The 72,089-nt window shown below is 38.4% G+C and overlaps 1 long non-coding RNA gene across 1 annotated transcript; it reads right to left on the minus strand.

The window, feature by feature from the left end:
- Window positions 1-1,204: 1,204 nt before the first annotated feature.
- On the minus strand, window positions 1,205-58,635 carry LOC129408537 (uncharacterized). Its single transcript, XR_008632007.1, has 4 exons — window positions 58,190-58,635; window positions 21,606-21,664; window positions 3,933-3,983; window positions 1,205-2,027 (listed from the first exon to the last, which is right to left on the minus strand). It is a non-coding gene; the product is annotated as an uncharacterized LOC129408537 (long non-coding RNA).
- Window positions 58,636-72,089: the final 13,454 nt, after the last annotated feature.

Raw genomic sequence — 72,089 nt, forward strand, 5'->3', positions numbered from 1 at the left:
TGTGAGAGAAAAGCGCGAGGAGAGCCGGAGGGGAGGCAGCAAGCAGGGAAGTGCATTGTGGACATGCTAATGCTGTTGACCGTGAGGACTCCCATAAAGATGTCATGAAACTTCCAAAACATTTGCACTAAGACTGCTCTCCCCCCCTTTTCACACCACGCTGACCCCCAAATCGGAGTCCTATGATACTTTGAAAACTTGTCAAAACGCTGAATAAATAGCCTAAACGCATCGCAATAGAGCTCAAGCCTAGTCCGCCTTTTGTTTTATCGGACAACAATACGCGAGCACTTGCAGAATAATTACCCCTTAGCAACTGCAGTATGCCCCAAACCAGCATTCACTTCCCAGCCCCCGCCAGGCCCTCGGAGCTGCCAAGGGCCAAAATGTACGAAAATTGACAGTGAACGACAACTGAATAGGGAAGTCAAGTCTACACTCATTCAGATTAATCAAGCACAATAGATACAGACATAGTGTATGTTGGAATGCATTTGTAGAGGCGGGAGCTACAGGGACTTTTTCTTACTGCAACAAAAAATCTTTAGAGTTGACATTGAAATATGCACACACAAATTACAATGGGAGCATTTGCAATATCCATGATGTTCATATACATCTTTTAGTGAGCCCAATCCCAGAATACACAACAAATCTGTATACACACAAAAAACGTTATCTAGAAAAAAATATTTAGATTGAAATATATATTCTGCAGGTTTCCACTTTTCCAGTGACATGCAGGGTGAGTAGCTATTTTAGGAAGAGTGGACATTTCAGCGCTGATTTTACTGATGTACTAATGTTCTCTTAATTTCTTGGTTTTGCAGATCAGTATCGTGTATAAAAAATAGTGTAGACATATATTGCTCATCAAAAAATAAAAAAAACATTTGTTGGCATAATAGTTTTCCCTCATAAAACTGCTGCATATTACTGTCTAAATATCACGTGGATTTCAGGACTAGCCCTATCAGTTTATCACATTCTGACTCATTGCAATTGAATAAATCATTATACTATATTTACATTGAAACAGTTTGTTTTCAGCAGTCTCTGTAGTGGACTAGCATACACATTACTTGTACAGTCTAGTATAAACAGGATAGGCTGGTAGAAGTACAGATTTGCTCACACCTAATTATCAGATAGGAATGTTAATTTGAAGCTTTATTTACAACAAACAAGCATACAGAGACTTGGACACTCTCTTTATTTATGTTAATGCATTTTCACAGACACAACAGAATTCATGCAGTACTCACAATATTAATCCATTTGCTGACAGACATTCAACAGTTGCTGATGCAAAGCCAAATTCTCATAATGAAATACATTTACTGTTCCCTGATTTGGGTTTATTAAAACTTGGTGACAATGATCTCTCTCGTAATGAAAACAAGTTCGAACAATGACATGAGTTTTACTGTAACTAAGATCCCATTTTCAAAAATACAAAACAATGCTTTAAAACTAGGCTACTTTGAGCAAAGAGCTATTTAATAAACTTAGATTTTTGTTAGGAAGTTAGGATGTTAAGATAAGGAAATCATTTAAGTCTAAAACAATATAAATATTTTAGGGAAAACTGAAAAAGTATTTTCACTTTGTAACTGCATCCTATTTAAGTTCATGGATACAGCTTTTTAGTTAGTAGCATTTCTTGTCCAAGATTTCGGCACATAATAACACAATATTTTCATTATTCAGTGTTATCCAAAATATGAATATTTATGTTACAGTTTGAAAAGAAAAACAGAAACAGAGTCAGTTTTATTTATAAACCATGTGTAGCCAGTGTTATACTTGTAAACATGCACAGGGACCATATGTTTCTTTGTCCAGTAAAATGAATCTTGTGTTGTCCAGAAAAGTTATAGAATGTTATAGAAATGTATCTTTAAGTCCATAGTGCTTGAGCTCTATCCTCCCGGTCAGATCGTGAGATGTCAGAGCTGCATCTGTAAGCCATCATGCCAGGCACCAACATCTGGATCTTCAGAGTCCAAACTTGATTTCAAATGCTCCTAAAACATAACACAAATAAATTAGTGAGTTAATGACACAATTTTGAAGTGAATGCATCTCATATGTATTTGAGTTAGGATGTCTTTAGAAAACAACAAAACACTGACAGTTTAAACATGAACGTGAGCTGGCACCAGGGAGCGCCGCCCATGGCCCTGTTCACAGCTGAAGGATCATGTAACAACTGGTGTAAACTTCAGCTGTTGGAAGCCTCTACAGTCCTGGAAAGAAACGAGTAGGCCAGCTACAATGCACTGGCACAGCGACTATCAAATGAGTCCAAGTTCCTCCGGATAAAATGCAGTCCTAGTTGATGTATATTGAATACTGTAAAGGCCATCACAAAGTCTGAGTTGAGATATGTTTGATTTTTATTTATTTATTTATTTTTTATTAAGATGTAGGAATTGGGCAGGTAAAACAATATTTATATAAGGCAGCACAAGCCAGCGTTTGCTCAGTGAATCCAGCCATTCACTATCAATTTGCAATAAACAAATGATCTGATGTCTGATGACACTGTACAGAATATGTGACAGATGGACATGCTGTTTGACTCCAGACTTAGATAAAGCCCTGTGCTGATCAGTGGAAAACATCTACAGTTTACCCAGGACACTGCTGGCAGAGGTAATGCAGGTAGGTGACCTGCCCGCTCACTGTATGTACGCCTCACACCCATCGTCATGGCGGTGAGTCAGGGCTATACCCTGCTCTTCACCCGGGGGAATAAAGAGACGTGTCATACAGGATAGTAATCCATCAGAGTTTCTCATCTGCGTTCTGCTTGTCTGCCTTTCTGGTTTACCTGTGGTGAGTCACGTTCCCTCAGTGAACAGGAAGTGCCAGGTCTTCAGCTGCACTGTTATTCTTTGACTAATCCTTCTTGTTTCATTAGCACATACAGTCTCTAAATCATCTTTCCCTTGGTTTACTTAGTTTTAGAGACCTTTCTCCTGATTTCCCATGATTCCTTGCTACACTGGAGCCAGGCCAGTCAGCAGCTTGAGTACACAGATTCAGGTTGAGGCTTGTGTGCGCCCTGGGCCTCTATCTCTGCCATGATCAGCACATCTACCTGTCTACTGGCACGCTGCCATCCACACACAGTTATTTACGCAGAGAGGCAGGTAAGGGCTAAGGCTTCAGCATCAACTGAAGAGGAATCCTCATGTTAAGGTCAAGCGTGTTTGACCTCATCTGGAACACCCACGACTGCCCAGGAGCGGGCCACGTACAGTAGGGCTCATTGACAGCATTGGCCGCCCTGCGCACTGCCATCAACGGGCCTCTTTGAAGGGCTCTCTCTGTGGTGGGCCATCAAAGCAGATCTTCATTCAGTTCCACTCAAAAGGTCCGTTTGAAGTCGTATCTCTGTGCCACTGCATTCTTTACCAAGCTGTCACGACTTGAGTTTCACTATTAAAAGAGAACGTAAGAACACGGGCAAAGGGCCAGTGCCGCCACCCCTATCACGTCTCACGGAGCTTAACCAACTATTCAGAAATCCACATTTGGCTTTGTTTTTTAGTCTAATAACTTTATCCTGATTTTAGGTGTGCCTGGGGTGACCAACGTTCTGCACATACTTTATCAATAGTTGACCTTTTATGTAATGTTTAGAAGTAGGTGCGTCAGTTCAAGCAGGCTGCTGAAATAGCTGTTAATATGAACTGCTGTTCTACCATTATTACGCTGATTTCAACCCAATAAAGCGCTCACTAAAAGCATTTTTGAGTGACGGCCAGACACATTTGGTGCTACTTGTGTGATCTAAATCATGCTGCATCTGATAACAATACAATTTGGGAGACACAAACGGAAACAGCTAATCTTATCTTAAAAAGAGCCACATAGCACAGCATGAGCCTATTATGAAGGGACATTAAAATGGGAATTCTTACCTATTAAGTGATTTTGGTTCAATCAGCATCTTTGCGGCGAAGGCAGGCCATCTGAAAAAGACAACACAAATATTGTAAATAACTCTTCAATAGCCACAGAGGTTGTCAAATGCTAAAGTCTGGATTTTGTCTGGAAGGGATTTTGTTAGAACAGCATGAGACATGCAGTCCTAAATTGCATCCTAGATGACGCCTCATTTAGTGACCTTTAAGGTGTACTGCATATCTGGTGGCGTGTATGCCAGGTGCTTGTTACCAGGCAAAGCTATAGATGAGATCTGTGAATAGGTGATCTCGCTCACAGTAAGTGGAATTAAACTAAATAGATAAGTTTAATACCATAAGGTAGAATTATCAAGACAAAGCAATAACATCTTTATGGAAACATGAGAATGGTGGACCCCAACCCGAAAAGCACCTTTAAGATAAATGAAATGAAGGTTCAGTGGGAGTTACATACCAGCACTGAGTATGTTGTCACTTTAAAAAAATCAAATAATATACTTGTAATGAAAAAGCCTTGTTGTAATTTGTTGCAGTGAATGTCCTTTATGACTCTTAAAATGTTGAGAAAAGTGCACTACTTGGTCTGTCTTTTAATGAGCAGATTATTAAAGGTTTTCAAATATCCTCACAGAACATTTAAAACAGCCAGGCTGGAGAAACAACACAGGCCAGTGCACTCTGCTTTATGTATATATAAGGTTTCAGTGGAGCTTTGGGGCACCTGGTAAACTGGGATAATGCTGACTTTTCCATTGTACCATTTCAAATGACTTGGACGCTGCACTTTCTACATGAGGTCAAGTAGTTCAGGTAGATATATTGGTAATAAACGCATGTGTTTCTTGATACAGACATCAGCTCAAGCTCTTTTAACCAATCACAGTCTAGGTGTGTTCAGAGATTTACACTTGTAACCGTGGCGACAAATGCACTTTTTCCAAATGAACTAAAGAGTGTTTTTTGGGGAGGTAGCATGCTCCAAGAGTTGAGGAGTAAAGCAGCAATAACAGGACAGCAGGGAGAGAAACTCAATCCAGGCAAATTGCTTCCCAGAGATTCTTGGAGGACATGGTAAAATGATTCTTTCTTTCCTCTCCCTTTTAAAATACCTTTCCCTGGCACAGTGCTCCATAGGTAGCCGTGCACCGGAGCAGTCTTGTGTTACGGTGTTTTTTTCTCTTTCAGGGGAGCATGCAAAGCTAAGTGGGTTGTCATGAAGTTATAGACCAGTGAGTGCCAAGAAGAATACATCTACCTATTCTGTTCCACGTCCAGCAAACTTCAGAATTACGAGTCTGCCTTTCCTTGGATCACTTTTAATAGATACTGGCTCAGGCAAACTGAAAACATCACACAATTACTGCAGTTTTGAAGATTCTCTGACCAACTAATAATCATCAATAGTATAATTACTTTCACATTTTCTATACACATTTTAACTTATTGGGAAGAACATTATCAAAAATGGACACCTACAGATAGATACTGAAATTAGTATTAATTCTAGATACTCATTTTAACAAGTATGCGTACAGAAAATACAACATAAATAGGACATTTGAGATTTCAGCTTTCCTGACTAGTATTGAAAATGGTATTGATAATGCCTGAAGAACATAGACCAACTATCATGTTATTTATTAAATTTAACAGGGCATGGTCGCCGTCAATCTGTCTGATTGGTGAACAAGCTGTTTAATTTTTCTATATTCTCATAATTAAGTGTGAAAAACTAAGTTCAGCTAAATTACAAGACATATACAAGCATGATGAAGTAGAAATGGTCCTCCTCCCATAGTTTGCAAACCCTTGAGCCAGATTGTGGCTGCGTGTGGCTAAGCTAAGCCATCAGATGAGGTAATGTTTTGAGAGTTGGCTAGCTTGGTCCTAGCTCAGTCCGGCCTTGATTAGCTCTGGGGTAGGGGTCTGTAATATTGGATACCCCTTTGTGTGGCGAGATTAGTGCCTTATGAAAAACTGCCCCTGCTGACACACCCATTGGGATCAGAGCTTCCTGACTGCTCGGTTGGTTCAAATACTCCTCTTGTGTGAAAAACTATAGCCCTCTCCACCTTCTGCTTGAGATGACTCCTACTGATGACCCTAATATTAAAAACAACTTGAGTTTCTGAATGACATGATACATAAATCCACCAACTCTTTCTCTCCCACTTATTTTACTCAAATCACATGAGGTAAAGTTAACAAGATAAAATAGGTGGGAAAATTAAGGCACAATACACTCAACTAATGAATGATTTGAATTAATCCTGAATATGCGCAATACAAACTGCAAGCAAGGGATTTTATTTGACTCACTAAAAGGAAAACTTCTCTGGTGCATTTTACAACATTTCAAATCCTTGTCAAATAAATAAATATCAAAAACGGTAGTAGTTGCATCTAATTTTTAAGATCATTAATAAATTATACTGCCTAAGTCTAGTCACACAAAAGTACATGGATGGTGGATGAAGTGTCTTGCTTTAAGACACAAACGCAGTTTGCAACAGAGTCACTGCTGCCCTACTGTGGCACCTGATATTCCCAGCAATCCCCCATCCAAGTACAAACCAGGGCTGGCCCTGCTTGGCTTCCAAGATCTGACGTGATTGGGATTTGACAAGCTGGTATGGCCACTTGACTTGCAAAACTACAAAACCTTCTATCTTATTTTAAAGATAACTCTGCAGGTATTACAACTTTTTGTGTTCAATGTCTAAATTGATATTAAAATTTTGCACATTACCCACAAAACTATTTCAACATCATGATGAATATAAATAGATAACTGATAGATAATGGATTATCTTTTCTAAGAAAACCTGTTTTAAACTTTAAGCCTGTCACCAAAATGACTATATCAATTCAATACATGAAAGCTAGAACATTATATTCTGGGGCTCAATATTTATCATCTTTGATTTTTTGTCATAATATGATAAGATTTGAGCTGCAGAGAGTTGAATAATAACTTTTATGGCTAAATAATGGTTCATTCTGTTAATTTGTTGCAGCTCTGGCCTTAGTACAGTATCTATTTAAAAACGGTTTATTAGGATAATCCTGCTTTATTTTTATTGTGCCAGAGACATTAAGTAGTTTAAATATTAAAGTTATATTTCTCTGTAGCGATACATATATCATGTTTTAAATGCCTACTAAACTTTGCAATGTGCTTTGAGATAGAAGTTAGAGGGGCATGCGAGCACCCATGCACAGAGGGACACTGGCACTAGCTTACGCCAGTGCTCCTTAAACCAGTCATGTGAAAAGACCTGCTCATTTCTGCAAATCTGATTACATCTGCGAGCCCGGACCTGAAAGACCACACATACAAACACACACACACACACACACACACATTGAACAACAGTGGTGGATGAAGTACTCAGTTTTGTTACTTAAGTAAAAGTACAGATACAGGGGCAAGTTACTCAATTAAAAGTAAATGTATCACATGAAAAAATCTAAGTAAAACTTAGATTAAGTAAAACTTTTAAAAATGTACTTAAAGAATAGAAACAAAAGTATTTTGCAGAGATTTTTTAGAACAATTAAAGGATGAAAAAAGTGATTTTAATAAAGAATTTAGCATATTTTAAGTGATTCAATTGATTTCTTAATTTTTCTAGCCATTTTTTGTGTATTTGGTTTGCTCAAGGTTGGGAAAGAAATATTAAATGTGCTAAAAAATCTCAGCTGGTCTCACACCAAAAAAGAAAAGTGCTTTTTACTTTTCAGTCCAGATCTAAAATGTAGTGGCGTAGAAAGTACAGATACACATTCTTAAATGCAATGAAGTAAAAGTAAAACGTATCCACTGTAAAATGCACTTAAGTAAAACACAGATGCCCACAATTTGTACTTAAGTATTGCACTTTTGTACTTTGTTAGTTTTCGCCACTGTTGAACAGATTGGAGGTCCACACAACACACATTTTAATCCCACTTTACCCCACAATCCCTACTGCTAAACAAAATAGAAATGTGAATACAATTTATGCTCATTTCAAGCATCCAGGGATTACTTTAAACTAAAATGAGATGATTTTTGGTTCTCTAAATGTAGTTGTGGTAGCGCTTTCTTTGAGCAGCATTTGGCAGTGCAAATGAGGAATGAGCACAAGTGGAAACATGTTTATAGCAAGATTAGCAGGAACGAAATGATACATGATTCGCAAATGATTCAAATCTTATTCAAGTTACCAAGCGCTATTAAAGAGGGGTAAAAAACAGTCTTTGCTGCTGAAATGGCTGTCATACAGCTACATGTGATAGGGTGTTTGTAATGATGAACAGTGACCGCAAGTCTCCACCAGTTTGCCACAACACACAGCTAATTCAATGCGCTCCTGGCATACTCTAGCTAACAACTAAATCTAATTCACTTTTGCAGCCTTTCCAATATATTCCCTCTTTCATGTTCAACAAATCAGATCGGAATCTCATAAGCCCGATCAGATCACACGCGATCCAAAATCCTAAGTATGTCCAGAAAACACATTCTGAATGGAGATATATTACCGCAGAAAATATTGCGATGAACAATAATATAGGAGACAACTTTATGCCACTTACACAAGAACACTAAAGCAGGATATTCACAGAAAACCCTTCCCTAAGTGAAAAATGTTGCAAATAAAATTAAATAGCACAGTGAAACAATTAAATTAAATTTTTCTGGTGCATCCAAGTTATTGCAGTCATTACGGTTGTTTTTATTGCACACACACACAAGAATCTTGAGAAATAGGCATTCTTACAGTGAACAGGGTCGCCAATCCAAAAATATGACCTATTACCTGAACTAGATGTATCACCTGCTTGTCTCAGATCAGTTAAATGTACCGTACCGAACATTCTAGACAAATGAATAAAGACAATGAAGCGATGAAGGCAAGCAACCCACCTGAAGAAAAGCTACATAATGCACCTTTAAAATAATCACCCATAACAAGTTCATAGACAGATATGAATTATTAAGCCCTCTACAGCTCAGGTGTAAATAAAATAACTAAATAAAGATATGGTACATTTTGTAAAAATAATAATTACAGTGACAGACAAATAAACCATATGAGCTATAGTAGTTTCTCCTTGTGAAGGTCAGCTGGAGAGGGTGGGTGGCAGGAAGCAGTGACAGTGAGATGACAGAGGTCTAACATGTGAGAAGGTTGAGATGGTACAGGACAGCAGATAAGGGGACAGAGAAGGACACACTCTGTATCCTGTCCTGTGAATTCAGGAAGACCTCAGTCATCCCTCAGATCAGCTGCCACACCTGGACCAGATCAGGTTCAGTGTGCTACACCAGATAGGGACCTAAGAAGAGACTGTTGTGACAATGTGGGATTTGGGGAGAAAAGTACTTATTAGGGATGTCATAATAACCAAAATATTGTGATATTGTATCGTCAGAAGTCTCACAATAATATCGTGGACTGTCACAATATATCAAATTACAAGTTCCTTTGCTTAAATGTATGGTTTTATAGTAGCAATAGCAACAGCTTATGAATATCAGAAACTACATATCCCATGATTCATTTCAGTGCAGACAACATGAAGAAACATGTTTTTTACTTGAATTCTTGGGACTACAACATAAATAATTCACACCAAAATCTCGTCATGGTATTTTAAAAGCAAAAAAGTGTTCTATCTACAATTACATTAGCCTCTTCAAAATATCGCAATAAATATTGTACCATGAGATGCATATTATGTTAATACTGTACTGTGAGATTTGGATACAGTTACATCCCTAGTACTTAAAGGTACAGTGTGCCACTATGCAACTATGTTTTTCTTGTGGAGGGTATGCTACTTGCTTACTATTTGTTACCATGAAGATGTTATTGCTTTTCCTGGAATGTTCCACATTATTGCATTAAACCTAACTCTAGACACAAGCAGGTGACTTAGCCAGGCCAAGGTTCACTGTGGAGAGGTGATGCAGCTCAGAGTAAGAATACTTATTTATTCAATGTACACGTCTCAGCAATAAAGCCATCTGTAATTGAATAAATGCAAGATTTAAGTTTAATGCCATACAGTGGAACCTGTTGAGCATAGCAATATAATAACAGAAAAGCTGTTCCTTCTGAGTATACCCTGCCGTAAGTTAAAAGGCCCACATTACACTATCTGATCTATGTTATAATGTTTCCTCGTCAAAAACAAAACACTCTGTTCCACCTTGTGATGTCATGTGGTAATACAGGAAGTGCTTCACTGTGTTTTTAAACTCCACACACCTTCACTAGAATCATATGGATAATTTCAACCCTGGAATTGTCAATCTGCACTGAACAAAATATAAAAGGAGCTGCCAACTTGAAAACTACCGCTTCATGACATCACAAGGTGGAACAGGGCATCTTAAGCTTTAGAGATGTAGACACTAATAATAAAGGATTACCCAATATATATCAAAGTAAATGATTCACAAATAAAATAAAAGACATTGTTGACAGATTGTTAAGCAGTTCTAAGGTAATTATGGTCATGCAAGTTCAGAGAGGAGAGCGATTAGAAGCATGGAAAAACTGCTAGGAACTGCTAAAAAAGTACTTATTTTTTTTACATACTGTTTCATGGTATACTAAAAACTATAGAATTAAATTATTTCCATTAAACTAATCCATTTAAGCACTAATTCATGCCAAACATTCTTATTTTTCAGCTTATCTGATTAATTCCACCATAAAGTTACTGTAAATGCTTAGATACGGTCCATTCTCCGGCTGCAGTCCCCAAAACAGACTTGGTGTAAAGGTAAAACGCAGCACGATGCATTATCTCCATCTGGAGTGCATTTCCTGTCCTCTGGGTTGGCACTTGGCCGCTCCTGTTTCACACTGCTGCATCTCTCACTGTGTGGAAACAACTGACTCAAGTAAAAACAGGTTACATGCACCAGAATGGCTTGAAACACAATGCTATAACTTAATTCAGTCTCTGCATCTGGAACAATGTTAGCAGGCAATTTCGGTAAATATAGGAGAATTCCCAGCTCTCCTCATTCTGACCTGTAGATTAGGTTTCTTTTCCTATATATGGGAGAGTGTTTTTGAAAATGCAATTAGACTTATTTAAATATCATCGAACAATTAATTAAAAAGTATAAAAATGTACCATATTTAATGCGCAAGAAAAGACCAAAAAACTCAAAAGCTTGACAAACAGAAGAAAACTGATCAGGGATGCAACGATTAATTGAAATAATACACTAGTTGACCATTAAAATGATCGTAATTGTATTTTGAAAAGACATTTAATCACAAAGACAGTGGCATTGTTAAACCTAAATGCAAAAAATAGAGAATTTTACCAATAATACACTTTAATCGTAAACATTATCTATTTAGAAACCGTCAGTCACCATATTTTGACCTTTATTTGATTATGAATGTGTTCAAATCATTGGTTACTACCCTACAGTAGACCTGACTTAAATATACATTGTTAAGTTTTGCAGTAAACACTTACATAAAAATAATGTATCTAGTAATGTATCTCTTGCAGTGCACCACTTCAAGAAATCCACTGCTTTGTTTCTTGAACTGAAAGCAAAGTAAATTGGAAACATTTCAGAAATATATGCAAAAATGAAAAGGTATTGTAGTAAATATATTGTGTTCTTAGCATCTGTGTCGGTAAGCAGCAGTGGTCATCTGAGCTGTGAAGTGTTAGTTTTAGAGTGAAAGTAAACAGGCTCTCTGATGGTGGGCCTGGGCCTACATGCACTAAGCACATGTTTCCTATTGTGGTTAAAAGGGGAGAGATTAAAGTGCAGAGGACCCACACCACTGCGCCCCATACAGGGATCACTGCTCTAGGGCTCCTGCTGATGCCGTCTGGACAAAACTAAAAATTTATATTCAAGTACGAAACACAGGTTAGGATTAATACTGATAATAACAATGGAATTAATACAAGAAAACGAGCGCAGCTGTAGAAAACATATTAAATGTGGTTGTTTTTGGAGTAACAATAGTAGTAGCAGTGGTACTGGTGTATTTATTGAGTACTTCTTAAAATATTGTTTCTGAAATATTCTACAGTGGGCTATATGTACTTTTGTTAATGTTACAGTGGCAAAACACCAACATTTCCATGGAGAAAAGAGCCTACAAAAAATATTGTTGAGTACTTTAACTTACTGGAGTACTATTTTGCAGTAACAATACTTTTACTTACATTTCAAACTTAAAGTACTTCAACCTTTCCAAGTCACTTCCATAGGTCAAGCTGAGTATACAGTGCTCCATGGAGACTGAATCTGATCCTTTTTGAAGTTTTGGGAGGCCAGAGTAGTAGCATGATGACAGAGCTGAATCAAGGTCTGTCAGAGTCCCGCGTACATACAGGGAAAGTACACATAATGAAAAGGTGTTGAAATCAAGCAGACTTCACATTTCTGGACTTTATGATACACAAAAAACTATAGCAAAGGGGAGACTGGAGTTTTGGCTGAGTTGCTCACAGCTGTTGCTAAGAGCTGCCAAACAACAAAGTTCCCCCCGAAGGCCTCAGGGTCAAAACGGGCCACATGTAGGTTCCACGGGGGACAGTTAGAGCACGAGACTGTGACCGCACTGCCAATTAACGGACACATTCAAAAGCCAAATAGTGCAGGGGACACGGGGGAAGATATGCATAGTGGAGCATAGCTTACACTTAACCAAAAACCACCAATTAACCAACACCCCGTGAAGCTGCGATGGAGGCGTGGGGCTGGATGGCTTCCATGTGCCCCAGCTCAGACCAGGCTACAGCTGAAGAATGCACATAAGCAAGAGTACTACTAATGTTACTGTTACCATATGGTGAGAGTTTGAAAGATTTACTTAGAACTAACAATATGGTCATCTAAACAAGGAAACTAGCCACGAGAGCTAACACAAGTCAGTGTACTTTTTCAGCCATTCCCAAAGTTGGATAAAGGAGGTAACTTAACATTTCAAGGTACACTGCAAAATAGAAAAACAAACAAAAAATATAAAAACACACAATTTTAGCATAGCTCATTATTTGCTGTGGTCATTGTGTAAGGGAAGAAGAACAAGCAAATACAGCCATTAAGACTCATTATGCTCAAAAACCTCAAAACCCATTAAATATTATCATTAGCCATTTGGCTTGCAGAAAAAATGAAATCCAATGCAGATAATGAACCTGCAATAAACAAATGATGCCTTTGCTTGCTTTGCGTGATACAAGTAAACTAAGTCAGATTAATTTATCTGGTAAATCTTTGGTGGATCTAGAGGTGGTCTAATTACTCAAGTTTCATTTTGTGTTTCAGTTGTTGTGACCTCTGTGACGGGCAGATACCAAAACATTGCTGAATGAATACTGACTGAGGTTTTGAAAAGTACTGATTATAATGAAAAAATATTAATCAGTTTTTGAAAGTATATTGTTTATAATTTTCTTTATCTGCACATAACATATGTAACACGGTACTTACCATAGTATTACTTGGTTCTGAATCGAAAAAAAAAAATCACTAATAATAACAAGCTAAAGCAGTTGAATCCTTTACTGACCCCTTATGGCTGGAGGTGGTATTATTGGGTCCAATTTTGCAGTGCAGAAAACATACTTGATCTTGTCTTGTCATGCATAATTAGTTAGTTACTGAACTCCATGGCCATGATTTCAAAATGATTACACACTGCTGGTTGTAACCTTCTTTCCCCCGGAACCCGCACATAAATAACAGATAATGACACATCTGTCAGTGGGAGCTAGAATGCATCAAGTTGTACACGTTTATGATGTAGAAGAGCACAGTGACACCCACAAAAACACAGTGTGGATGAACCAGAATGACATGGTGCAGAGCATGTTTTCAAAATGGAAATAGATTTATGTTGCATTGAGGAAGAACATTTCAAAAAGGTCAGACGGAGGTCACTCGTTTTGCACGTTGACCAATCTGACTTTGCAAAAAGAGAACAAAAAATACTGTTCATGAAAAAACGTTAATAATAATATACAAAAAATTATGAAGTTGTGATCTGGGAAGATAAACTTACATATTTTATTCATTCTAAAGCAAGTAAAGTCATGTCCAATTTTGTCTCGTCGTGTGAAATTTGTGTAAGTTTAAGTTTTCCCAATGACAGTTACAATAGAGAGAAAATCCTCTTAGTGGCACGTTTAACTGACTACACAACTACAGCACCCATGCAAATACATCCAACATTTGCAAACAGTGTTCATCTCCTATGTAAATGTCACAGGGTGGATCTTATGGAACATAAATAGTAATGCTAATCCAGCCAGGGGATTAGAAACAGGCAAATAATAGTCATCATAAACAAAGGACAAACATTCCCATTGGGTTTGGTGGGGAAGCCCTGGGCTCCAACAGGAACCAGGAGCGTCTGGATCCAATCCCGGTTGTTTACTAGTGCACGGAGAAGTGGCCACTTAATAAAGCAAAATCACAAACACTTCAGGACACACACATGGAACTGCCCCTCCAGAGATTTCCATTGTTATACTGTTAATAATATGAATCAAAAGAACAAAAAAATATATAAAATTGATTGCCTCCTGTTTCTTTTTATATACTGCTAATGCATTTTCCCATTTTTGGGGTTTCTTGTATGTTTCTCATTTCCTCTTATGAGAAAACAAATACTTGGTTACATCATAATCTTCAGACCAAATATGCAAGCTTGCTGATACTTGGTAACTGGCATCTCAGCTAGCTCTGAGGTGGACTTTACAGTGGCTCCAGTTATTTACACATCTCAATGACCGTCACCATGGAGACCAGGTATGCAACTAAGATAACACACTGGATCATAAATTCTGTTGTCGCTTGAGGAGCAACCACAATTTAATCCATGCCCTATGAAACTCCGATCAAAGGTAAAACAGTCAATGAAGTTGTAATTCTATTTGTGCAAGTTCAGGAAGTGGAGTTTTACTTGACCTCAGATAGAATGGTTGATTAAGTCGTATTGTACGCCCTGTGCTGTGCTATTTTGTTCAGGTCCACTGGGCAAATTCACAGTGGAAAATGGCTTTTTGCTTCTTGGTCTGTCTGGCCCACTAAGTCTTCTTACTAACACGCTGGGCATCTGTGACTCACGGTTTTAACCCCGTCCCAACCCGCATCGCCGCTAACAAAAACGCCATCGGGGGCAAGCTTTATCGCAACAAAATAACTATTCACATACTCTCTGTGTGGCTTGGAGACTGTTCTGGTTACTTAGTAGACACCCCCACCTGTCTTTTTCTCCTTACCAATCCTACATGACTGCATCCCGAGCGCCTGCACCAGAGGAGGCAGCCAAAAGAACGGTGAAACTCAAATAGACCACCTGCTCCACAAACTAAATTGCAACTGGTGGTGACGGAAGAGAACAAGGACAATGAAAAAAGTGGGGGGAAAATTGCAAACGGAAAAGTCAGACGCCCTCCCTGTGATCTTGGCAGACAAAAGAACAAATTGCGTTTCTGCATTTTGCCACCCGAGGGTCAAATTCCACCTAGTCGTATTTGTGCGCAAGTATACTGATATATTCTACTCTAAAAGAGTCACAGAGGTGGCTTGTAGCTTTCATCTCGCCTTCTTTTGTATTCTGTTGTGACTATTGGCCAGAATGGAGTGGTATTATTCCAAACAGTATTATCTTTATTAATGCTACAGGTCTCTAGCACTGTGCACTTGCAGGGAGCTGGGGCCGGACCAAGCTAAGATAAAAGCTGAGTGGAGAGACAGGGCCTTCATCCTAACATTGTTCGTCTCAGCAAGAAGGGCCTACAAAGACGCAGATGGAGCTTTAATCTTGCTGTACCCTCCATGTGAGTGGCCTCTCCTGGGGGCTATCACAAGTCACTTTTTATTCAGTACAAACAAATTGTGCTTTTAAAATGATTTTCACTGCGATTCTAAATACTTGAAAACAAAGGTCGGAATAAATTGCTGAGTCATTGTCGTGCACCCTGGTCCTGGTACATGTGAGAAAGCTTGACATTTGAACTAAACATTTGAATATACTGGCAATAGAATAAATTGTGGCAGTAGCGCTGATTCATCTATCTAAAGTACAAGCAGACTATATGAAAATGGGTCTATATGTTGCAATGGTATGTGAAGATTAGAAATGCTAAGATTATTTGGGTGATTGATAATGATTATTCAGGTAACACTATAAAAAACAACTAATAATTGTGACAATATTTTGAAGCAAAAAATCTCAAAAAAAACTGAACCTAAATGTAAAGTGCTTGTTTGTTTGGTTGTTTATGTCTCATTAACCTAATTTTATCATTCACATTTTTTATTTTATTTTATGAAGCTTGTCACATACTGCAGGAATGGCAAAGAACTACATAAAATTAAGGATTTCACTGTTTGATTATGGTGTCAATATAAATAATAGAAAATTTCAACAAAAAATGTAATCCATATATGTATATATATATATATATATATATATATATATAGATATATATATATATAGGCCGACCGATATATCGGTCGATATCCGATATATCGGTTGGCCGATATTATCGGCTGATATGGGCTCTTGGAGGCATATCGGCTATCGGCCGATATGCTTGCTGATAGGGGCCGATATATCACTTGGGCATGTGATAGTCGTTAAAAATCTTAGACTCTCTACATTATGTTCATTTAATCCAATTTACAGACAGATAAATGTCCAAATATGTGGCTCTGCATCAGTATTTATCTGCGGAGTCATTTGTCTGTGTGTGTCCGTACTGTCCCTGAACACACCACAGAGTCGCTCACTCAGGTGTGTTTGTTTACATGAGCAGACATAGATCCATGTGCTACACTGAGATTATTTTCTTTTTACGGACAATCGGTTTGAGTCTGGATTAAAAGGACATTTATTAGTGCAGACTTGTGATGTGAGGAGGAGCCTGTGTGAGCGGTGAGTGTTGGAAATATGTCGACTTTGAAGCTAGTTTTGGTCATTTGTTATGGGTTAGCTGCTGTAGCTCCCGCACATAAACAAGCTGTTTTCTATTGGTCTATTGTAAAGTGACTATATTGGCCGTATATTTGTTACTGGACCTGCATTGATATGTAAATGAGGTGTGAATAGAGGTGTGAATTATGACATTTGCGCATATAATTAATTACCGCGGCGCGCACGTATTTACGGCTAAAGGCTAATAGCGCTAGTTTCTTTACTAGTGATGGGTCCGTCGCGAAACGAAATGGCTCTTAGAACCGGCTCTTTGAAGCGAACGACGGGAGACTGATCCTTATTGGGAGCCGTGTTTTCTCTTTCTCTCACTTTTTTTCTCTTCACGCAGACTCAGACTCGTGGTAGTTTGACAGCGGCTGAAAACGAAACTTTGAGAAATTTGCGTGTACATAGGATAAAAAAAAAACGTGCATATTTGGCTGTAGTTTAGCATAAAATAAATAAACCAGGACTAATCTTGGGCACGAGATAGAGACCGAGTCCCAACACTCAGTCCTGGTTCAGTTTTGGTTTAGTCCTGTTTTACATGTGGTCTAGATCTGTTTTAGTCCTGGTTTAGTCCTTTTTCAGTCCTGGTTTAGACCTGGTTCAGTCCTGATTCAGTCCTGCTTTAGACCTGCTTGCAACAAAACAATCTGAAGAGCCACTTGGGAGCCAAAAGAACCAGCAGCTTTTAGTGAGCCAAGCCAAAAGAGCCGGTTCTCTAAAAAGAACTGGAATACCCATCACTGGGGTCTAGAATGTGATGCAAAAATACCATTAAGTCAACCTACTGTCTGTAAATATGATGTAAAGAGGCAGAATAACAATAAATGTTGCCTAAATAAAACCAATTTAAAATCCACCAGAGACAAACCTAAGTTTTTTAAACAATTCAACATTTACAGTGAATTTTTACATCACTAAATATATCGGCGATTATATCGGCTATCGGCAGCTTCAACTCCCATTATATTGGTTTCATATCGGCTGCAGCAAAATCCATATCGGTCGGGCTCTTTTATTTATAAATATAATATAAATATATATATATATATATATATATATATATATATATATATATATATACACATATACACCTTGCTTTTTTATGATTCAAACATTTTTTCAGCTAAGAAACTTGAGTGGGGAGACAGAGTCAGCAATTTGTCAGAACCATTGCTCTCATGACAATCATAAAACAAACTAGGCTGAAGTAAATAATATGCTCGATATGTGTACCACTGTTGAGTACTTGAAAATAAGTACTCCTGCTATAAGTCCAGTTCATTAATGTCATTAGCGGTGGTCTGAGTGCACTTGCAGCTGGACGCTGCCTCCCACAGTCAGTCATGCATGCAGAGTTATTTTAAAGGTGGTGTGGAGAGCTGACGTGTGGCGGGACAGAGGGGCAGTGCTTGGGTCCATGCTCCAGCGGTCACCCAGGATCAGCTCCTGCCCAAGCCTGGACACTGATTTATGGGACAGGGGGATTACCTCAAACCAGCCGTGAGGACCACCCACACCGGGCCACCGGCAGGCGCACAAATATGAAGTGACACACACACACACATGCACAGTCAAGTATGTTTAATGGTCACCCTTCACGCATGTGTAGTCTTCATATGCTTTATGTTAATAATGTAACAATAACACACTAGTCTTAATAAACAAGCACTTAATTAAAAACTAGCTTTTGCTATTGCGGAGTTTAGGATGACATCACAATCTGTTGGTCAACTGTATTTAATACAAATAAACAGAAGATGAAATTAGTATTGTTTAAATGCTGATTTTATATAGATTTACATATTTGTCATATACAGGTCAACACACAGTCAACAATGCAAAAAAGTGTTATAAAGTGCTAGACACCTTAACTCAAAGTACTAACTGTCTATTGAATATTTCTTTAAAAAGTACAATGTTATGAGAAAATTTGTCTCCATTTTGAATTAAGCGCTGTAATTATAGCTGACAAAGGTGGAAGAAGTGACTTGCTCAGGGGTATAACAGTATGCAAATGTATACAAATATCTACCTACAGATATACTGAGATATGATATTCTCATTAAAACAAGAAAGACAAGCTTCTGAGAGTTCATGTGTGCAGTCAATGGTCCTGTAACAATGCTACTTTTAATGATTCCCAATCATGCACTTTCATCAGCTCAAAGCTTGCACAATCAAAGACTCTATTTTGGGGATTTTTACCAATTCTATAACATCATAATGTTTAATTTCCATCTGTTTTCAACACATTTTTTAAACATTAATTTCCAGATGAACCTCAAAAAACAATCCTTTACATTAGGTTCACTTCACAGTGCAATAACCAGCTTTTTCTTCCCTCAAATTTTAAGCAAGAATTAGAGAAAACAAAAAGGGGTACAAACACAATATTTCTCACTTGCCATGGCTCTGGAAAGCTCAAGGCTCCAGTTGGATGAACACAAGGAGTCAATGATAAATCAGACACAGTGCATTCCTTGGGCAAACAGTGGCCTCATAAAGAGAGACAGGTAAGTAAACACTCACCTGCCCTAAGCCAATATACAGTACCCATGAAGGCACACAACACTTAAATGAGTCGATATATTGAACTGCAAGTCCGGTTCTGAGCTAAAAAAAAAACAAAAAAAAACTTGTTCCTTATGAAAGAATTAGGGCTGCACATCAACTCACAATCAACATATACATAACAGGATTTTCTCTGTAAATAAATATGAAAAAACTTTTTCATGTAATTCATGTTTTTGTTTGCAAATTTTAGTCATTCCTCAAATGTTAATCCTCTTGGACAGGTTTAAATATGCTCTTGAAACTTCATATCAACTTCAAAATCTGTAAATCTGTAAATTGTTTTTTTTTTTTTTTTTTTTTTGATGATGTTCCAAAATCATGCAGCCCTGGTACATAAGTTGACAAAAAGCTACACCTACACCTAACCAAGGCAACTCCAGAAAGGAAAAAAAAATCCAGCTATTAATTGTAATTAGATATTTGTGTTTGAAAAAAATCTGGGCCTAATATTATTAAATGCAGACTGTCTATTTAGCCAAGACATACACACTTCCAGTGGGAACTTCCAACACTACTAACTTGTTGACCATGCAATTATAATCTCAGTTCTGAATCTAGGGGCTGTCAAGTAGCAGGTTGGCAGTCATCATAAGTAAAAAAACAAACAAACAAACATCAAATTCCTGCCTGTTACCATGGAGATGTATCAACAGCAGGTCAGACGGAGCCAGCAGAGGCCTGGAGGCTGGGGGTCTCCGGCTGACCCGCACTAGTTAACTATTCATCTCTGCATCCGGCCCCTGAATGATTGGGCAAACATGGAGCAGTGCCGTGTCAAAGGGACTCAGAGAGGCAGAGAGAGGGGAGTGGAGAGAGCACTGAAAATTTGTACTTAAGTAAAACTACAGTTACATGAAAAAATGCACTGCTGCCAAAACTGTACTTAAGTAATAGTACAAAGTATGCATGATAAAAACTCAACTTTTCAGCACAAACATTTCAGATTTAAAAACTTGAATAAGCAAACTGTTTAAAGCTGACTTGAAGTTGATTTAAAAGTATGAATGGTCTCTAAGTTTTGACCAATCAGAGCAGGCGATGCAGTGCTTGTACACAGCATACAGGTATAAAGACGATTGGCACTTTTACTGTACTTAGTAACTCTGACTTTCAATGTAACAGATCACATGGATAGAATTATACTGAATTACCAGTACAAGTACATGTTTCGAAATCTACAAAAAATTACAACTACCCTAATATACAGTTCAGTTAATGGAGGGACATTATAGGCTATATCAATCTGTTTTTCTATCTATTCATTAAGAGGACAACCAGCTGCAAGTTGGTTATGACATCTAGGGCAGCATTTTGTTGCCATGACACACAATAAATATAGTCAACTAATAATCTAATAAACTTGTTATGCAATAGTGTAATTAACGGAGCCAAACCACAAACCAAACATTAATGTGAATGAACTGTGCACCTTCACTGAACAGAAGCACTGTCCTTGATGACAGACGGGATTGAGATGTCTTATATTGCTGATTCAAAACCTTTTGAAAAAAAAATGCAGGTGAAGAAACAGAGAAAATTGTCAATTCTCAAATTCACATTCTCAAATTCAAGGAAGTGTTCTCATGTCATTATTACTGTGTTTTTATTTTTCAACATTTTAGTTGATTTTGTTCATTTAAAAAAGGAAAAAGGTAAAAGGAGCAGAAAAACACAAACCTGTAATATCTGCCACCTATCCACAAGAAATACTGCGGATGAATTGAAGATATATAAAAATAACAAAATGCAAAAGCATTTATTTGCCTGAATAAATCTTTAAAAATGTAATAGTAAACTTAAATGTAAATCCTCCTTGACAATATATAATATGTGTTACCAAGTTAAGAATGCAGAGGCAAAAGTACTGTGTTTATTTGAAAGTACACAGCCTTGGTACTCTATATACAACATAACAACTACAACTGTAACCCCTCTGAGGAGTTGTTGTCTCTTGGGTCCAACCAAACATGACCCTTTCCTGTGCCTAATCAAAAAGTTGTGAGAAAAAAGAATTACATCACCTTATAAAGGCTAAACAAGAATAACAAGGGACACATGGTTCAACTCAAATAGGGCAGCACAGCAAACAAAGTCAAACGTTCAAAACACTCACCTTTGTATACTCAGAAGTCAGTCACAGGGCGACACCTCTTTCCTGGAAATTTGCCCTCACTGTGGAAAAGACAACAAGACAACAGTGTGAATTTACCATAAATTAATCAATTAATTATGCAATATACAATATACAGTTGAATTGTCAAAAATAGATACAAGACAATAATCAATACTAAAATAAAAAACCCTCGAATAGTAGGTAATTCAACTTAAAATGAGCTTTCATCTTAAGGTTAAGGTATACTTTATTAATCCCATTGGGAAATGCCTTTGACCTATCCTGTAAACCAGTTCTTCTGGGCTTAAGGCAACCTGTGTAGCGCTCAGAAACCCATCACCAGATCTTATCTTGATCAGGACCATTTTACATATTGTGCCTGATTTGGGTTGACGGGAAATGGAGTGACCGAAGAAAATCTGCCCAGAAATGTGGAGAACATGAAACTCAGTACCAAAAGGCTGGGAGTCAAGTGTCAAGTGTCGGACCTTCTTGGTTCTGATAAAGATCAAAACTATTCAAAAACTCTTCAGCAAATGTCCAAACTTTTAGTTTTTGGATATATGATTTTTTTCACTAGTGATACCTGTTCAAATCACTATCTAGTTTTTAATTTAGTTTCAGTACCTAGTAATTAGTATCTGAGTATGATTTTTTGACAACCCTATACAACCAATTAAAGAGGACAAGACTAAGCTGTAATTGGGGTGAATTCACTGGTCATAATGTTATGCTTTATTTGACTAGATGACAGTTTGACATTTTAACTATTACTATGGTTTTCCCAGCATTGTTCCGGATGAGTTCATTTTGCCTGAACAGTCTTAGAACATGTAATATGAGGTGGGAATGGAAAATGGCTACAACCACAGACCACTTTTAGACACTTAAACGTACAGGAGCTCGGTAATAAAGGGTGGAGCGCAGCAATGTCACATCATAGAGAAAAGTTAGCACAGAATTTCAATACCGTATTTATATTAGGCTCCTGTCAGCATGTAACTTAATGCATCGTCACAGCTTTTCCGCAAAATGGCAAACCAAAGGGCCATTATCCAATTGGAATTATAAAGAGTTTGAAGTTACAAATGACTCCTAACTGGGCAGCGCTGTAAGGTGGGTGTGTTTGGAGACCGGACCGGTCACTGGTCCTGCACCGCTACTAACGTCAGCACACAGTATTTTCATAAACACTATCCAAGCATATCCTTCCTTTTTAGCAAGAATCAGGATCGTCTTGGTGTGAATCCAAATCTTTAAATGAAAACCAGGAGAGGAACATTACAGTGTGACAGCAGAGGGAACAAAAACAATAAGGAAAATCAAAGTTATGTTGATAAAAATAGCAGATGTACAGAGTCACTTCTCGAAAGGTGTGTCATTCGGGGAGTAAGGGACTAACTTTTGGCTGTGTTAAGTTACATTCTAAAAATAGCATGTTTACTAAATTAAAAAAGTGAGTTCAGCTACTGGCACTAGAACTTTCTCCTCCTAACTCCTGACTTCAGTGATGACGAAGTACTGACCATATAAAACTAAAATAGACCAATACTTAGGGTAAGGTACATGAGGAAACAACTAATGTTCCCAGCATAGAATCCAAAAGCGTCATCAATTGAAAACTTGTATTACATACAAATAACTTTTATGTCTCAACCCGTGACTGAAAACATTTTGACATTTGAGGTCTGAAAAAGGCACTCAAGTTTTGCGTTATTTATGATTACAGCACACAACTTTTTACATGACGATATGTCTCAGAACAAAATATGTTTTGACTTGAGTATATTACAACAAACTTAAATCTGCATATTTACTTGTTTCAACCACGATCACATATTACAGTAGCACATTTTACAAACTGCAATGTATATTCTATGTTGATGTTTGAGTTGCACCTTGCTACTGTGTTTCAGTTTATAAAATAACCCTTGAAATGACGAGAATTACCAGTCAATGAAGCAAAACATCCATCTAATCTCTGAACTATGCAGGAGTGAAGACGGTAACTAAAACACAAGTGTAAACACTGGTCATAAATTACGCCTTCAAAGAGCCTGGAGCATGGTGCCTCAGAAGGTGCAGGTGGAGTGGCCATGACTCCCCCCTGTACCTGATCAGTGCTGCTACCTCCCCCGTACCTGCTCTGTACCCCCCCTGAACTGCTCAATATGACTGACAGCTCCTCATCTGGCTGTGTTCACCGTGTGCAACTTGTGTAAACATCGACAGGCTCTGGTGACAGGTGAAAAGGACACACACACACAAACTGTATGGAGGGATTACAGGGGACTAATAGCATGTCAAAAAGGCCTGGAAGCACAATACCGCACATTCCTTTACTGTATAGAAATCAGCTTTAAATGTATTAGACTTTGAGCTATAGGGTGCCATATGCATTTATGTGGAGTGTACAGGGTGTGCACCATGAAACAATAGTTTTATATCAGAGTAATCACTATAAAGCCGTACAGTAAATCCTCTATGATCATAGGACTTAAGTGACAATTGTTGAGTTTAAATATTTTAGCTGAAGCTTCACAAAGATGACCTTTATATGTCCCCAGATATTAGGTAGACAAATCAAATACAGCTTTTAGTGATTATAATATTGACTTACTTAAAATTACAAAAACACTGGACATGATGTCAAATGACAACATGATCAATGTTGTCATCTGATGTTTTGATTCACAAGTTCAGTTCAGTTTCAGTTGTGAGACTAGTTCAGTTTTTAGCTCAAGCTACACATATGCTCCCTTTAATGTAACTTTCACTATACTTGGAAACATTTCACAAGCATAAAAGCATCATTGCAGCAACTATTAGAAGGTACAGTCATAGCCAGAATGCATAATCATACCACTTTGCTCAGTCTAATTAGAAAATTCTAAAATTATATGTTGTTAAATACCTCCCACTGTTTAACTGACAAAGCTTAGAAATATTCAAAACCCTGGTGTAAACTTTTTGTATCTGATCCATATGTGCACAATTTGAGCAGTGGCCTCCCTGTTGCGAGCTGATAATGACGCTTGCTGTTATTAAGACGTGTGCTTTAATCGCACTGAGGGTTATTAGGGCCAGTTTACAGCACTCATGAGAGATTAAAACAAGCCATGCATGACGGAGCCCAATGAAGAGGCCAACCATAAGCTACAACAGAGAGCCACAACTGGGAGGTACACACTTGAGAAATCTGCTCACTGTAGGAAACCTAACCCAGTATGATGAATCCCTCAAACTCTCTCCGCTAGCCTCAAATCACAACTAAAAAGTGAAAAAGTAGGCCCATTATTTATATTAGTAATGTTGTTTTGTCTCATTACGAGCCTGGTAGGGTGCCTGCATGGTCCACGCCCTACCATCCCTGCCGGAACATTTTGTGGATGACATAAAGTCTCGGGTGCACAAAATTCCCACTGCATGTGCTTGCCGTAAATTTCAATAGACAGTATATTGTTACAGTGCGTTTTTGTAGGAATTAAGGGAGCACTTGAAAATATATCACTTTATGAGGTTTCTTGCTTTCCCATAGAATTCCTACTGTTTTCCCCCTGAATTTTACCTACAGGCATTGAAATGGCACTCAATTAGCACTGGGAGTGTAAGGAGGGGCCGTCATAGGTCTCTGGATAAAAGCTGCTCCACCCAGCTTTATGAGAATGGTGTTGTGGGTAGATATAATTCTATTAGTGGTATTTATACATAGACACTACATTTTAATCGGCATATTTTAGTAGGAAATAGTTTACTTAACATCCTTCCTGTTTAGGTTCTAAAGTTAACAGCCACACTGAGGTCACAAATTGAGTTTAGCTTTAGAATCAATAGAAAGTAGCTGAACCTTCTGATTATATAAAAGGCCTCAGAAACATGAAACAAAATTTAAATTGTGAAGAAAAAAAACAGCATTCAAATTAGTATCAGTGAATTTTGAAAGTTTTATTTGGTAAAAATATGTCCACGTTTAAAAAATATTATTATTTTAAAGATTTTCAAATGTGGCTTAATTGAAAAAAAAAAAAAAAAGCAAAAAAAGTAAAATAAAACTAGATGCAATATTTTTTTTTGTTTTGGAGTCCAGTCCATGAGGATATTCTGAGTAAAACCGATGCTGAATCTGTGTGTTGAGGCATGTCTGGGACCATCATAACAATAACAAACAACTTTTTATATACAGTAAATAAAGTGGGCAGATTAAAAGCCACATTTCACACATCCTTTGCTACGCTTGGCCTGTCTGTATAAATACAAACCAAATGTGTGTGTGTATTTGGGAATGTGTGCATATCCAGTTAGCAGAAGGTCAGCGTGGTGAAGCATTGGACTTGTGTTTGCTCTCTGCATGTACTCTACGGGCCCAGCCTGTTTGAGAGTTTGAACAGTGACGTGTGAAACCAGTAAAAACAGGACATAGCACCACGCTGTTTGCTTAAAGACACCCAAAGAATGGCCTGCCACTACAAAACAGAATCCCTCCACCTGCATTCCTCCTGTCTGTCAAAAGCTGCCTGTCCAACAAACTGACACAGAGCGGAAAAAGGTAGTTACATCGATGTGGTGGTCGGAGCAGCGCTAATTTGTACAAAGTTTGTCATCTTGGTGAGCTTCATGTGACCTGTGATTCATGCAGCAACAAGCAAGTCTGAACAAAGAGAAACAATAGTACTTAGCGAGAATTGACATATTTACACAATGGAGTAACGATGGGATCAAAATTCTGAATTAAAACAGCCTTCTTTCTGTTGCTGTATTTAGGGCTGTCCAAACTATGGCCCGAGGCCCAAAGTGGCTCTGAGACAAAGTTTTGAGGGCCTTCACACTTCCTCCTGAATTGGACCAAATGATGAAATGAAATGAGGTCAGTACTTTTTAGTGCTAATATAACCACTTTAACCTCATTAAGACCAGATTGCATTGTGATAAAGACCTCAAAGTAATGTTCGAAGCTATGTTATAAGAACCCATCTCAATGATTTAATGATGTACTGACCACCAATCTATGGTCCTCAGTGGAGAACTTCTTGTATTACCACATGACATCACAAGGTGGAACAGGGTGCTTTCTGTTTGAGAGAAGAACCAAAACCTGGATACCAAACCTAGTGTTTCATTATATGTGTGAATGAAACTAAATCCAAATCTAGGTATGTTTTTGACAAGGAAACAACATTATCACATAGATCAGAAAAAAGCATAATATGGCCCCTTTAACATTAAGAAAGTGTTTTGTATTTTTATTTTAAAAAAATAAAATTTCACATTAAGAACACATACTAATAATGAGCTCTGCAAATTGTTCAGTTTCTCTTTACATCCAGTTTATCAATGCTTTTAAAAGTTGAGATGTGTGTGAAGAACACGTGAGTGAAAGACCACAGCATGAGCATGATTACATAAACCCTCATGTTTACATTCTTATATAACATACACAAAATGTTAATTATGACATGACAAGTCTATAGGAAGGACAGGATGACATTGTAGAGACATCCATCTACCGCAGGGACAAAAAGAGGAGTTGCACCAGATGATCGTGGCCCTCCCTCCGTCTCTTCACCCGAGGAGCCATTGGGAAAACTGGATGTGATTTGTACGTGTGTTTTTGAAGAGGGGTGCTCATAAACAGCCATGAAAGGGGCCCCTCTATTCAGCGCTCCAGTTGAGATGCGCTTCACTGAGTCCGCCTTTTGTTTTACAGCGCTACACAAAACCAAGAGAGGGGCAGATTCTCCGGATGGGTGCAAGCTCAAATCATGCCATTAGATTGGTGCCCACTTTGGGAGAAAAGACCTTTAGTGGCGCTTGAAGTGATTTAAAAGATGCAGAGAGAAGAGGGCTGCCCGCAAATCCTGTTTGGACATAACAACGAGGAGGAGGAGAATGGTAGGGCGAAGTGCCAAGCTACTGATCATTCTATAGTATGCAAAATCGCTCCAGAGTCCGTGAGAGTTGGTGAAATTTAAAACAAAAGAAGCAGAGCATTCTTTCAGTCACGTGACCAGGGTCAATGTGCTGCGCTGGTGTACCAGGTCAGGAAGTTCACAAAACTTCCCACGCTGCTTCAGACCGTGAGCCCCCATGGTTCAGGCCCGTAACAGCCTTCATTACTGCCTGGGGATGCCATTTTCCACAAATGCCCACAAAGGGATGAGCCATGAAGGAAATATACACAACTTCCTCTTAGGTGCGACAGGGCAGAGGTGGGTGAGGCTAAATAATGACTGTTAAAAAGCAGATGTTTCCATTTGAATGTAAAGGTGTCTGGTATGTTGTGTGTGTTCACTATGACGCAGCAGGGCAATATGAAGAAGGATCAATAACAAATTTGTCAAAATAAAAACCATATACATGGATTTCTGGCAGTAAGAAGTGTCTATACGTGTCTTATTTTCAATGTAGCCCCTGGACAGACTGATGGAAACACTACACAATGAACATGAATAAGACAAGGTGGGTGAAGCATCTTGCCCGAGGACACATCAGCAGTATGAGCTAGTGAGACAGGTATTTAAACTACCAACCACAATCAGTCTATCACCAAGCTGTGCCTCACTTTTGTCTCATTCAGGACTAAGCTAGAACCTGCTAGTTATGTACCCCTATATAGACATGAGTTCAAAAGCTCTATGGGCATTCTATAACATGCAGATAATACAGATGCCACTGTGCCAATCAGTGGTTTGGGTGCATTGAGGTGCCCATTGGCCCACAGCAACCTAATATGCATGGGAACCTGACAGTGTCAACAAAGGCACAAAACAACTCGCTACAGCAGAGTGCTCCTCCAGGCAGGCCAAATGCAGCTCTAGCGCACTACCAGGCACGTCTGCAGTTTAATTATCTTATGCAACTTCTACAACGCTCATTTCATTTTCATTTGCACAATTATTTGTTGCAACATACATGTACAACTTTCAGTTTATACCAGTAAACTTTTTCAATTTCTACTGGAGAGAAATAGGAAGTCCTAACAGAGTGACCACTGACACATTCGCAATCCAGTCCAAAGCCCAGTTAAATTGAGTTGGTTCACTTCAAAAGTGCATGTATGTAACATTTATTGTTAAATGTCTCCATGGTGATATTTTGTTTCTACCATGTTCCACAGTATGCCGTTACTCTGCTCCCAATAAGAGTTCATGTTTCTCAAGATAGTATCAGACAATAAAAACACTTAAAAGTTTAATGGCAATGTCTGAAAGATTCCAGGCAAAGCAATAACATCTCAGACAGCGGAGCCAACCAGAAAAGTTTCATAATGTACCTATTAGAACAGGTGGTGTATTACATAAATATAAATGACTGAAAAGCATGAGGACAGTTGGAAATTTGCTCTAGTGAAATTATAGTACCTAGAATTAGCAAACGTGTTGGGACCAGGTATGACTCTACAGACTGAGATGGCTCCAATCTGATAACAAGTTTCCCTCACCTCACTCGCTGTTACCTTTAACTACACATGACACACTATTCAAGCGTCCTAAATACCAGACTTATCGCTTTTTATTGGCAACACTGAGACATTTCAGATAAGGTCACTGCTGTAGATTGCAGTCTGCCTGATGATGCCTAAAGCGAAGCAATGTAGACACTTCTCTGCGGCATATTTGTAGGTTTTTATGATACACCACTGACCAAAAATAAACCCAACTGCTCATAAAAGTAAACCATAACACCAGATCAGAAGCTCCTTTAGATGTTTGCTGCATCTGGATGAGTTACTGCTAGAAGAAAGTCAGGTGCAGAATAAATGTAGATATCTCTACACTTCCTCTCCTCTTGCCTTGTATTTCACGGTTGGATAGTTTCTCAGCCTTAAAAGTGCACTGTGTAACTTGTAAGGTGGAGGGTTCGCTACTTGCTTGCCTATTAAACATGTATCTCCTATGCGTTTGATCAATTACAGGTGTTTTATAGCTCAAAAACACTATAATAAACATGAATTCTTACCATGTGCACACTTTCTTCTCCATATATCTGACCATTAACCTGTCACCAGAAATATTGCACAGTGCTCCTTTAACTAGGGCTGTGCAATTAATATAATTCTGATACAATTACAGTAAAGATTAAGTCATTTGTAATTGATAATAATACGCTTGAGTCTTTTTAATGGAGAGGTCCACAACCAATCCTCTGCCAGTATACGCATGTGGCTTGAAGCAGAGTTCAGAGCTTGAAGAAGAAACTTTATCATGTCAAAACAAAACAAAAAAACACACTTACAACTCTCTTTATTTGCTCTGATTTAAAAAAAAAACAAAAAAAAAAAAACATGTTCAATCACACATAATCCATGATCTCAGAAACTAATTATGCATACATTTTTGCATACATTTATTTCAAGTCGCAACAGCTTCAGGCCTAAGCAGATAACAGTGAATATCCAGTGAGAATGATGTCAGTGGGCGTGGCTTGATGTTTGCTAAGTACGGGTGCTGTGGGCTCCTGTAGATAAGGATGAGGAATGAGACTTGGAAGACATCGAGCAGGTGATATGGGAGGCTAACAGAACCTCCTCAGTCACAGCTATCGGGCCATCACGTTCACCAGACACAGGAGAAAAGAACTATTTACCTTTAGCTGCTGTGTGTGAATCTAGAGCAGCAGTGGTACTAGTGGCTGATTTCTTGCACCTTGCCTTCACACAATTTGCAATTTTTGTGGTCTGTTTGTTGAAAATACAATAATCTTTGCATCTTTTTGTGTGTCATGTTTTCTGCTTGATAACGGGAACTATAAATCAAATTAGATGTTCCAAGTGCAAATGCAAAAAACGTAAAAAATATTAAATTTAAGAAAGAAATTGAGTTGAAATTTTCTAGTGGAGGTTCAAATGCTTTTCTTAATGGAGATGTTACTTTGCTTTGCTTTGAATGTTTCACAGTATGGCATTAAACCATTCTATCTTCATGGAGACCAAACTAGACCAAGTTACAGATCTGCAGAGAGGCAACCCCACCCCGCTCACAGTCAGAATACCTGTTTCTCTAGGTATTTTTGAGCAATGAAACAAACTGTACTTTAATAAATGTAAGGTAGACCTGTCTAATGCCATACTGTGGAGCATTCCAGGCAGAGAAGTAACATATCCATAGGTAGAAGCAAGTGACATACCCCCAACCAAAACGTTACATAGTTTGCAACACCTTTTTTTAGTAGGCTTTTTTATGACTGTATAATTTTAGTATTGCAATCACACTTGTCCAGTATGCTGCTTATACCTGCAGCAGTAATCAGTGCAGCATTAATCTTACTGGTACAGAGTGACCCTCCTTACACAAGCCCTATGCCGCACACTCTCTGTCAAACAGGTTGGTGGCGAAATGTCTCCTCATTGTAATGCCTGTTGTCACGGATACGCCCAGGTGTTGCTCAGAAGCCGCAGTTAGAGAATTAAAGAAGCCACAGCAGCACTCACTAATCCTGCGCCGTACCTCCATACCACACTGTCAGTAATCAGGAATGCACTGTCTAAACTAAACTATTGTTCCTCTGCCAACTAAAACAACAAACATAAGCCCTGACAATGCCTGAGGACTTGTGCTGTCTCAAGGAACTGGAAAAGTAGTCAAGTCTTAAAGATACAACCTACACAGTGTTAGCTTTGATATTTTTTTTTCTTTAAATAGCTTAATGCCTTCTTAATCATAAAGCCATGTGCATCATGGGAGTCATAGAGATGCATTGTGGGATAGGAACTTCTTTATACAGTATAGGAGAAAGTCAGAGCAGCTGCCATGAACAGTTGGATGGCTTTGAACTTGGACAAAGCACGGGACAGCAGGAAGTATCCCCTTTGAAGTCCTCCAGTATTAGAATCCTATTTGAACACAATTTAATAGAAAAATAATCAGACAATAATGCACTTCACCACAGTGTCTGATTTCCCAGGACAAAAGGTGAAGAGCAAGAGTGCTGGTGGCCCACTGTCTGTCGTCAGGTACTTATATTGCTTTCAGAATAATTGCTGTCACTGCAAAGTTTCAGGGATCCAACTTCTCCATTTGTGGCTTCTAATAAAAAAAGATGAAAGTACATAGTGCATATTAACTACTGTGTCACAAAACCTGAAGGCCAGAGCACAGGAAGAGATATGGAGAATGATACTGCATTATATTTATTTCTATATGATATTACAGTGATTTTACGGGTCCATTATTACTTTTAAATAAACGTATTCTATCTAACTAATGTAAAAAGTTTGCCTGCTTTACTATATAGGGGAGTATTCATATTTATTATAATATATTTGGTCCTAAACTGGTTTAATTTTAGTTAATAATAATAATAAAGCATTCGTTTTATATAGCGCTTTACAGATCATTATTTATTCACTCCATACCTGGTGGTAGTAAGCTACTACTGTCGCCACAGCTGCCCTGGGGCAGACTGACGGAAACAAGGCTGCCAATCTGCACCATGAACCCCTCCGACCACCACCATCACTCACACACACACCACGTTCATACTAGGCAATGTGGGTGAAGGACACAACCACAGTTTTTGTCACTGGCGCCCCACTGTGGCACCTGATTTTCCCAGCGATCTCCTAAGTACTAACCAGGCCCAGCTTTGCTTAGCTTCTGAGATCTGACGGGATCAGGCTTTGACAAGGCTGGTATGGCCACAAGTTCTGATGTGGACTTGTGCTTTTCTAATCCCAGTTTAGTTTTTGGTTTCATCCTGGTTTAGTCCCTGTTGTGATCAGTTGTACAAGTGTACAAGTGTGTTTTAAAGATTTCATACTTTTTCTACTTCAGTTATGCAGCTTACTGTAATTACAAGACTTGTAAAGTTAGTAGTTAATTCTTTCAGTTAATTTTGTGCGGATACTAGAGCATACAACTAGTACAACTCGTACTACAGATAACTTCTTAAAAGGCTTGCTAAAATACTGTATTTTGCCATGCACTACACTGCTCTGAGTAGTATTTTGTGTAGTCATACTAATGATATGTTACCTGTCTTCAAATGGGTACAATGCATAAAGACGTTGATCTCTCAAAACCACTACCATCCTAAACCAAACCACAGCATCATTGAGGATACAAACTTGGGTCCAAGTTGTGTTCAGGACAAACAAAGGCTTTTCTGTCTGCGCAGGAGTGTCTATGTATTTACATGTTTCTGCGATAATAATGAATGAATGGTGCGGCACTGTAAAGAGCAAACAGATGCGACCGAAGTGGATGGTGGAATGCCCCTGTCTGAAGAAAGCTTGTCTCCATAGTTTTATTATGTGGGACAGCTCAGCACCACCACAGCCACTTATGTTGCTCCCCAGATACAAAGCCAAAACAATACGTTTTTTTTTTGTTTTTTTCATGAAAGAAAACTAATATATCTGCTTATTACAGTAAATGGTGTGGGTTTGTTTCCGTGTACAATATTGTCACAAGGAAAGCTTATGGAAGGGGTTTCATGTATAAGTAGCTAAAGTCCAGTTGAGATAAAAATAAAGAAACACAAAAATAGCAAAATTTCGTATTCTAAATTCTGTTTCAAACCGCATGCTTTTACTGACAGAAGATTGGCTATAGACCTCTTGATTAAAATTTAATTAGAAATGACTGAATCTCGCTCTTAATTAAAATTGGATTAATTGCACAGTCCTAGTTTAACAGTTCTCAAATGTTATTGCTTTCTGCTTAAAATATCTGCATGAACTGAATCTTAAATTTAATTAAAAAAAATAATAATCAAAAATCAAATCACAAATGCGATGAGACAGAAAATGGTTTGGCCCTGTATGATGAAATTGCAGTTTCCATTAGGGCTGTAGTCGACTAAAGAACTTCTTGGTCAGCTAAGGACAGGCCTTTTGCATTGATTAATCAGATAAACTGGGTGTGTGTGACGGTGGCAAAAGCTCTCAAAATTATTAGGATCTTGTGCAAAAACTGTGTATAGAGAAGTACTTGTATATAAATAAATTTAAATGCCGATTAAATGTTCCAGTCACTCCCAGAACTCCAGCTAACTCACTCCATGCTCTCTCTATTCTGCCGTGGTCCATATAAATCCTTATAATTCAAATAAAATAATTACAGATGCCATTGACCGATCCATCTACTAAACAGCACTTGTTCCCACGGAGAAACCAGGATTTATTCCAGCACTCTGAGAACTGAACTCACAACTTCTTTGAGGAAGAGACACTATCCACCAGGAATAAACTTAAATGTGCAATGTGTAAATTTTCTGATGGACGGGCTGTAAGATGTTATTGTCTATGGAGATGTTATCGCTTCATCTGGAATGTTTCACAGTATGGTCCTAAAAGTTACAAGTCAGATCTGTGGAGAGGTAACCCCACCCACAGTCAGCCTGATTTTTTAGGTACTGTAATTTAATAAATGTGTATATATATAAAATTGAATGAAAGGCAGAGCTGTTTAATGTCACACTGTGGAATATTTCAGGCAGAGCAATAACATATCTAAGGAAACAATTAGATAACGGACCCCCAACCATTTGACCCATTACCAGTTTTAGTCTTGAACTTGACCCGTCTGTAACCTGCCCAAAGCCCCCATGGTCTGAACCTATGTTTAAAGCTGCCCGTGGATCACCTGACCCTACACTCTTATGACTCCACGCTCCTCTGCAAGTGCTCACTCGCCCCGGTGAGTCTAATTGCTATCACTGTGTGGGATGGCAGTCTGATTTGAGGTACATTGTTGACTGTGCGCTGCTAGCTTGTATTGTATGTGTGTGTTTGTGTGTGTCGTCAAGTCGAGCTGTTGCCGCGGGCGCACTCACTCATGTCTTCACCCGCTGGAGCCTATCATTAGCACTGTCACGTAGCCACCTCCACAGTGAGCCTCGCAAGCCCCAACAGCCTCCAACACACACCTGGAGGGCTGCGGAGCCAGTTCCCATACACACACAGACACACATACACAAAACACATCTACCTATTCATACCCCTCAGCTTCCACTCCCATTTTTCAGTTAGATATTTCTCGTTCTCCTCGCCAAGTGCAAGTTCCTGAATCCCATAATTAATTTTATTCCTTGTTATCATTGCAATCATCCACTAACAGTAAAGGTGAAAATATCATAAAATGGAGATAGTTTATAAGGACTTCCAGACCACCAGGCTAAGTGAGAAAATGTACTACTATGATTTCAGATGGGTAGTACCACTATTAGTAGTAGTGGAGGTATTGGAAATAGTAACAGTACCGTATTTTTCAGACTTCAAGTCGCACTTTTTTCATGATTTGGGTGGCCCTCTGACTTATACTCATACATACTTATATGTTTATTATTGTATTTCAATAATATAACTGACACAATAACCCTAAAGCAGGATAATCCCATTAAACTGTTTCAAAGTGAACAATATTGTAAAAAACAATACATACATAGCACAATTAAACACTTTATAGAGTTTATTTGACAAAGTACAGCTCAAATGTTACCAAAAAGCTTAATACTACAAAAATCCTTCTTTACTTAGTGCAAAGAAAAGGTGCACGCGATATTTATTGAGCCTGAAAAAGTATTGTTCTTTCACTCATATATTGAACGATAAATCAGTGTACTGTAGCAATTATCGTGACAGGCCTAAGTACATTAAAATGCTACTTCACTATGCGGTTGGCACTGCTGTATACCTGATAAGAGCATACCTGACCTTTTTCTCAACAGTCACTTTGACAAATTAGTCCCAAATAGTCCTGAGAAGTTCTGAGCCTACCGGTTTAAGTCTGTTCTGTTCAAACACACACTTAAATCCACTTAATCTAAAGAACAAAAGCACCACTCTGGAACATGCTGCCTCTGAAGATACAACTGTTTGTCCATTACTGTTCTGGCATAGGCCCTATTTAGCTCTGCACTATTGTGTATTATTTAGACATGGTTTTCCATAGTAGCACAGACCTTTTGTACGTGTGAAAACAAAACATCTTTAAATACTTTAAGATGTACTAACTTTTCAGGGGAAGGGTCCCCCAACTGGGGATGTTTTTGCTTGGCCTACAATGTGCCATAGTATAACATTAAACTTCTCAGTCTCCAGGGAGGCGAGCAGGTAATGTTACGTCAGGTTACAGGTCAAATCTGTGGAGAAGAAACCTCATAGTAAGAAATCATGGCATGTTTTAACAATAAAACACCTGTATTGGAATAAATGCATTATACTGTATATTGTTTAGGCAAATCAGTAACATCCCCATGGAGAGTAGTAGGTAGCTCACCCTTCACCAACAAGTGTACCTTCAAATAACAATCCAAGCCAATCTGGAGAAAGAGCCAGATTTTTTGTGATCATAGTAAGTCATATTATTTTCACTCTTATTAGCTCAATAGCTTTTCTTCTCTTCAAAGATTGTGCAGCGATTCTTGTCCTGGACTCAGACTTAGCCGCTGTTCAGAATGTGCCCTGCCAATCAAAGGTGGCCTGTTGTAATAATAATAATAATTCATTAGCAACATTCCTGTTTCTTTAATTTTAATTTGTTTAGTCTTCAGTTAATTGAAGCTCTAATTCATAGCTTCAAAACAACAATTTATATTCTTGTAAACGACATATTGCCCAAATATACCCCAATTATAAGTGAAAACACCCACAGTACAAGCAAGAACTTGTCTTTATTTCAAACTCTGAGAACAAACTACCTGGCGTATATATCAAAGTGTGACCTGGGGTGCCTTCTGCATGACCTCAGCTCTGGGCAGCATCAGAACAGCCCAACTCTCTCAGCTCCAGCACTGTCACTGCTTCATTTACATGCAACAATATACAGACCCACAGTCCACTCTAGCATACATGCATACACACACCTTCTATGCCATAGTCCTCTTAGTCATCTGTACACAAGTTACTTCAGATCTATTTGTTTGTAAGCACTAAGCAGGGAGAAGGAACATGTCATCTACAGGGCAGGATGTTCTAGAGGCATAAACGAAGTACAATGCTTTACTGTTACATCAACTGAGCAAAGATTTAGATCTGATTCTGTGCTTAGTGGCATAACATCTGGGCTGGTGGAGGACTTTGTATGTGACTCAAATGGGAAAACATGTAAGGGTGTATACCATCCGAAACTGAAGGATGATATAGTCTGAGAAAAATGTACACTTGATACAAGATTATGGTTAAGCAATCATGGCTTTTAAGTCCAACAGTGCACATGAGCTTAGTGATCCCAGACGGACGCATATGTGCACCAATAGTTTTCAATATTCAAGGTTCAGTCCACTTGGAAAATTAATTCTCAGTCCTACAGGACCACAAGCAAACATTATGAGAAATTATAGAACTTATGCCATTCCTTGATAAATGTGCAGTGTGTAACTTCTCAGGTGGAGAGTTCGTCACCTGCTTATCTACATGGATATGTTACTGCTTTGCCTTGATTGATAGGAACACAAACACTTTGCCTTGATTATTGTACAGTATGGAAAATAAACTTGGTTATCATAATGGAGACAAGTTAATGGTCAGATCTATGGAGAAGCAAGCCTGCATATAGTAAGAATTCATGTTTTTCAAGGAATTGACCTGTAACTGATTATCTGCAAGGCAAAAATGTTTTGTCACACTGTGGAACATTCCATGTAAAGAACATATCTATAGAGACAAGAAAGTACCATCAAAGTTACATAGTGCACCTTTAACTTTTGCACATCTTCAATTTCTTCTTGACTTTTTGGTGAACATTGTAGGCACACATAGGGTAGACCAGTAGAAAGCGTTCCAATTCTTTTAAACACAACTTGCGGTTTGGAGAGATAATTGATGTTAGGGGATTCATTCTGTCAATGTGAATCCTCCAAACAAGTTCTTATGTATACAGGTGGCTCAGGCATGATCAAACAGAGCTCATACAGGTACAGAATGCCATATACGCACCCCCCACTTCCCCAAATGGCTCTCTCCCCGCCTTTTTCTCCATTGCGGTGCAGTCTTGCAGTATGCTGAGTGTCAGAATGAAAGAGGCCTTGTCTAAGAGCCTAATCCTTGGGCGATTAGTCAACACGTCTCGATTAAAAGCCGCCGATGCTGTCACGCCCCCAAAACTCCCCTTTTACTCCATATGAGAAGAAGTGTCAGCCCACAGGTGTCCAGTATGTCTCATTTGATAAGAATGAATGGGAAGAACGTGGTCAATAGACATCCCCTAAAGGCAAAAGTCACAGATTATGCACATTTTTTTGTTTCTCTAGAGCTCAAAACTTTGGTGTATAACAGCATGTTGTAATCCACGAGCTCCTCTAGGTTTTACAGACATACATACACATTCATCATAACAAAAATTTCCTCCACTGCATAATACAATATTTTTGACCCTGGGAGTCAGAAACATTTTTTGATGTAGTCGCTTTGCCTGAAATGATTCTGTATGGCATTAAAGCAATTTATCTTGAAATTTCACCTGAAGGTTGGCCTGGTGATGGAGATTGTTAAGTTTCATGCCATAATGTTCCAAGCAAAACAATAATATTTCTATTGAGACAATGCCTCCATCAGAAAAGTTACATAATGCACCTTTGACACACTAATACATTTCATTGTAGCAGAAGATCCAGCTCCTCTGCTGGTAAATTTCATATCAGCTTTGCTTCTGAAATTCACACACACGCTATTTTAAGTGTAATTAAAAGAAATATCCATGCTTGGGTATTCACAGTTTAAAAAGACCAAATACAGCTAAATATATTTGGACCTTAAAAATGACGCCAAAGCAACACCACCATGTCCCCTGACAAAAAAAAAAATTTAAAAATCTGAATAACACCTGACACTGAAAATCATCATGTAATAGTTGGAATTGGCAATTTTTGCAAACAGCTTAATCATTCAAAAAGCAAAACATCTGCAAACGCAAAGAAATGAGGCATTTTGCCTCAAGGGGACAAAGGTTATGCATTTTTCTGCAGATTAGGTCACAGTTAGCCTATGTTTTCTGTAAACACTTGTTTTGAAGTGGCAGGATTGAGCGCAAAGACTTATACTCCTCATAATCAGCCTCTGGTTCCATCAAAGAAGTCTAAACTCATTTCAGGGATATACTCCTGCCAGAACATGTGAGCGCTAACTTTAACAAAACCATACACAAACAGTCTTTACATTCCACTTTTATTCTGCCTTTGCTGAAAAAAAATTCTGACTTGTGCATCCTAATTTGTGTGAGAAATTTGGACAACTTTGGAAATGATCCCAAAAGTGTACATCCATAATGCACTTAAATACTTCATTGTCAAGGCAAACCCAAACTAATTTTTACTCTAATCTGCTCCTAGTTAACCTATGGCAGCTTGAGTATCAGGAAATGAACTTTGACCCCAAGCAACTGGCTACTGTACTTCCCTCCAATCACATTTATCGTCCGACTGACTTTGAAAGCAAGTGCTGACAGGGAGGGGCGTGTCCATGGAGACTGGATAGGACGAGGAATCAGTTTTTCAGTTTTCCCCAAAGACATACTAAAAAACAGAGGATTCAAGTAACAATAGCAGGAGGGAGGGACTGGATGTTTCCTGCGATCAAATGTTGTTAAAAAAGACTTTAGCAATTGCCTAAGGAGCCAGGCCGGCAGTGCGCACAGGTCCACAGGGCAAAGGCACACATGGTTTCAGTTTGGGACCATGTTTGACCAGGATGGAGGGAGCGCTAGCCTGGTAGTAGCAGGAACACTCCAATTCTCACTTCCTGCTTCTGCTGGAAACTCGATCCCGGTGCCCACAGTCACCATCAACACTCAAAGCGATATTTGGCAGCAGAGGGGAAAGGCGTGTCCAAGCCTATGGCACCACATCACACTGCATGAGCCTGTCAGCAGCACACAGAAAAGGCCTTCTGAAATGTGCTCACAGAACAGACCAAATGCTATTGTTTATATCCTGGCTAATTGCTATGAACCAATGCAGCAAACATATGAGGTATGCTCTTTACCATAGGAAGGTATAAGGAGCACTTTACGAAGGTATAGGCCTACAGTATTTGTTTATGCAACGTCAGCTATATTGTAGCCACTTTGGGATTGAGGTGATTTACTTTACAGTATATACTGAACATTTGTTAGTCCAGCAAATGCAGCCAGCACAGGGACTGGGGCAGAAATCTGACCTTGACTGTGGGGGAATTCAGATTTATAATTTTAACTAAGGTTGTGAAGCAATAGTAACTGAAATGAATGCACTTTTACTTTTTTTTTTTATGTAAAATTGAATAGTGTATATAGGGCCCGACTGATATATTGGTTAGCTGACATTATCGGCCAATATGGGCACTTGGAGACATATGCTGATATGTCTCCAAGTGCCCATATCGGCCTAAATCTAGCTGATATGGGTCGATAGCCCACGTGGGTATGTTATACCCCCTTATAAAGCTTAAACACTGTAAAGATAAATGTCCTAATATGCACCGCATCAGTACTTATCTGCAAAGTAATTTGTCTGTGATGCTGTATTGCCCCTGAACGCACCACCAGTGCAATCTCAGTATCCTCTTTAAGGCAACACGGGCGCACTAGCTTTAAATGCTCTTGTTTTATCTAAGATATTAAATAAATAAAAGTTAACTTAAGCGCAGTTTAGGGCAGCAACAAAACTACAGCTTGTTTTTTTTTTTTTTTTTTTTTTTTTTTTATCAAAGTGTGTGGAGTGCAGAGAAGAGTGGACTGTCCATTAGACAGAGAACACACATGCAGCCGCTGTCAACATGCTGGATTATATTCTTTGTGTTTTACATCAATATTCTGGTGTATGAACAAAATATAGAATAATGATCTACATATGTGATCATGATGGCTTCTTAAAGTAATAAGACGTCATCCTAGCAAACATTGACCCAAATGCAATAATATGTGGAGCAGTAAATTCATCAGGCTGACGTTTCGTTGGAAAGTTAGAATGCATACACACCGGTTTACAACTTTATGAACCGTTGAGTATCAGTCCGTGTCAAGCCTTGTATATGTGACTTAAGCAGAAATGAATCTACAGTAAATGGCGAGACACAAGGGGAAGGCATAATTATAGGCTTGAGAAGGCATCTTAATAACCTTTACTAACTGAGAGCCAAAATCAATGTCAATCAAAGCTGTTCTGGAAGACGAGAACTTTGGGTGACCTCGCCATCCCACCTTGACAGCGGAAGATGACTCACTTCAGAAGCCGCAGGTTACCCTTGGTCAAGTAAACACTGTGCTAATAAAACCAGTCACAATGGCGGAGGAGTGCAACAGAGTGACCAATGAAAGATCTCCCCAGAAACATTCCTCTGGTTGGATATGCGTGGGGAGGAGTAATGATCGAGATTTGATGTCCATATGTACATCTCTGGTTTTATTTATGATCTGTCTGGGTCACTCAAATTTTGCCTCAAATGGTGTCATTACAATACAAATTTTCTCATTTCATACTTGATTTTGACATGAAGGGGTATTTTTTGACAACCCGGAGCCTCTAAGAACACATTATTTATTGGTATGGTAACGGTTGCAAAAGTGGACTCTTATACATTAGAAAATAATGACTCATTAATCATAAATGCATCCTCATGATGTAATAAAGTCTAAAGTCCAAGGTCTAACCAAAATAACAACCATGGGTGAAATGGTAATCCACCCTTCAGTAAAATGATTCTGACACCGATATAAAAGTAACAAAAAGTGTATACAGCAACAGCTAAACTAGTTCCACTCTAGAGATCTGGTTTGTGTCACCACACCTCATTAAATTTTCAAATTTGAAGATGCTAAATACTAAACCTGTTCATTCAAAAGTAGTGACATAATTACAAGTAGTGACCCAGATTTTTAATGGGTTGTCCCACAGCTTAATGTTTACTTATTACATTTGGTTACTGGATCTCTATGGGCGTTTTACACAGAAACATGGCAGACTTTTGCCAGTGACATTTGTTTGTTCAATCCCAAGCTCTATTATTTATAAATCATCATAGTCACTTTATGTAACAGGTCTACACATTTTGCAGACGGTGTAAAAAATGCAATGACTCAAATGTATTTGTTGTTACATTTGGTGTCTTTACCTATCTCAGAATGGCATAAAACTTGTACAAAATATTCCACTGATTAGTTGCTTTTACCGCCATCCAAAGTAAACCCTACCATCTCCAATCTCTCTCCCTGTGTTTCTGAACAAGACAGAGCATGCTCAGTGTAAATCTTTTGGGGGCCTGAGAGGGATTGTGAGATTAAATTTATTTTGAATTCTTTCACCTTAATGTGGCAATTACCCCCTCCCCGTGTGTGCCTCACCTCTCCTGCACAGCACTAACTCTATTTAGTACATAACTGCATCTGATTTCCTATGTCTAAAACAGAAGAAAAATATGAGACAGTTGTGTATGTAGAAATGTGTATATTGATTCTCCACATACTTTATTCCAGATGAACTCATGCAGAATACATTGAATAGATTGAATGCATTGGGAAAGTTATTGGGAGAGTTATTTGGAATGCCATAAGCCTGGCTATTTGTGGCTAATCCAAAACCTAAGTTGCGAGTTCTTGCTTGTGCTGAATTCCTTTCTCTTTTTACCAACTGAAAGGCAAGGTCTGCAATAAGGAATTTAAAAGTTTAATTCATCTGTTTAAAAATCATTTTGAGCAGTCTTTTTGAGCAACCTTTTCACAGCCAGCATTGATGCCATTTGACTCTTTTAGATATGGTTAGCTCACTTGTCACAACGTCTTTTCAGCACATTTCTACATTGAAAATGAACCTCTATGAAGCAGACACTTGAATTGACCAGTCTATAGAGAGACTGAAGGACAGATAAGTGCAGTGGCGGAACAGTTGCACAAAAAGAGGAAGTAGACAGTCAGCAGGGGGCACAGAGACACCAAAAGCATTGGGCCCATGTGGTATAAAACATATTCAGTATGAAAAGAAGGACTTTGTTGGCTATCCAACAAAAATGTGCACTATAAGACAGTTCCTCCTGAGGGGAAATAGAAAGGGTTTCCTGTTGTGGGAATATGATAAATAGCACCCGCATTATAACTGTAACCATAAATTCAAAAAGCGCATTAAGGCAACATTATCTAAATCATCATGCTCATTTAATGTTTAGAAATGCCCTTGTTCAGATAATGGACACCGGTCAAGGCTGGGACTGGCCCACAGAAATGCATCCTCGATTGCTGGGCTGTTTCCTGTTTCACTTAATGTTGCCTCTCGTAGATATGTGGAGGAAGCACAATCTGCAGGATTACTTAAAACAGGTATTTAACAGTAAATAAGTGGTACATTTCATTGTACAAAAAAAAGCTGTAAAAGAGTAAAATGACAAATCTGAGAATTACACTGTCCTGCTCATTGGACCTACAAAATGAATGGTGACTCATACATTTTTGCATTATTAAGAATAATATGATTATACGAATAATTAGGTAAGATAAGTAGCCGGTGCAAAATAAAACACAACATACTGCGTACTGAAGACAATATATTAAGCACTTGGTCTTAACGTTTGCAGCATTCCATGACTCATACAATATTTGAACTTTTCCTTTGTTACTCTACACTACTGCCCAGGGCACTTATGTACCCTAAATATTTTATCCTCAAATGGCATAATGTTCTAATCTGCTCTTTCCAGTTTGTTGAGTTGCCAGTAGGTTTCTCCGCACCAACAAACTGACTTGTAAAATATTTGCCTGCGCGATCTCCAAAGCTTAAGTTGTACTAGAGGGGCTGATTTAGTCTTACAACTTACAATGTGCCATGGTGCCAGCTGTGCCATTGACGTACATGGAGTTCAGGTATCAAGCCAGCACAAGCCTTTATAATTGTGCTAGATTTATAGGTGTGGTGCCCTTTGCTTGGGATCTTATTGCAGATTTTTATAGTGATATCCTGTAAAATGTACTACAAGAAAATAGAGTTGGCATAGGTGTTTTGTTACCTTCAGTTCTAGCATATTTTACATTTGCTGGGTGCATAGGTACTGGCAGATTTTTTGTTCCTTATCTATAGTTCAAACAAAGGTCCTATTAACCGACATGCCTTCTTACAATGTTTAATTAGGCTAAAAGAGGGAGATAGACAGGGGAATTCCAGTTTGGCATACAAGAGCTGTGGGGCAGGACAGGTTTGGGGCAAAGCAAGTGAACAAATGAGAAGGAGGTGAAAGTTCAGCAGTAGCTTTCTGTCTGAGTAAAATTTGAAAATGAATGTGTTTGCAGGAGCATTATGAAAGATATTGTCATTTCCCAAGCATTTTTCCATTTAACATTTCTGAAATTAATGTTGCAGATGCAATTTTTATCTACAACCAAAAACTTTGATAGCGAGTGCCCCCCCCCCCAAAAAAAAGCAAGTCTGGTTTAATGGGAGGAATGCACACATTTGCCGAGCAGATGTCCTGATACTGCAAATCTGTCATATTCAAAAAGAAGAGGCAAGGAACATAAATCCACACTTCATAAAACTAAGTGTAAACTCTGACATACTTTTGTTATCTAATATCAAGGGCTGTTTATACTACACCGGCAGCATGTCCCATCATAATGGGAATTCTTGGCTTTGGGCCAAAATGATCAGCAGTGGACCACCCATGTGTGTGCATATAAAACCTACCTCTCTGCTGTCCAATCAATTTTCATATGTTCTCTTTAATGGACACCATGAACAGAGCAGAGGCAAAGGCCCAAGTCATAGCTTTACGGTTCTATTTAAATTGGTCAAACAAACACCCTAAGATGGGACATAGCAGGAGCTGCAGATACGACTCAAGCTAATAAGTGTTCATTAGTTTTAACAGGTTTGCTCTTGCTTCATGTCAGATGTGGACCAAAGGAGAACACTCAGCACTAGGTAAATAAACAGGAGATCCAGCCACTGTCTGTCTGACCCTGCACCTTTGGGCCTGTCTCAAGACTGAAGATGGGTACCTCAGAAAGAGTATTAAAACCTGTGTCAGAACCATATGTAAATCACTGCACCCCAAATAAGCAGCTGCTTTTGCATTAGAAAATGTACACATGTAGTTAAGACTGACTATGCAAGTCATATAAAGGGTCACTGCATGTTTTAAAGTTACACTGGTGTTTGGTGACACATCTTGAATCCACCTGAGCCCATGTAGAAACGTCCAGATGCCCTCCCCCCTCTCACAGCCCTGAACATAAACATGGTTAGGCTCTGCTGGAGCACAGGGAGCACCCAGTTTATTTATGGACATGTCTGTGTCTGGGACACAATTATAAAAAGTCAGATAGAGGTGGGGAGAGACAAAGGAAAAAGGCAGGCAAGTGGAACATCTCTGCCCAGAGTGCCCACTGTGACCAAGCTGGCCCACCTAAGGAGGAGAAGGAGGAGCACACATGTGTAACACTGAAGGCAACAGTGTGCTGATGCTTCACTTAGATCCAACAAATGTGAAATAATATTATGATACTGGCAGGTGACATGAAAGACATGAGTGTTTTGTTACTGTAGCCAGTTTGATTAAGTTTTACCAGAACCAAGTTATGAAAAATGCATCTCACATGGCGGCTTGCTTATCAAGTCAGGTCTGTTTTCTTCTTTGAGGAAATGAGTGAATTCCCAATCACATAAACTGGCCCACGCAGACACAGGTAGGTTGGATTTAAGGCGGGAAAAGTCAAGCGATTGTGCGAGGTGGGGGAATTTCAAGAATTTTCCCAAGCACTTAACAGTAAAACCCATCCCTTTTCATCTGCTCGGCTCTATCTTCTATAACTATATCAGCCCTATCCTGCTTTTCACAATGGTCCTTTACAACTTTATGGCTCCACAATCCAGACATCGTAAGGTGTCTTTATGACTTTATGACTGGGCCAAATTTCATAGTATTACAGTGAAGCACAGGGAAATGCAGGACCAGACAAATTACTGTTACGTTTCTTTCATAATCAGTACGGGACCTTGACACAGACCTGAGCTTTGATAAAAGGGCAGTGGTATACACACACACACACACACACAGAGACACACACATACATACATACACACACATCTACTCTTGCTAAGAAAAAGGACTTGCATATTTGTATTAAAATATAATTATGCAAATGAAGCAGGACTGTTAAAATGCAAAACTACTAATTACTACTTGAGATTTTATTAACAATTTGCATAAATGATGCAAATAGCACCCCAATGAAAAGAATGTTCAGTCCTGCATAGTATTGATTTGCGAGCTCTGACAATTTGCTGAATGTCTCTCCTCACTCGTCGCCTCAATTTCTGTTGTAATAAATAAAGCTGGGCCCAAAAACTAAACAAAAAAAAAATGAAATTGAGAATCAATAACTACAAAATCCTGCTTGAGGCCCTTACAACTGAAAAAAGCTATATACATATAAAAAAAAAAAAACATGCTTGCCTTTTTGTAGTCACTGTAATATAGCTCACATCTTCATCATGCCAGAGCGAAGAGTATTTTTTCCGTTGCATAAGGCAGTAAAAGTGAGCGATTAGCAGTGGCCTGACACAGCATGTGCGTACTACCACTCTCACACACACATAAACATTACACAATCACACCAGCCCCACATAATTAATACCACGCTGCTGCTTAATGCCTGTTTATTTCTGCTCTTTCCAATGAACGCTGGGCCTCAAGAGACGGTGATAGCAAAGGGTTAGTGGAGAATTACAGTTACACAGCAACTGGCAAATGTTTTCAGCCCGAGGTGTACCATGCAGTAACAAATCAGGGCTGAAGTTTTTAGTTAGTTTTAAATCAGTGTTTATCGGAAAAGCAGTTCAGCCCTCGAGATAGCACTGACTTTTGGTGAAGAAGGCTTTAAATAACTGCAGAAACCAACTTTTGCTGCATTCAAAATATATATTGTTATTATATAAAATAATTCAATGTGGAGAATTATTGGTGTGTGGTACAGGGCTACATAATCTTTTGAAATTAAATCTAAATAGCATTTTGAATTGCTGCTGAAATTATTTAGATGATATAAAATGTTATCTGCAAACAAAAATCGGTGATCAAATGATGAGCAATAAGCTCTGCCAGTATTTTTGGGCCAATATGTAGAGCCGATTTTATTTTTTTTCCAAATTCTGTAATTTAAAGTGACCACAAACTCACCCAGACCAGTGTAGTCACGTTTAGTGCTATTATTGCTTTGTATTAAAGTGTTAATATAAAGCTCTGTGCATATTTTTTAGGCAGGAAATTGACCAAAACAAAATATTGACTTATGCTGGAGATTTAACTCTGAGAGCCGATAATGCTAAAAGCTCAGTCAACTGATATATTGGTCTATCTCTAAACAAAATATCTTGCCTTTTTGTTTCTTGTATACACGTTCTAAAATGTATGAGATTTTTATTTGTTAAGCAGATCAGTCTTCTCTCAAAAACAAATCACAAACTCAATCACAATTGCATGCACATGTCAGGAATATCAGAAAAATTGTGCAGCCATGTGTGGCGGCCATATTTACTGCACTGGTATACAGCACATGAAGGATGCAGAAACTGAGACGCAGCAGCAGGACAGTATGCAAAGCTACTGTATCATTATGAACTAGCAACAAGAAACTTTGTCATCTGACCGCCCTCTCCCTGGCCACTTCACTCTATAATAGTAGTAAAAGTATACTGATGAATTCTTCTAACTCCTTCTCCTACTACTTAAGGAAGCCTCAGCAATGGCCATCTCGAATCATGCATTGCATAGAACAGGCATGTCCAAACTATGGCCTGTGGACCAAATGCAGCCCTCAGACAAGTTTTTCTTGGCCCTCAGGCTTCCAGGTGAACTGGCCCAAATTACCTTGCATCAATTAAAATTTTACTTTTTACTGCAAGTTTTTTGAAAATCTACCTTGATAAAGCTAATATTTAATATTTATTGTGCTATTTTAAAGGATCTTAGCATGAAAAAAGACTGATGGCTCATTCTAAACATGCTAGAATGAGCGTGTTAAACATGCACATATATCAATTATTCACTATATTGCGCACCAGTCTACGGCCCTTGATCAGCCCTCTGCTTCATCTGTGTTTAGATATGTGGCCCTTGATGAAAAAAGTTTGGACACCCCTGGCATAGAATGACAGTATGTCAGGGCACTTCCATTGTAGGTGGTAACAATGAAAACTGCAATATTATCAGGTCACAAACATACATGATATATTAAACATATTATGACTTAACTTATTGGTGCTTATTTATTGAACCAGCATCTAAATTGACTTGGAATGACATCATGAGGTTACTCACAATGCTACTTCTTTATTGTTGATGTTAAAAGCAGACTTTGTAACGCATCACAGAAATCTACTAAAATAGAAAAGGTGGTTTATTCCTCGGAGCGGGGAAACAGATGTGGATGGGTCTTGGCGGGCCGGGTTTACAGACGAGGAGTGCTGCCTTTGTAAACGAATAGGAAAAACACATAAACAGATAGATAGCCTTCATCTTATATGCTTAACCAAAACCGTACAGGCCACACAACTCGCTAAAATTACGTACATTTATTCCCACCGTATATATATTTTTCATATTTTGTTGAATTGGCTCTCGGGGTCCAGCTGTTGTGGCCGACACACGTGCAGCCCATTAGAGCACTGCTGATTGAGAGCTGTGGCTCAGATTGGGGGTAGCAGCACAGGGGCAAGTCAAAGTGATTCGTTTTCATTGAGCAAGGGTTTCCTGTGCCTATTTAATTGGGGCATTGCCAATGTTACCCATAAAGGCCTGGTGTTGGGTTGCAGTCTCTCCACTTTAGGAGTGAAATGTAGGGAATAGTAGAAGGTGGGGAGTGTTACGGTGTGTTAGGCCTGTAAAAGAGATGCTGCCACTAACTATGGATCATTAACATTAACCACAGGGTGCAAAACTGTGCAAGAAAAACATGTGGTAGAACGGAGTGCGCTGCAAGCATAGCCCTTAACCTATTAAACCATATTTCTGTCAATGTAGACTGCAACCAAACTACTCTTTAACTACTGGCATTAAGTTCAAGATAAGCATTCTACAATATCAACATTTGCTTTTTTACACAGAGATTGCACGAAATTCTTGTATTAGATTAGCTGTTCACATTTCAAGAACATGTTTCATAAGAGAATGTTTATGGTTAACCCTGTAATTTAGATGGCAAAGATAGAATATCCTTTGCAAACAACAAAGTATCCTATTTCCTAATTAACTGCAGATTAATTGAGAACTGATGTGATCATTTAAACTGAGATTTTGTTTCAACTGTGATGTGCTTTACAGCTCAACAGAATAACTAAAATATGGTCCCATATTATGCTATGTTCTGATCTCTAAGAATATTGTTTCCTCATCACAAACATACCTGGAGTTGTGTTTTGTTTCATTCAGACATGTTCAACACACAAATCCTGCATATTTAATGCCAAACTCTAATGAATAAAAGGTAAGGAGCTGTTCACATGAAAACTACTGCTGCAAGGTGGAATAGAGCATTTTGAGCTTTGGAGATGTAAACAGACTAATAATGCAGGATTACTCAAACATGTGTGAATGAAATGAAACACAAGTCAGGTATGTTTTTGATGAGGTAACAACATTCTAACATGGACGAAAGCTTGCAAAAGTCAATTTTATGCAATATAGGACCTTTAATCATGAAATAAAATCTTAAAAGTCTATGTTATAGTATTGCTAAAGTTTCATTGGAAGTAAAACACAACATTTTTGAGGACACAAACCTGCTAGTGTCAATGATTAACTAATAACTATTGCTGATAAACAGTTGATTCAGAGCCTAGACGACACAGACATTTGCTCAAACTTCCCGGTCCATATCTCAACTCAAACTACCTCACTTTTTCCCCTTGTGCCAGTGCAGTAAACAACATCTTGGGAACCATATTCTCTGTCTTTCTCTCTCTCTCTCTCCCCCTTGCAGGCATGTGAGTCCCTACCGAATCACGCCCGCCCGGGTCGGACACGTTCAGTCAGGTCCTGGGATGGTTTGCTCGCGGTAGCTCTTATCATAAGCCATTGACGGATTTAAATGATTGATTATTATGAAGAGATGAGTCATTGTGAAAAGCTTAGAGGAGATGGTGAAGATAAGCAGCTAGGAAACAGTGTTGCAAGAATTCATTTGTATATTGTGGCTTTAGTAAGCTTGTGTTAACAGGCTATGTGCAAAGAGCTAAAAGTAAACAGTGGATAGCTTACTTTCTTTAGGATTTCTTTCATTTTTCTTGTAGGTTTTCTGAAAAAGGGTGTGCATAGGCAAAACGCAATACAAAAAAAAGATAGGTACAACTAATTTGTTTAGATTTTTGCCTGTGTCAGGTTTAAAATTAAAAACTTAAAGTTATATGAAAAAGCAGGTGCATGTTATACAAGTTACACTGACTCACTACATGCAGTTTCACAAGACCTAATGCATTTTCTCATGGTTCCAAGTACTTTGCTCTAATCCAATCCAGTATCTGCCAGAAACCTGAATAGCTGCATACTCCAAAATCTGATTTGTTGAGAGCAAATTGGTCAATGTTCAACAATGCAGGGCGCTTGAAGTGAAGACAAGGAAACAAATAGACAACTCAACTTTTCCTGAAAATGCTTACCCCACTACTGTTACGAGCAAGTTATCAGCTAGCGCACACTTGTACAAACAAATAGGAGAGGGTTGTAAATAACATCATAGTCGTGCTACATTCAGTGTCCAATGAAAAGTGGCCCCACCTGTTCCACTGTACTGCCACTATCTTTCTCAAACGCATTCCTTAATGTCTGAACTGACACTGGCCTAATGAACCTGTCAAGTTTTTGTATCAGATTTCACATAGCCAGACAGCGGAGTGCCTTAGATATATGTAGACAAAGTGTAATGTATTTTGCTTTACTTTGAGTGTAGTTGTAGTTGAGTTTGCCTTACTTTGAGTGTAGTCATATAGCTACACTTGCCTGTTGCTTGTTCAAAGGATGACAGCTGTACAGGGAGGGCAGTTGGCTTTATTGAGGTTCACTTCAGGTTTATCAGCGTGGTCGGTACACACAAAAGCGCGGCATCTTTCATCTTCAAAGAGAGATGAGCTCCAATCAGGGGCAATAAGAAGATAATAATGCCAATCTGCTGCTATTACACTGCAGATCACAGAGTAAGAGCTAGAAGTGCGGTGTGGCTGGGACTTTGGGCAGGGAAAGGTGAGTTTTATGTGGACACAGTGCCATCTAGTGGATCATCAAGAGGGGGGAAAACTTTTTTGAGGGGCCGGTTTGGGATACGATAGCGCTAACCTGTATTTGTTGTACAATGGGGAAATTACAGTGTAGCCGCGCAAAGTTCAAGAACAGTAGGAGAAAAGGAAACAAGCCATCAAAATCAAAATAAATAATTAGAATACACTCATGCATAATTTGTCAATTCAGTTAAATGTGTATTGCCCAGAACACAATGTAATGCAAAATCTGTCACACTATTTAGCAAAACGGAGAACATAGCAGAAGTAATAAACTACATTTAGAGTGTTTTTTTGTTTGTTTTTTTCCTTTGCTTTAACCTAAGAAACAAAAGACGTGATAAACACAGAATTGATTTTCTTCTTTTCTTCTTCTTTTCTTTCCGTATTGGGGAAGTAGATAAATAGAGTTCTCAAACCGAGGCACTTGCACTACCATCCAACGACAATACTGAACTTGCCCTGTTATTTTTAATAGATCCATGGGGCAGACTTCCAAGGCTCTGGGTGACGATGGTGCTTCTATGAGGCAACAGTGCCCTCTGGTGGTGGCTTTATTTTACAACAGTGCAGCACATACTACTACAGCAGTTGAGCTACATAGTAAAGAAGACATGATTCTGGTTCTGTTGAGGTAAGTATAACACGGGAAAGCTGTGGCTACAGTGGGAGCTAAGCATCACCTTTAAAGGGCCCCACATTAAGCTATTTCTGACCTGTTAGAAAGTTTTTTGGATCATCACAAACATTCCTGGAGTTGTGTTAGTTTCACACATGTTTAACACACAAACCCTGCAAGTTTAGCTCTCTTCTCTCAAACAGAAATCACTCTGTTCCACCCTGTGATGTCATGTGGAAATACAGAAGTGTTTCACCTTGCTTTTAAACTTAAAAAAGGTGTTTTAACCAGAACCATTTGGATGCCCTGGATTTTGCACTCTCTACAAAAAAAACAAAACAAAACAAAACAAAGAGACGTAGACAGACTAATGATATAACATGTGAGAAACACAACTCCAGGTAATGAGGGAGTTAAACTGTTTATACTGTTCCCTCATTAACATTCACAAAAGCGCAATCGTCAAATTGCAGATATTGTTTACTGTATAGACCAGGGGTGTCCAAACTTTTTTCATCAAGGGCCACATATCTAAAAACAGATGAAGCAGAGGGCCGATCGAGGGTCGTAGACTGGTGCTCAGTACAGGGAATACTTGAAATGTCTGCACGTTTAACATGTTAGAATCAGCCATCAGACTTTATTCATGCTAAGATCCTTAAAACCAAACACTAAATATGAAATATTAGCTTTATCAAGACAGATTTTCAAAAAACTTTCAGTAAAAAATTATTTTTTAATTGATGCAAGATAATTTGGGCCAATTCACCGGGAAGTCTAAAGGCCAAGAAAAATTTGTCTGAGGGCCACATTTGGCCCCCGGGCCATAGTTTGGACATGCCTGGTATAGAGATTCTACTGTCATCTCTTTGACACAGTAGGCTTATACAGAAATAGGCCTGTTATTAAAATGTGATATTATTACACAAAGACTACAGCTGTCCAAACAAATACAACACATTTAAAACAATTTCAGCTGACAAAAATGCTTCATATCAACGTCAATAGCAATTTGACAAAAGACAAACCTGAAAAAACAAGACAACAAGACAGCAACAATACTATACCTAGGAAAAGACTAGAAAACATATAAAATAATAAATAATAAAATACCAAGACATCCTGTCTAGCTAGTGTTACAAATCCAGGGATAAGGGGTGAGTCACTTGACTGTGCTGTTTGAGACGGAGGTCCTGGCTCAAGCACTTTTATGACTCTTTAGCGCTGCTGCGTTTAGTGGCCAAGAATAGAAATGCATTCAAGTTTTTTTCTGGTTCTTACATTCTTACAGCACTAGAGGGGAGCAAAGTCAAATAAATGCAGCCCAACAAGCTCCAACTGAGGGAGGGTTTTAGGCCTAAATAAATCCCATAACACTTATGGACTGTTTGGAGCAACACAGCAAAAAATGTCAAGATAAGACAATTTCTTTAACAGTAATAATGAATTCAAGTCTATTCCAATGACCACCCATAGCAACATACTCTCCCCATTCCAGTTTTGTTGTGATTATGCTTAAATCACTGGACATTTTAGTTAGCTTTTTATGTGACAGGTACCAAATCCTTTTTAATTATACTGGACATTTAATTGCATGAGTTTAATTTGTTAAACGCCTCCTATAAAAGTGTACAAATAATAGCTGCCAGTCTTCCGAACACATAAGTCTGAAAAGCTTGGTGGTCTGACGCGTCCCCCTGGAGGTCAAACTGGCAATTTCACGCTTCCCTTCACCCCAAAAATGTCGCCTTTATCCTCCCAACCAGCAGCCCTGTAAAGGAGTAAAAAGAATTGCTCACACCCTGAATGAAGATGGCTTACTTGTGTATGTGACGATGCTAGTGGTGACGTCGCCTTGACAACCCACACCCGAAAAGAGAAGGTTTCATGGAGGAATGTGCAAAAACAGAGGCACTAAGAAGAGAAATTACCTTCCAGAAAGTATGTTTTCAAGTTGGAACGCAAGTTGGAATGATTGGCATGTAAAGTATAATACCTATGAATAGCCAACACAAAAAGCAAAAAACTCACTGCTGCTATGCATTCAGGTGAAAGTTAGTTCAAATACCACGTAAACACATATTTCTGTGTGGGTGGACAATATTGACAAATTAATGTCTTCATATTTTGCATTATCTCAATAGCAATATTCAGATAATATTAAAACAATCATCTTTATGTCTAAGTTAAGGTTCAAATCTAGCAGAAAATGTGAAATTACCATAAAATTAACCACAAGGGGCAGAAATATCATTCCGAATTAGATTATAGAGTTCGATATATCTCACACGTTGAATGTAATTTTTAAAAATATCAATAAGAAATCACATGACAGCAGCAGCATCCAGGTTCTTTGGTACACAAGGCTGCAGAATGTCCAAGTGCCAAAACAGGTGTACCTTATAAAGTGGCCACTGAGTCTGTTTACCTCAGTGTCTGCGTTGGAAGGTGCATGTGTAGCTTCCTTGTGGTCTGTCTCAATAGGCTGCTGTCTATCTCTGTGGGCCCACACTGACAGAGATGCACTGTGCTGTACTGTGTGTCTTTGCTGTTTGCTCTGGACCAGTGAGTGGGGGTCAAAAACAAGTCAAGAAGACCAAGAAGACACTGTCCTCTATACATTCATTCTATTGGAATTAAACCAGAATGCTCTATTTATTTACTTGTTTTTAAATGTGAGGTAGATCTGTAAAATTGTCCAAGGTACAACAGACTTTACTGGATAGCTTTATGCAAAATATACCGTATTTCTTTGGTTAGAAAAATCTTTAAAGCAAAAGTAAGATATCGTTCAAAATATTCACAGTCCAACACCCAAATGTTTTACACTAATTATAGAAAGCTTCAGAAAATGTTTGTGCAAAAGTAATAAAGGCCCAATGATAAATAATAGAAAGATCAGATGAGTTTGAAAAAGAGAAGTGTTTGATACTATATTCTGTATTAAGGGTAAGACCTGGCAATGAATTGGATTTTAATTGAGATATAGATTCAGTCAATCATAATTGTCATTGATATGCTTGGATCTTCTTAATCAAGAGGTCTACACAAGTCAGTATTGCTTATGTTCAGTAAATTAATACTGAAAGCTATTTTTTTGAGGTTGTAACATGACATAAGAAGATTTAAAATCAGGAGGATGCAAATCATATTGCCTAGTCCTAATCTATTCCTTGAATGACCATTGTGAGGTAAGGTGTGTGTTGACACTCAAACTTTTATCACCCCAATACATGAAAGTGAATGAAAATAATTACTGGAATATTCTTGGTGGAAATTTCATCATTGTCAATCAATGACTAAAATCTCTGGCAGTATTTTAAAGAGAGAAAATTCCTGCAGCTCTCTCACGCACAGGCTGACTGTTGTGGGAAAAGTCAAATTCCTAATAGCTTCCTCATCATACTTACATGCAAACACTCGCTGGCTATGTTGTGGTTTCCCCAAAGGTTATCTATAAGCGATCTTAAAGTCATTATACCTGTAAGCCTTTATGTTTGACCTCCTGGGTAAAAAAAACAACAACACTGCAATATCTGCCTTATAAACATCAATTGGCAGATGACAGATAACAAATGTATAATTAGAATGAAGAGTTTGGGTAATAATACATTTTAGAGACACTGGGAATTATAGGTTTTTGGTTGGACATGTCTGCATGTACTTGCAGCATATTGAAAGATTTGAAATGCTAGGCACATCAAATACAGTAAATTGTGTTATTTATGATTTATGACAAATCTTCTTTCCATTTGGAGGCAGCAACCAGGAACCCTCTACTAAAGTTCAGTCATTTGCATAGTGATTTGCCATTTGATTTTATTAAAAAGTCATATCCTCTCCTTACCACTCATTTAAGCTAGTCATATGTTTATATAACCAAAACTGAAATTTTGATTCTATAAAATAGGCCCAACATTGATACCACAATTATAATAAACACAACAGTCATTTTAAACACAATATAATAGTACTTTCTTTGTGTAACCATGTGGTCTAATACTACTTCTGATAAAGTTCAAGGCTGTTACTGTAGTAAATTAAAACTGTTCAGGAAAGGTAAAAAAATTGTCCTGTTTATTTTTTGTATTGATAATTCAAAGGAGGATCAATACAAAAAATTAGTATCAAGTTTCAAGTTTTATTATTGATTAGCATCAGATTTTCAATACTTTAGACAACCCTTGTCAAACCATGGTCAGAACTGCATACACTTGAAATATAAAGGAGTAAAGAACAGTTAAAATTATATATATAAAAAAAACAAAATCACTTCACCTAGTTTTCTTCTCAGTAGCCTCTTTCTCACACATAAACACATACACCTCCAAAACAAAGGTGTCATTTTGCTCAGTAAGGGTCAGCAGTTCTCTCCATCAGACTGGTGCTTGTTCTTGGTCCGAGCTCAGGCCACCCTCTCCTGGCTCCACCGGCCCCCCAGCGCACCCCCCTTACCCCCACCACCCTGGAGACAAGCTCCCCATTGTTCACGCACTACTAGTAAATGACAGTTCTTCAGTCTCGGACAAACTTCACTGCCCATGCAAACAAATACAGAGGCGCACAACAGATTTGCACTAACCTCATGGAAATCATTAATAGGTTATCATTACATTTGGTAGTTCATCCATGTAATTTAGAACTACATGAGGTAATGCTGAGGGAATGCATACAATATAAGAGCAACGGTATAAATTATGTTATAATTTATGCTGGACATCAAGTTGGTTTCCATGTCATTCACTCAGCTACCTAGGTTCAAACAATGTGACAAGCTCCATGGTGACACTTTGGCTTGGATATGATTAACTACCACTCCACTTAAGCCCATAAACAGACTATTAACACTTGACCACAGCAACTGGATCTGTTTGCCCGAGCCACGTTGTCAGTGCAGGAATGTGTGGTTAGTAACGAGAATATTAAGGCTTGTACTGAAAAATTCATAGCTCATAATATTCACAGACCTGTCAATTCTGTTTATCAAATTAAGTTTATTTACAGTAGTAAGGACAATACCCAGATCTCTTTAATTAATTATGTGATAGTAAGTGCAATGTTAAAATATTGTCTATATGTTTACTTACTATATCATATGTGATGATGAATAAAGTATGTGATGATTTAAGTGGTTATAACAATATCAGTCTACAGAAGAGAGTTAGAATGTGTCATTTAAAGTGTATGATTTTGGACTATAATTTGTGTAATACATGAGAGAGTGCTGAGAGCGTTTAAGGTTTAAGTGCAGTAAATGCAGGGCTGTCAGACTGTGACCCTGTGTGTGATCAGCTCACTAATGCGGTTCACCACAAGAGTATCATATGACAGCACAGGGAGCATGGGCAGCTTGTGAGAAAGTCAAGTCCTGCTGTCTGAATCCTAACCTCACTCCACTGAGCTTTGAGCTGCAGGATCAACATTCCCAATATATTATCTAAGTTTGTTTGACCACATACAGGAGTACCTACTGATGTACTGATGTCTCTGTGGTAGTGATAACTGTGTGCAGGACAGACTAAGGACGACCAGGTCAGGTCAACAGACATGCTCCCGCTCTGTCATTCAAAGCACAAAGGGAGGAGGAGGAAGAAGAGGCACAAGTTGTGAGGAGTAAAAAAGGCCTGGTGTTTAGTCAAGGCCCGCTCTCTGACACAAAGTCCGTCTTTGTCTCCCTCCCAGGGTGCCACATAAAGGAATTCTTGTGTGTCGGGGGCTCTGACCGAGTTTATTTGACACTTCAGCTCCCTTTGTCCAGCAAGTGTCCCACCGTCAATGCTGGCCATGAGAGTCACTTGGCATTAGACAGAGGGTCCCTCTTCAGTGGAGAAAGGGGGTCTTGTTTGGAGAAGATTTTTAATGGTGGGGAGTGTGGGGGGGTCAGTGTCAGAGGAGGGCCAGCCTGGTCTGTGCACTCTGCTGTATACGCACATATAGTGGGGCTCTGTCCCTGACCAACAAAAGATGGAATTCTTTATTCCAGAGGAAGGAGATGTGGGAGCTGATGAGAGATGCTTCAGGGAAGTGGACACTTGTACTGCTCTATGTATAGGCATTCTGCTGGACAGCTGTATGAGGGCATCTGACCTCATCTCAGGGACACATTATGAAGATGTGGAGTCTCTCAGCTAACAGCAGATTTACTATACTGGCACACAGCTCACACTGAGGCAGCTGAAGCCTGCCCCTGTCTCACCTGAATGAAGCCACTGTGAAACAGGTGGGTGGACGACTGACCAACCCACTGTAGACACTGTATCACACTGTTCATGTGTTTGGCTGCACTCAGTGCTCAAGTCTGACACAGTCCAGGGCTGTGTGCACCTGGCACTACAGGTGTATGGACAGATCATGTCTGGAACTCCTTCTACAGGACATGACAGACATCACTGCCAGGTTTACAGTTCAAAACTATAAGACTGACTGCTTGGTGTTCAAAGGCTTCATAAATAACTGCACTGTGGCACAACAGGTGGACGTGAACCTATGAGGAACCACTGTCAAACCACACACACCCCTCTCTGTACACTGTACAATACACACACAGAGGAGCAGACTGTGCACCAAATGGGACAAGCATTACATGACAGGTCAGAGTCACTTAACACATCATTAGGACTTTTACCCACAAAAAAACTATGACTTCACTTTACTTTCAGAGGATAGACTTTACAGTCTATGATTAAATAACTGTTATGACAGTTCACTATAGTTCACGCTACTGAAAGAAAGTAGAGGTAAAAATCCACAATACGTTACACACAAGCCTGATTTGGGGATTTGTAAAGTATCTTTGGCTTACCTGACTGGCCATGATAATCCCGTGCGGTAAAAGTGTCATTATCCACTACGAGGGACAGATTTCTCAAATAGACTATATCCAAGGATGTTATTCGTCATTGGGCCAAAATGAACTGAGGACCTCACGAAATGGGTCATATGTGACAGTGGCACGCGTCACGTATTGTGCACGTCCAGCAGTTGGACCTGAGTGCACAAACGGGCAAGTGTTGGAACGGGACATCCCGATGTATCCACCAAGACCACAGCTGGAGTACAGCATCCATCTACTGTTCCCACCGCGATGAAGTTATACCTCCACGTCCCAGAAACTATATAATCCGTTGTGCGTAAAATCCTTAGGTCCGTTTTGAATAAGTGCGAGTAAACATCGATATTTCCACTGGGAATCAAAAATGAAAGTTGGTCATACATGTCCACTGAGTCGTTAATCCACCCACTCGTATTCCTGCGTACGTCCTGATGGGATGCGCTCCAGTCCATCGCCTCATACACACTGAGCCATAGTGGGAGCGAAAGAGGCAGCACATGTTACTCTGAAGCAACGTAGTCGCGCAAAGCATCATGGGCAATGTAGTTTTTGCGTTTAGGGTCACACGTTGCAAAGGCTACATCAACGAGCAATTTTTCACATTTTATTTTTCTGCAGTTTTTGCTTTTTTAAATACACAAAATTTCTGTCAAACCTGCAAATGTATATTGTGTAAACACCATCTTGCGTGTTTTACATGCAAGACAAAGTTTTGGGGAAAAAAATTTGTTTTAAAAAGACTGTTTAATTACACAATACAATATATTTTGCACTTTTTTGTTTGTTTTCAGAATACTTTGGATACTTGTATAAATTGGATTGCATTAAATTACAGTGTTACTGCAGTTCTAGTATTAAAACAGCAGTAATACTTGTTTCACCATTTGTTACAGATTTACACTGATTAGAGAAGTTAAAATCACAGTAACCACAATAGCTTTTGCCCTTTATTTCTGAAAATTACTGGTGAACAGTAAATAGTACTCGCAAATATTACAATTTAATCCTTTGGTTTTAGAAAAGTAGTTGTATTCTGAATACCAACAAATACTACACAGAAAAGTCTTAGTACAAAGTTACACATTTTTAGTTTGGCCACGCATACAAGAAGCTATATGAAATACTGATTATAGATTTTGTTGTTTTAATATAGGTTAATCCAAGTTAGTTTAAGTGTTGGTTATTGTTATGTCATGAGAGCCTGGTGTTTGGATCAGTTGCCGTCACTCATCACCTGTCCGTCAGATGCCAAGTTGCGTGTGAGCAGCGTGTAGTGTGAGTGAGTAATAATGATCCGCACCTCGCTCAGATACTGAGATGTCAGTGCCTTGAATCACCTCCCTATGAATGAATCTCTTGTCTTGTCTCTCTCTTACCACACTTTCATGTCCTAACCACCTCCAGGCATGCTTGTATTTCAAGGATCACAGCTTTCCCCAAAAATACAAAACATGGACTGGATTTGCTCTTGAATGGAGGAATGGAGAATTGATTTGATATAGGGAAATTAGGGTACTCTATAACAAGTAATGTTAATAATAATTTAATGAATAAACAACATGGACTGTGAAAGAAATTACTGCATATTATTACAACTACATATTAAAATTTCTAACCTGCAATAAACCCTTGTGACCATATGGCAAAGCAAGAGTATACAATACATTTTAAAAGCTAATTGTAATGGTGATCAAAATGTGCATAAGCCAAAAGTATGTTTAAATGGGCTACGCTGTAAATGTCAAAAATAAAATCCCCATAGTGGTCAAAGCCATCTCAGAGTGTCTGTAAATTATGAAAAGCACAATACAATTAACAATGCAGTTAACTCAGATTCAATAATATAAATACAAAGAATAAAACTGTGGGAATAATTAATTTATGCAGAAAGCTATGTCTTGAATGCTTTAAAATTTTGAGTATAAATACAAAATACATACAAACAAATATAAAATGAATTATGGGCAGGGTTAAAAGTTTGTGCAAAATATATCATTAATAATGCCTCATATGCCCCAGTTTGTGTGATAAATGGATCATAAATTCAAGTCTGTTCTGCTCCCTTTGCAGCTGCTCCCGTTCCAGTCCTGTTTTTCCTCTGGCGTCTCATCTGGCCATCCTCCAGGACACTTGGGGAGCACCTGAACTGCACGCGATTCTGTCAATTGCCTGCACTTGATGGCTTTCTTGTGTGCAGGGTGAGAAGTTGCTTGAGGTTGTAGAGCAGAGCATTGCGTGACTGCAGCTCGGGATGAAAACACAAAGACATTGTTTTCAGTGATCAAACCCCCTTTATAGTAACTCTACTGCATTCCTGTCTCGCATTCCAAAGCCACCGCTGCTGCCGTGAGAAGAAGATGACTTTTTCCTCTTGAGGAAGAAAAAAAAAGAATGAAAGGGTCACTGCTGCTTCACTGTGCTGACCCATCACTGTGGTCATCAGGGCTAATCTTGAATAAGAATCATTTAGGCTGTGTGGGTCCACTGCAGCTAATTCAGAATCCAAACAAAAGATGATTGAGATTGAGATGAGAGTTTGTGGCATTTCAACTATTTTGAGCGCAACATGTGGTTCTTGACTCAGTGCTCTCTGCAGAGTAATACTGCATGCAGGTTGTGTGAGCAAGTGAGACAGCAGAAATCGTAAGGTAATTATAATACATAGACTATTACAACGAAAATAGTTCTCTTTTGTATGCATATGCAAAATACTAGAAAGGCATGACTATTAATGTCTGATTCTATAGAGCTATCTGTGACAATAATGATTTTTGATAATCAATTATTTCTGTTTTTCTTTATTTCATAAACAGGTGGAGAAGTGCAAGTACATTTCTAGTTTGTTTGTTCACTTTCTAATCAAAATCTAACAGGATCACATCTGGACAATATGACAACACAATTTTTCACGATTCTTTTTCCACATATTGGTTGACCATGATTTTCTGTACAGTTTTTCATATAAAAATTGTTTGCAATTCAGTTTGCAATTCTTGAAAATAAGCAAATACTTAATCAGTGCCATTCAAAAGAAAAAGTCTAATTTGTAAAGCCTGCTTAAAACCACATGTTTTTACTACAGGATTTGCTGTGGACCATATAATTAAAAACACTGATCACTGATGCTTTGAAATAACAGAATATCAGTCTTAATTAAAATCACATTAATTCCACAGCCTTGATCACATCTCACTTGAGGTGCACTCATTCAGTCTAGAAACAGTAACATTATGAGCTGAAGTTCATCCAGGCTTGCTCACCTTGGCAAAACAAGAAAGTTCTTTTTGAGCAGTTGCCACTGGCTGCATATTCACGTCAGATGTTTTTCTGACACAAACTTATTTAAACAAATGACCATCAAAGCCACAGACTGGAAAACAAACCCCTTTAGGAGTGTGGAGTATTTGATTATATTGAATGATGGCCGCTGCTTGTTGGTGCTTGCATGTTTCCAGGCTTGACCTTTGTATCCCAGGAGCTGAACAAGAGCCTCAGTCATATTTCCAGTGTGTGATACAAACTGCAGAACATTCATTACTCAGACAGAGAGGGGCTTTAGAGGCACTGTTTGGACTGCCCTATCCTCTTGTATCTCTTTGACTACCTCCGACACAAGGCGGCATTCACCCACACTAGAACAAATGTTTCCTTATGTGCTGAGTTGGGGCACTGTGGGAGAGAGAGAGGACGGCAACATTGAGGTTACAACAGCACAATGGACATTTTATAATAATCTATACTGTCCTATACTAAAGATAGTAGCTTTTCCACTGCTACACAGAGCTGCAGGTGCTATTTTGGTTCAATTCGTCGGCCAAATCCCATTCTGGAAAAGCTGGTGTCAGCATTTTGATGTAATTCCAATTATAGCCAATTTGCTCATTTCCGTCCGGCCTCTTTCTGGGACTGGTGAGTGCAAAAGCCAAACAAAGGTCACGCAGAGGGTTTAAATGTGACGGAAGTGGAGATTACTGGTGTGAAAAGTTCTATAGATAGAAGTGTGCAAGCCTTTTTTTTAATACATGGAGAAATACTCTTGTGTCATAAGGCTGTTGGATACTCCTTCAATTGCACCAATATTTCACGGTGTTCTATAAAATACTGTAAAATAAAATGAGTTCTGGCTGTAGAATTTGGACAGCTGCTTTAACTGGACCAAAGGGGAATTTTCCCTGGATAAACACACCCTTTGCTGAATGGCCAAGAGCCACAGGTGCATGAAGTTTATGCAGTATTTTATGACAAAGTGAAAAAGAAACATAAATGTAAATGAATTTTTTTAAAAGAGGTAAATTGATGGAAACTTCTGATGTAAAGCACAGTGAAAAAGTGTAGTCAAATACTTTGATTAAATGATTAGCCATAAAGTACATCTCCGACATGTTAGTGCCATATGAACCATTTGTCACTCTACGAACCTCAGGGACCGGCCGCCTGCTGGTGCCCAGAATCAGGACTAAACATGGGAAGTCAGTGTTTCAGTTTTACGCAACTAAGATCTGGAACAGTCTTCCTAGTTTGTATTGTGATTTTAATGTCTTTCTTCTTCTGTGAAGAACTTCGAATAACAGACAAATTATGCTATATAAATAAACTTTCCTTGCTTAAAAAATGTTAGTGACATGTTAGAAAATTAGTTTATAAGTATTGTAAATATCTGGTGGCTATAATTTTTGAACTTCAAAATAAAACATTTTACGGGAAATGAGAATCAAATGAATAAAGATGCACAACCCATCATATAATCCTGTTAGAAATATATGAAAAAATGGCGTATGCCCATTTGTAAATCATGTAAAGTCTAATATGCAGCGTTAGTGTTTTCTTAGCTGTAGCAGCTGGGAGTGTGCCGTGGAGCTGTGCGTGACTAGCTCAGATACACCTGTCTCTGGCTCAGGTACGGAGGGGAGCCGGCACGCAGGGGCCTGCCACATGAACAATGCAGCCTATTGTACCTGTGCTGGGGCTGCAGACGCTCATAGCACAGCCAACCCCACAGCGTGTGTGAGAGAGAGAGAGGGAGAGAGGGAGACAGAGAGGGGGACAGAGAGCGAGAGAGAAGGGGGTGAGAGAGAGTGAGAGGGAGAGAGGGAGGGGAGAGTTAGAGAGACACACAGAGAGAGAAGGGGGGAGGAAAACACACCAGTGCTTCTCACATAATCACACCAAAGATACAGGCAAATTATTTATAGTACACATATTGTACCAACCGCAGGCGCCCCAGGACTAATCCCGATAACTCTGTCTTTTACACGCAAGCTGACAATCACACCCTGACTGACACCTCTGCACTTATCAATCATGGATTTGATGTATGTGCCATTCTCTATACCAAAGAGTCTATAAATAAGATTGAATATAATATTTAATATAATATTTAAATAATAATAATAATATGAATCAAATGTATAACCAGGGCAATACAGTATTTAATTTTTTTGCAGAAGATGATGGCTTATTTCTTTAAATAAAATAATAAATTATATTAATCAAATGCAATAATAAAGTGGTTATTATATTATGAAAATATGATTATATAATTATAAAATGAATACACTTTAATCAAACCTGTTGAGAACCACCACTTAAGTCAACTCAAAGTGTAATACTGTCAATATCATTTCCCAAATACATTGGTATTATAACTTGATTCCTCAGCTAGTCCTTTGTTTACTATTGGCATACTGACGGAGTAACCAACGCCCATACAGCAAATTATTAACAAAACAAATTCCACAATCCCATTTTATAGTTTTTTTGTTTTGTTTTTATAGTTTTTTTTTTTTGTTTTTTGTTTTTTTATGTTTCCTTATGAAAAATAGAGGATTGAAAGAAACATTAACTACTTATCTTCCACTATGATCAAATGCTTATTTGCTCTTATTTGGTGTGTCTAGTCTATGGTGTGCCTTCCCAATATGGCTGCTTGGTTTTGTTATCTACTCCAGTGAAATTCTTTGACGCGTGTGTGCATGTGTAAGACTAGTAGTATCTCCTGCCATTGTGAGTGACTAACGCAATCCGGCGCTCATAAAGGTAGTATTGTTAAGTTGCGTGCGAAGCTCATGCCTTAGGTCCTGGGACCCCGCCCACCCCTGAAAACCACTGCCATTTTTCCCCTGTGCTTTCTTCTCCTCTACACCTTCCCCTTTCTTTTTGTTACAGGTAAACATTTGATGTCCGCACGCAATCCTGGGCTAGGCTCCGCCCCTTGTTCTCTCCTGGCTCCTCTGACTTGCTCTCAGTGTTACTCACATACAGACACTCTACACCTCACCGCCCCATTCCACACACATTCCTCCCAGTACTGACTCAGCACATGCTTCCTACTGTATGCAGGTCGGCTGTCTATGACAAAGTCAGGTAAATATGATCAAAAAGCTACAGGTAAATGAAAAGGGAGATGTAAAGCCTAAAGAACGCACGGGCGACCACACACACAAATGTTCAAGTGCAAGAAGATAACGACAGATATAATAACTATATATAACCCCATCTACAAAAATTCAAACAAGTAATCACATGTTTTGTCCAAAATAGTATTACTGTTTCTAATATGACAACAATTATATTACTACAACATCAACCATTTCTTTTATAAGAAAAAGTGTGGAGAATAACCTTTTAGCTGGGATTATCTGGCATTATTGTTATTGTGTCAGTGGTATAAAGTAGTTTCAATATATTGTGCTTTGTTATCGTGACAGGCCTACATATCAATCTAAAAGAATCCAAAAAGAATTTATGGTCATTATTAGTGAACAAAACTCACAAATAATGTGCCTTTATTCATTCCAGCTCATGGTCTATTTAAAAAAAAATATATATATATATATATATATATATATATATATATATATATACATATAATTTATCATCTCATGATCATTTATCTTAAGGATACAAAGGAAAGTTATATGTGATTAATATAGGTTTGGCCCACATAAAACATAGGGACAGCGTCAGCAGTCACCTCCTTCAATCAGGCCAGAAATCTAGGGGTAATAATGGACTCAGACTTGAAGTTTAACAACCACATCAAATCAATAACATCTGCAGCCTTTTAGCATCTAAAAAACATAGTAAATACAAAATCAAAGGTATACTGTCTAAAGGAGACTTGGAGAGACTTATCCATGCGTTTGACTACTGTAACGGCCTGCTCACTAGCCTCACCCAACAGGCTGTGAGACAGCTGCAGTACATTCAGAACACTGCAGCTTGGGTCCTGACTCGTCCCAAAAAGTACAAGCACATAAGTCCTGCGCTCAGGTCTCTGCACTGACTCATGTGGCTCCAGAGAATACACTTTAAAGTGGCTCTGCTTGTGTACAAGTGTCTCCATGGCCTCGATGTGACTAAAGTACATCTCTGACATGTTAGTGCCATATGAACCAGACTCTGAGGACCTCAGGTGTTTTCCAGAGTCAGGACAACATTTTTTGTATGATTTTAATGTTTGTTTGTTTTTTTCTGTAAAGCACTTTGAATTACTTTGTGTAAGAATTGTGCTGTACAGATCTATTAAGATTTTAAATTGGACTTATTCATAATAATTACTCAACTATACAGTTTATTGGCACACATCAGCAACAAAACAACTGTTGTACACTTAATTTAAAGAAAAAAAAAAAACTAAAATTTTCTTCAGTCATACATTTATAAGCTCATTTTGTCTGTGTGCATGTCTTTTCACTGGCAATAAAAGCTTATATCACTCATGATCTAATTGGATAATATTAGGATTGTGTTTCTCTGTTGATTTATTGCCACGGAGCCTGCACAATGTTTCTTGATGGGGAATAAGTGTGAATAATTTCCAAAGCATTTGTTGGTGCGTGTGAACAATAGTCGTCTAACAGATGTTAAACTCAGCGAAAGTCATAAAACAAGTCCAAATCTGGTTCAAGGACCAGGATTTGTTCTCAATGCCAATCTCAGTCACGCACATCTCCTCTGCAGATCCAAACACTCAACAGAGGGAAATACAAGCCTGTCAAATAGAGGGAGAAACATCTATGAACCCTGTGAGATGACTAATTAAATATCAACTACAATAATCATTTTTACCTAGTATTTTCACTGCAACAAATGAGTCATGGTGAGATTTATGATGGCGATGAAGAGGAGGAGATAGAGAGGCTGAAGAGGCTGGGGTTTCTTTTGACTGATGCCGAATGCAGAACAACTGATGGTCATTGAGCTCTGCTGATATTTTTGAGATGATACTTTTGGCCAATATTTATAATTTTCCGCAAATTATCTCATTTAAAGTCACCACAAACTCTCCTCACTCCTTTTTTTAATCACAAACTTTTGTTGTCACATTTTGTGCAGCTATCTCTTCATATTACAGTGTTAATATTAATCTTTGTGTGTGTGTTTTAGGCAGCAAATTGACCCAAACAAAATATTGGCCTGTGTTGGAGATTTAAGGCCGATAGCCAAAAAGTCAAAATATTGGTCTATCTCTATTTATGATGTAATTCCTCTGACAATTTGGTTAAATTGTCATATCACGATTCACACAATTTGAATGTTAATGCAGCTCTATAATCAACTAAAGACTTTTGAACAGTCTCAGCAATGCTCAGCGTGAGTGACAGGTGTTTGAACAAACTGCACTGAAGTGTGACCTTTCAGAAGATGCAGATGATTTGATATAATACAAAGACACTAAGTGGACTTCAACTAAGTGCACGTGATTTACAACTGTGATCAGGCTCACTCAAATACACTCTTTGATATTAATTATTTGGCACATTGTCCAACCTTTAGTATGTGTTAGTCCAAACCATAAAAGCACTGGCCTAATGTGTCCTTAAAACACTTCATTATGCAATTTTTTTCAGGAGTATAAAATTTTAAAATTCCTCGTGATCCTATAGCTAACATACTAACATAATACTTAGACATATATTAGAGTGTCCTGTTTGACTGCCAGTGCCACTAAGAGAATTATTTCAATCCTCCGTGCCCTTTGATACCTATATCCGTGCTCTGGGTCCTGTGCAGTCTCTGGCTCCCCCCGAGCGGCCCAATTATGAGCCCCATTCAGTCTGAGGGCATTATGCAAATACAAACAGTTACTGTACCAGCGCCATGTGTGCTCCACAACGGGGCTATGTTAAATGAATATTAGATTTGTTTTGCCTGCAACAAGTTACCTATTGTTGTGTGGGTCTTTGGGTGCTCTGGAAAAGGCCATTCAAACAAGATAATCTGTGTGTCCTGAATGCAGCTCACTGTTTCCTCATGCACCGGTCAAAAGCACAGACAAAGGGCCTGTTTGATCAAGAATATGAAGCAATGGAGCCGTCCTGAGAGGAAAAATACATTCTTACTGCAACAACTTGGTCTCATAGAAATACAGACATCATTTTTGCTCAAAATACGATATCTCTATTTAAATTAATTCCCATTTGACCCTCAATGACACTTTGTCCAAGATTATTGGGTCTGACAATATACTACACTCATAATAAATATATACATGTATTATGTTATAACAAAGACTGCATTTTTTTTAATCAATCACACATTTAATTTCATATAAACACTGTAAATTTTATTGTCAAATGTATGTAGCCAGAGACACCATAAATATTTCAGATTATTTTCCTAAAGTTACCATAAACTTCCCGTCAAGCTTTTTTTTTTTAAATTTTTTTATGTGGTATTTCTTTGAATTAAAGTGTTCATAAAAAATGTATGTGTATTTGTTATGACTAAAACAAAATGTATGTAGCCAGACACACACATGCACAGTTTTGCCTATTACTGCCACCATAAATGTTATAATGTATTGCAGAATCCACTATTTTACACACCCATACTTATTTCAAGTAGTTTAATTGCCTAATTAACAAGGATTAGTGGAGTTAAATTGAGCTTTATTTTATATTCCCATTGTGTCTGTATTGTGCAGCACTTTGGAAACTGTTTTGTTTATGAAATGTGCTATATAAATAAAGTGGATTATATTGTATTGGATAATTCTGCTCCTCTTTGACTTGCACTCACAGCCTAAACAATGCGTTTTGTGTAAACCATTCTTTGTGGAAAATTCGTGTACTTTTTATGAATGTAGAGTGTTCCTAGAGTCAGTACAACAACATAGCAACATGCTGGCCAAATATTTTCTCTCCAAATAGGCACCACATGGTCAAAAAGGCAAACAATAGAGCACAAGGTGATTTTTGCTTGCTCATGGACTTCTGAAAGACGAATGGTCAAAACACTTATAAACAGAAAAGGTTACTTCATGGTCATACTATTACATACACACAGTGGTGGAAAATACTCAAGTAAAAATAAAAGTTAAAGTATTAGAGTAAATATTAGAGTAAAGTATTTTGCACAGATTTTGAGGTCTTCTAAGGCTTCAGATGTAGTGATCTTGATAAAGATTTGTGCTAAATTGTGTTGAAAATAAACCCTCTGAGTTTTCAGCAGGTCTCAAACAATAAAAAATACTTTAACTTTTCAGTCCTGATTAAAAATGTAGCTGTGTGGAAAGTACAGATACCTCTCTAAGTTGTAGTGAAGTAAAAGTAAAAAGTGTCAGTAAAAAGTGTCCACTTTAAAATGTACAGATAGCTAATGTGCACTGATTATTGGACATTAAAGTGCTTTACAATTACATGCAGAGAGTACACTGCTGACTTATTTTGACATCAAGAGCTGCTTATACAATATACTGTATCTGTACTGGGAAAAAAAAATGGGTATAGGAGCTTTAAAGGCAAAGCTCTTCTCATGGAGACAAGCAGTTAGCAGAATACCCTCCAATAAGTTAGTTAGTATTAAACTATAATAGTTATTGAGTAGGGTATGTATTTGCAGATATTTAGAAGTGTGGGGCTGTGCAGGTTCTCCAGGCTGATGTCTGACAGCTGTCCTCCCCATTGCCAGTTCATAATGATAGGCCTGACACAGAACAATGGCTGCCTGCCCTGGCACACTTTCACTCACAAAAGAGCAGCATCAGTGGTGTTTACAATACCTCCTGTGATGACATGCAGGGAGTGATGTCTGTATTAGCTTCAAACCATTTATGAACCATTTCCAATGTTAAAATTATTATAAAACAGCCAATGATTTCCCAACCATTACGAATATGACGTGGTAGAAAATAAGTTACGTACTTCAATTAGTATTTTTGCGTAGAAAATGTATCTCTTGTTAAGGGAGCATTTATAAACATTTCTCAACATTCAACATGGAAAAACTCTGAAAAAAAGTGCCATTATAGTGATAAAATAGTGAACAGGTTGGATGAGCATGAGATATACAAGATACACGAGATACTATGTCCCTGTGAATCTGTGCTCTACATGTGATCATGCATTTTGGGTGAACAACGTTTTGACAGCACCCAAGGACAAATTTCTAGATCTTGGTCTCAGTTTGGACAGGATTAGGTGAGGTGAGGCCTATTGTGCAGTTTTTAGTTAATAATAAATAATAAGTACATAACAATAGCATAACTTCCTGTAGGAGTGGTAACAATCACTGAGGATTACTTGCATGTTGAAATAATACCTACATTTAACTTTAAAGCTAATCTATTTCCATCAGGCCTTTTGCCCTTAAAGAACCAGAACAATTGACAAAAACCACTTCAAAGCATGAGTTTGTCTGACTGGAGAATGCACTATGACTGACACTGAAGCTTACGAGTGCAGCATCGCTCGTGGGCAGGTTTCATAAGATTAGGATTGTTGGGAATTGCTGTTGCAACACTTTGTAGCAGGGATCAAGTTGAGTTGTTGTTATGGCGACAGCAGACAGGACAGCGGCTGTGTAAAAATCCAGCATGTATGTAGTGACTGTGTGTGTCTTTGATGTAGGAGAATGGCATGTTGAGGTCTAGGTAGCGTGACAGCCTGGGCAGGTTAATGCGTTCCCCCTGGACAAAACGCAGTGAAATACGAGCGCAGCTTTAGGCAGAGGACATCAAACATTTTCTTTTGAACGTTTTAAGAGGAGGGGCACTGGCCTTTGGTGCAGCGTTCACACAGTCCACAAATAGTGCACTGGAGCAAAAGAGAAGTGGTGGAAAACATTATGACAGATTATTTTGGGTCGATATTTAAAGCACATCATGCAAACAAATATAAGAACTATGATAAGATCCATGTTATGACACTAAACATATATATCATTACAAGTGTTTCTATTGCTAAAAATACCATAATTCCTTCTGTAAATAGGGATGACTCTCCACAGATTTGAATTGTAATGTAATAACCTGCTTGCCTCTCTTGCAGTAGGTTTTATCTATACTGTGGATCATTCTAGAGAAAGTACACCTTTAAATTAAAGTGCATGATCAAAACTTCTGTGTTGTAAAATGAGCATTGCATTTGCTATAGATTTAGAATGTATTCTAAAGTTAAATAACATTTAATATTTAATATTGTTAAATGTTAAATAAGTAGTATACTACACTCATTAAAACATTTGATCTGGACTACTTGAATCTGTGGATGTCTGTTACCAAATCTTGTGTGGATGCTCTTAAAGCTTTAAGGACTCAGCTAAGTGGGTGAATAATGTTATGTCGTGGTAGATAGATAACCACATTGAATGATAGGGGCTGAATGGGGTGCTTGTTATAAAGTGGATGTTGCAAGAACCACTTTGCCGCAACACATCCCTCATGCTCCACTTCTGCTTAAAATAAAAGGATAGGTTAAGATGTGTGTGTAAGAACACATTACATGTATATAAGAACACATTATAGCAGGAGTAATGTTAGTAATATTAATCTAGAGTCCCATATGTAACAAAATGTACAATGCTGTTTTTTTTTTTTTTTTTTCTTCTTTTGATGATTGTAATGAAGATATAACATCATTTTATTGGCATCATCTGGTCATACTGTCAGATTATACAGGGGTTAGCTTGCACTCTTGCACTTTTCCATTTTGTGTAGACGTTTACAACATAACAAAGGACTGTTAACCTCAAGAGTCTTTATGATGTTGACAGCTCTGCATTTATAAGGGTCAGCTGCTGAAACACAATAGTGTTGCCTGAGGGGAGCACGTAACACAAAGTCCAGAGTCTGCTGCCAACACACTGACGATGACGCTGAGGTCTGGCTCACCTCCTCACTCCTGACCCACAGTTTACGGGAACCACAGAGAAAAAACTACAACTGTAATATTTAGCTTTAGCTTGACCACAGTAGCTTTGTTTGTGGATTTGCCCAAACTGTTAATGTATGTGTATCATAAACATTTTTCTTGTGTTTGTACTTTGTGATTTTCAACGTTTGAAATAAGACACTGAGGTTGTTAATCCATCACATAGAGGAAGCAACAAAGATTTATATTTTATTCCCTAAAAGTTATTTCAAAGGTAACTTGAAAAATATGTTTAACCTTAAAGATGCAATATGTAACTTCACCAACGGAGATGGATAAGCAGATGATGCCCTCAGGTTAACTTAAAGATAAGATTTGTGGAGTGTTGACCCAGACTCAAAGAAAAAGCACATGTTTTTCAAGGCATTTATTAAGTTCAATGACATACTGTGGGACATTCCAGGCAAAGCAACACCTTCATCTGGATAAATAGGTAGTGAACCCTCTACTGGAAAGTTGTATGAGTGCACCTTTAAGAATTAAATGTCCAACAGGGAAGAGAAGCAAACTGAGTATATATAGTGATATAGTTTGAAAAAGGTTCTTCAATCAAATATTTTGTCTTCAGAGATGGGACTGACATTTTCCAAGATTCAGAAAGCATGACTGTCCTGGTTAACTTCACTGAATATCTTTGGAATTATGTGTTGAAGGAGACATTGTGCAGTGGTTCAACCTATCAAGATATTGGTGAAAAATAACGGAAAGTTGTGTTG

This window comes from Boleophthalmus pectinirostris, unplaced genomic scaffold (genome assembly GCF_026225935.1).
Source record: "Boleophthalmus pectinirostris isolate CB_2022bp ecotype Guang Dong unplaced genomic scaffold, ASM2622593v1 HiC_scaffold_17, whole genome shotgun sequence".
Classification (NCBI taxonomy): domain Eukaryota; kingdom Metazoa; phylum Chordata; class Actinopteri; order Gobiiformes; family Gobiidae; genus Boleophthalmus; species Boleophthalmus pectinirostris.